This window comes from Oncorhynchus clarkii, chromosome 12, assembly GCF_045791955.1.
Source record: "Oncorhynchus clarkii lewisi isolate Uvic-CL-2024 chromosome 12, UVic_Ocla_1.0, whole genome shotgun sequence".
NCBI lineage: Eukaryota > Metazoa > Chordata > Actinopteri > Salmoniformes > Salmonidae > Oncorhynchus > Oncorhynchus clarkii.
The window spans coordinates 79,243,055-79,315,143 of record NC_092158.1 but is presented as its reverse complement, the minus strand read 5'-3'; the positions used below and the strand labels follow the sequence as shown (position 1 = coordinate 79,315,143).

Here is a 72,089-nt window from a genome sequence, read left to right as displayed (position 1 = left end):
AGATTGTGTCTTTATCCATCTGATAATATGTTAATGTAACTAACCTAATTATAGATTGTGTCCTGTCTTTATCCATCTGATAATATGTTAATGTAACTAACCTAATTATAGATTGTGTCCTGTCTTTATCCATCTGATAATATGTTAATGTAACTAACCTAACTATAGATTGTGTCATGCCTTTATCCATCTGATAATATGTTAATGTAACTAACCTAATTATAGATTGTGTCATGCCTTTATCCATCTGATAATATGTTAATGTAACTAACCTAATTATAGATTGTGTCATGTCTTTATCCATCTGATATTTTCTTTACTGTTAATGTAACTAACCTAATTATAGATTGTGTCCTGTCTTTATCCATCTGATAATATGTTAATGTAACTAACCTAATTATAGATTGTGTCCTGTCTTTATCCATCTGATAATATGTTAATGTAACTAACCTAATTATAGATTGTGTCATGCCTTTATCCATCTGATAATATGTTAATGTAACTAACCTAATTATAGATTGTGTCATGCCTTTATCCATCTGATAATATGTTAATGTAACTAACCTAATTATAGATTGTGTCATGCCTTTATCCATCTGATAATATGTTAATGTAACTAACCTAATTATAGATTGTGTCATGCCTTTATCCATCTGATAATATGTTAATGTAACTAGCCTAATTATAGATTGTGTCTTTATCCATCTGATATTATGTTAATGTAACTAACCTAATTATAGATTGTGTCTTTATCCATCTGATAATATGTTAATGTAACTAGCCTAATTATAGATTGTGTCCTGTCTTTATCCATCTGATAATATGTTAATGTAACTAACCTAATTATAGATTGTGTCATGTCTTTATCCATCTGATAATATGTTAATGTAACTAACCTAATTATAGATTGTGTCATGCCTTTATCCATCTGATAATATGTTAATGTAACTAACCTAATTATAGATTGTGTCATGTCTTTATCCATCTGATATTTTCTTTACTGTTAATGTAACTAGTCTAATTATAGATTGTGTCTTTATCCATCTGATAATATGTTAATGTAACTAGCCTAATTATAGATTGTGTCACACCTTTATCCATCTGATATTTAGTTTACTGTTAATGTAACTAACCTAATTATAGATTGTGTCATGCCTTTATCCATCTGATAATATGTTAATGTAACTAACCTAATTATAGATTGTGTCATGCCTTTATCCATCTGATAATATGTTAATGTTACTAGCCTAATTATAGATTGTGTCATGTCTTTATCCATCTGATAATATGTTAATGTAACTAGCCTAATTATAGATTGTGTCTTGTCTTTATCCATCTGATAATATGTTAATGAAACTAGCCTAATTATAGATTGTGTCATTATCTATCTGATATTTAGTTTACTCTTAATGTAACTAGTCTAATTATAGATTGTGTCTTTATCCATCTGATATTATGTTAATGTGACTAGCCTAATTATAGATTGTGTCATGTCTTTATCCATCTGATATTATGTTAATGTCACTAGCCTAATTATAGATTGTGTCACACCTTTATCCATCTGATATTTAGTTTACTGTTAATGTAACTAGTCTAATTATAGATTGTGTCTTTATCCATCTGATAATATGTTAATGTAACTAACCTAATTATAGATTGTGTCATGTCTTTATCCATCTGATATTATGTTAATGTAACTAGTCTAATTATAGATTGTGTCTTTATCCATCTGATATTATGTTAATGTAACTAGCCTAATTATAGATTGTGTCACACCTTTATCCATCTGATATTATGTTAATGTAACTAGCCTAATTATAGATTGTGTCATGTCTTTATCCATCTGATATTATGTTAATGTAACTAGTCTAATTATAGATTGTGTCTTTATCCATCTGATATTATGTTAATGTAACTAACCTAATTATAGATTGTGTCTTTATCCATCTGATATTATGTTAATGTAACTAGCCTAATTATAGATTGTGTCTTGTCTTTATCCATCTGATATTATGTTAATGTGACTAACCTAATTATAGATTGTGTCATGTCTTTATCCATCTGATATTATGTTAATGTGACTAACCTAATTATAGATTGTGTCATGTCTTTATCCATCTGATATTATGTTAATGTAACTAGCCTAATTATAGATTGTGTCTTGTCTTTATCCATCTGATAATATGTTAATGTAACTAACCTAATTATAGATTGTGTCATGTCTTTATCCATCTGATATTATGTTAATGTAACTAGCCTAATTATAGATTGTGTCTTGTCTTTATCCATCTGATAATATGTTAATGTAACTAGCCTAATTATAGATTGTGTCATGTCTTTATCCATCTGATATTATGTTAATGTAACTAGCCTAATTATAGATTGTGTCATGTCTTTATCCATCTGATATTATGTTAATGTAACTAGCCTAATTATAGATTGTGTCACACCTTTATCCATCTGATATTTTTTTTACTAGGCCTACTTTGTTCTGTTCCCGTTTGTTCATTCATTCATTCATTCATTCATTCATTCATTCGTTCGTTGGCAGTTGTGTCGGTATTCTAAGCCAAACTGCTATTCAGTATTTTTGTTGGTATGCATAAATAACTAGGCTACTACTTTCTACTATTTGTTTGCATTATTTTGGCCAGACAGCTGTGTGTACGGCTGCAGTCACATACAGTAGACTGTTTGTAATAGGTTAATGACCCTATCTACTGTATCTTGTAGCCGATATTCATTACTTGCTTTAGTGGGTAGGGCGCTGTCCATTGTGCTGATACAGCGCAGCGGAGGTAGGCTATAGATTTCACACCAACCTGTCACTTCAAAAGCACTCAATCAATGGTCTCGGAGTCTCTGCATTTGAACTTTATGTTTATTGTGGTATGTCGTGATATAAGAACAATTCAACATAATTCCAAAGCAAGAACCCCCAGAAATTGTGGCACCTCACCTATTTCAACTGCCGCCTTTGTCACTTTATCCTGGCACCATGTCTGACATACACAGAAATGAACTGCCTATTTGTATAACCCTTTAAAAGTTTTACTGTGCTGTCTACTCTGCTGTCAGTTGCACACAGACACGACAAGCCAGGTTAGGGAGCTGAAAATAGCAGGCGAAGTGGGTGCGCCCACAGTAGTCTCTGCATGCCAGTCAGCTCAGCCATGTGATACTGTATGAAAATGGAGTGGCATACTGACGCATGCACTGCACACACACACACCAACATGTGCCATATTGCATGTGCCAACATGTGAATGAAAGTTATTCCAAGTCAAAACCATCTATAGTGGTCTCAGGCTTTATTAACAAGTAGTGCTGTATTGTACTGCTGGAGCAAATGTCCTATCAATAGCTTGGACTCGCACAGTGTGTCCTTTGGCTGCTGTGTGTGTCATTAATCACCATCTAATAAGCTGACACTACAAGGTTCAGTAGACTGGCCAAGGCTGCCACTCTGTCCACAATGCCAGTAAAGTTAACTATGGGGATTGAGGGAATGGGTGGAGGCACGCAGATTCAAGTAGAGAGCACCACTTAGATATTACAAGTCACGCACAAAAGCAAACCAAACCATTGTATTATTTTTGAAAAGCAATCAACTACACCCTGCACTGTAAAACCCCTTACAAAGAGTTTCTACAGTTATTTGTCTGAGAGCTTCAGCCCACCTCTTCAAATTGGCTTTAAATTACATTTCCTTGTTGGCAAGGCTCATGGTTGGAGGTAGGGATTTTATTTTATTATTTTTTTTACCTTTATTTAACTAGGCAAGTCAGTTAAGAACAAATTCTTATTTTCAATGACGGCCTAGGAACAGTGGGTTAACTGCCTGTTCAGGGGCAGAACGACAGATTTGTACTTAGTCAGCTCGGGGATTTGAACTTGCAACCTTCCGGTTACTAGTCCAACGCTCTAACCACTAGGCTACCCTGCCACAGTGTGCTTCTGACCATCCTGACAGGGCACACAAGAAAACATTAACCCAAACACACAGGCTCAACCATCTTCAGCCCCCATTTATTGAACCTTTATTTAACTTGGCAAGTCAGTTAAGAACAAATTCTTATTTACAATGACGGCCTAACCCGGACGACGCTGAGCCAATTGTGCGCCATCCTATGGGACTCTCAATCACGGCCGGTTGTGATACAGCCTGGAATCTAACCAGGGTCTGTAGTGACGCCTCTAGCACTGAGATGTAGTGCCTTAGACCGCTGCGCCACTCGGGAGCCCACTACCCTCCCACTCATGCCAAGGAGATGACTTCTCAGAAAGACATTTCTCTTTCCATCCATCCGCCAAGGCAATTCTGAGAAACACGCCTGTCGTACTATTGGAAGAGCGCATCACCATACACGCATCACAATTATATTTCTCCCGGTAGCCATACACTCCTGCACAAAAAGACATCACTCCAATCTATGAGTGCACAACCCCAACCTATGGCTAACCATTAACAGACTCAGTTAGCCATGCTGTATGAGGTTGAAAAGCAGACAATAGCTTGTTGTCTTGGCACCTGAGATACATTGGGCAGATCTTAAAATGCCAGTGTCCAATTATGTTTGCTAGAAAAGGGAGGAAAACTCATTTTCAATCACTTACTGTAGCTGCCATGGTTTTGCTTGTTGATTTAAATATAGAGTTCAACAATGCTTAGTGCGAGTCGAAGTGATTGTGGTAATTAAGTCTACAATCTGTTCCCTCTAGTTCTCCTGTGTATTTCTGCCATTCACCTGCTCTGGACCTTTTATTTTATACTGGCTTGATTTTATCGCTGAATCATCTACACGGGACTCCTAATCCTTTCTTTTTGAGATGGTGTGTGTTGACTCGTTACTACCTGTAGCTCTTAGTTCTCTCTTCCATGGAGGCTAGCTGGTGCTGAAAAGGCGTCAGTGCCGGCACTAAGCTGAGCTCCCCATGGATCCTGCTAAGTGTCTCGTATCAGTCTTCCAGGCATTCAAAGCTAAATCCCGCTGAGAGTTCAATAAATCCTCACTCACTTCATCACACCGTCAATAATTTGACAAAGGCTTCTGAAGTGGGAATACATGTACAGTTAAATCTTGATTCGATAAGTACTCAACCCCCTGAGTCAATACATGTTAGAATCACCTTTAGCAGTGATTACAGCTGTGAATGTTTCTGGGTAAGTCTCTAAGAGCTTTTCACACCTGGATTGTGCAACATTTGCCCATTATTCTTCTAAAAATTCTTCAAGCTCTGTCAAATTGGCTGTTGATCATCGCTAGACAACCATTTCCAGGTCTTGTCATAGATTTTCAAGCAGACTTCAGTCAAATTCCAATTCCATAGGAATTCCAAGATGGCATAGCAGTTCAGACGTCTTTTGTCCTCGTCTTGTCCCGTATATATATATAATATATATATATATATACATATTTACAACTTTTTTCATATACATTTTTTTAATTTTCCATCAACTCATCTTCAAAACACTCTCCTGCAACCCACCTCACCAATTTATATTTATAAAAAAGTATTATTTACCTCAAATCTGTAATCCTCCAAGAAGCTAGCCAGAAGCTAGCCAGAAGCTAATCCAGAAGCTAATCAGAAGCTAGTTCAGAAGCTAGTTAGCTTCTTTACTGGCAAATCGTTAGTATTCAGCTAACCACGGTTTGTGGTCATCAGCTATCTTTTAGCTCGAAAATCTATCGCCAGTTTTTTACGGCGCAGCGCAGCGCGGCTCGGAACGGAACATACCGGACCAATTTTTCTCTCCATGTCCCTGGATTTCAACCGCTAACTCAGGACATTCATACCTGGATCTCACAGCTAGCTAGCTGCTATCCGTGTGACTATCGGCTTTCGTCGATTCCGGAGCAAACATTAATTATTCCGGAGCTAGCCAGCTCCGTCAATCACTCCTGAGTTCCATCAATCACTCCTGGGCTGCAGTCACCTATCCGGACCCGTTTTACTGCCTACGCGGAGCCCCACCGTGCCTTCACAACTGGACTGCCGACGTTATCTACCCGAAGGAGTTATCCGGCTGGCTCCTCTGTCACGACGTTACCTGAACGCCCATCTGCGGCCTGCTAACCATTAGCTGTCTTATCGGCTGCTATCTGAATAGACAATCGGACAATTTATTTATTTATTTATTATTATTATTATTATTATGTTTTCTTCTTGGGCCTCTATAACTATATCTATTGTTTTTATTTTTGTTGTTGTTGTGTGATTTGGATTAATCCCCTCTACCACACGGAACCCCACTAATCTACTGACGGAACGCAAGAGGTGTCTAATAACAGTCCTCCATCCTATGCTAGCTTGCTACCGATGGCCTGGCTAGCTGTCTAAATCGCCGTGACCCCCAACCAACCTCTCCACTCACCGGACCCTTTTGATCACTCGACTAAGCATGCCTCTCCTTAATGTCAATATGCCTTGTCCATTGCTGTTCTGGTTAGTGTTTATTGGCTTATTTCACTGTAGAGCCTCTAGTCCTGCTCACCATACCTTATCCAACCTATTAGTTCCACCACCCACACATGCAATGACATCTCCTGGTTTCAATGATGTTTCTAGAGACAATATCTCTCTCTTCATCACTCAATACCTAGGTTTACCTCCACTGTATTCACATCCTACCATACCTTTGTCTGTACATTATACCTTGATGCTATTTTATCGCCCCCAGAAACCTCCTTTTACTCTCTGTTCCAGACGTTCTAGACGACCAATTTTTATTGCTTTTAGCCGCACCCTTATTCTACTCCTCCTATGTTCCTCTGGCGTTGTAGAGGTGAATCCAGGCCCTGCAGTGCCTAGCTCCGCTCCTATTCCCCAGGCGCTCTCTTTTGACGACTTCTGTAACCGTAATAGCCTTGGTTTCATGCATGTTAACATTAGAAGCCTCCTCCCTAAGTTTGTTCTATTCACTGCTTTAGCACACTCTGCCAACCCGGATGTTCTAGCTGTGTCTGAATCCTGGCTTAGGAAGACCACCAAAAATTCTGAAATTTTAATTCCAAACTACAACATTTTCAGACAAGATAGAACTGCCAAAGGGGGCGGTGTTGCAATCTACTGCAAATATAGCCTGCAGAGTTCTGTCCTAGTATCCAGGTCTGTACCCAAACAATTTAAACTTCTACTTTTAAAAATCCACCTCTCTAAAAACAAGTCTCTCACCGTTGCCGCCTGCTATAGACCACCCTCTGCCCCCAGCTGTGCTCTGGACACCATATGTGAACTGATTGCCCCCCATCTATCTTCAGAGCTCGTGCTGCTAGGCGACCTAAACTGGAACATGCTTAACACCCCAGCCATCCTACAATCTAAACTTGATGCCCTCAATCTCACACAAATTATCAATGAACCTACAAGGTACCTCCCCAAAGCCTTAAACACAGGCACCCTCATAGATATCATCCTAACCAACTTGCCCTCTAAATACACCTCTGCTGTCTTCAACCAATATCTCAGCGATCACTGCCTCATTGCCTGCATCCGTAATGGGTCAGCGGTCAAACGACCTCCACTCATCACTGTAATACGCTCCCTGAAACACTTCAGCGAGCAGGCCTTTCTAATCGACCTGGCCGGGGCATCCCGTCAGTAGAGGATGCCTGGATATTTTTTTTAAATGCCTTCCTAACCATCTTAAATAAACATGCCCCATTCAAGAAATTTAGAACCAGGAACAGATATAGCCCTGGGTTCTCCCCAGACCTGACTGCCCTTAACCAACACAAAAACATCCTATGGCGTTCTGCATTAGCATCAAACAGCCCCCGTGATATGCAGCTGTTCAGGGAAGCTAGAAACCATTATACACAGGCAGTTAGAAAAGCCAAGGCTAGCTTTTTCAAGCAGAAATTTGCTTCCTGCAACACTAACTCAAAAAAGTTCTGGGACACTGTAAAGTCCATGGAGAATAAGAACACCTCCTTCCAGCTGCCCACTGCACTGAAGATAGGAAACACTGTCACCACTGATAAATCCACCATAATTGAGAATTTCAATAAGCATGTTTCTACGGCTGGCCATGCTTTCCACCTGGCTACTCCTACCCAGGTCAACAGCACTGCACCCCCCACAGCAACTCGCCCAAGCCTTCCCCATTTCTCCTTCTCCCAAATCCGTTCAGCTGATGTTCTGAAAGAGCTGCAAAATCTGGACCCCTACAAATCAGCCGGGCTAGACAATCTGGACCCTTTCTTTCTAAAATTATCTGCCAAAATTGTTGCCACCCCTATTACTAGCCTGTTCAACCTCTCTTTCGTGTCGTCTGAGATTCCCAAAGATTGGAAAGCAGCTGCGGTCATCCCCCTCTTCAAAGGGGGGGACACTCTTGACCCAAACTGCTACAGACCTATATCTATCCTACCATGCCTTTCTAAAGGTCTTCGAAAGCCAAGTCAACAAACAGATTACCGACCATTTCGAATCTCACCATACCTTCTCTGCTATGCAATCTGGTTTCAGAGCTGGTCATGGGTGCACCTCAGCCACGCTCAAGGTCCTAAACGATATCTTAACCGCCATCGATAAGAAACATTACTGTGCAGCCGTATTCATTGATCTGGCCAAGGCTTTCGACTCTGTCAATCACCACATCCTCATCGGCAGACTCGACAGCCTTGGTTTCTCAAATGATTGCCTCGCCTGGTTCACCAACTACTTCTCTGATAGAGTTCAGTGTGTCAAATTGGAGGGTCTGCTGTCTGGACCTCTGGCAGTCTCTATGGGGGTGCCACAGGGTTCAATTCTTGGACCGACTCTCTTCTCTGTATACATCAATGAGGTCGCTCTTGCTGCTGGTGAGTCTCTGATCCACCTCTACGCAGACGACACCATTCTGTATACTTCTGGCCCTTCTTTGGACACTGTGTTAACAACCCTCCAGGCAAGCTTCAATGTCATACAACTCTCCTTCCGTGGCCTCCAATTGCTCTTAAATACAAGTAAAACTAAATGCATGCTCTTCAACCGATCTCTACCTGCACCTACCCGCATGTCCAACATCACTACTCTGGACGGCTCTGACTTAGAATACGTGGACAACTACAAATACTTAGGTGTCTGGTTAGACAGTAAACTCTCCTTCCAGACCCATATCAAACATCTCCAATCCAAAGTTAAATCTAGAATTGGCTTCCTATTTCGCAACAAAGCATCCTTCCCTCATGCTGCCAAACATACCCTTGTAAAACTGACCATCCTACCAATCCTCGACTTTGGCGATGTCATTTACAAAATAGCCTCCAATACCCTACTCAACAAATTGGATGCAGTCTATCACAGTGCAATCCGTTTTGTCACCAAAGCCCCATATACTACCCACCATTGCGACCTGTACGCTCTCGTTGGCTGGCCCTCGCTTCATACTCGTCGCCAAACCCACTGGCTCCATGTCATCTACAAGACCCTGCTAGGTAAAGTCCCCCCTTATCTCAGCTCGCTGGTCACCATAGCATCTCCCACCTGTAGCACACGCTCCAGCAGGTATATCTCTCTAGTCACCCCCAAAACCAATTATTTCTTTGGCCGCCTCTCCTTCCAGTTCTCTGCTGCCAATGACTGGAACGAACTACAAAAATCTCTGAAACTGGAAACACTTATCTCCCTCACTAGCTTTAAGCACCAACTGTCAGAGCAGCTCACAGATTACTGCACCTGTACATAGCCCACCTATAATTTAGCACAAACAACTACCTCTTTCCCTACTGTATTTAATTAATTTATTTATTTTGCTCCTTTGCACCCCATTATTTTTATTTCTACTTTGCACATTCTTCCATTGCAAATCTACCATTCCAGTGTTTTACTTGCTATATTGTATTTACTTTGCCACCATGGCCTTTTTTTGCCTTTACCTCCCTTCCCACCTCATTTGCTCACATCGTATATAGACTTGTTTATACTGTATTATTGACTGTATGTTTGTTTTACTCCATGTGTAACTCTGTGTCGTTGTATCTGTCAAACTGCTTTGCTTTATCTTGGCCAGGTCGCAATTGTAAATGAGAACTTGTTCTCAACTTGCCTACCTGGTTAAATAAAGGTGAAATAAAAAATAAAAAAATAAAAACTGTAACTCAGCCACTCAGGAACATTCACTGTCTTCATGGTTGTAGTATCTGGGATCTACATCTGTTTATATTAGTTACTGTGCTGTTACTAAGCAGTGATGCATTACGGCAGTGTTACGTTACTACACCTAATAGGAAATGCACATGCACACTGGGGTGCCGGGAACTGTAGATCACAAGGGGTTTTGACTAAACTAAAACTAACTGTACTCCCGTATCCTGCCTGGTCATTTCTCCACAACACAAATATTACAATGGTAAGCAACTCCAGTGTAGATTTAGCCTTGTGTTTAGGTTATTGTCCTGCTGAAAGGTGCATTAATCTCCCAGTGTCTGGTGGAAAGTAGACTGAACCAGGTTTTCTTCTACGATTTTGCCTGTGCTTAGCTCTATTCCATTTCAGAGATGAGGTAGTCATTCAAAAACCATGTTAAACACTACTGCACACAGAGTGAGTCAATGCAACTTATTATGTGACTTGTTTTTTGGGGGGACTCTCTGTTGTTCCATGTAGTGAATCTGTTATTCAATGCGTTTGAATGGGCTAATAGCAGTAAGGCCCAAAATCATTTTTCAGCAATAATAATATAGATTGTTTTTATACTTCAAGGGGTCTTAAAATTCAAAATCAAATAAGTAAAATATCTTAAGCAACCCCATATAGCTTAGTAGTACCCCCCTTAGACAGAGCTTAGACTCTTATGGGAAAGCACATTTTTACTCCTGAACTTATTTAGGCTTGCCATAACAAAGGGGTTGAATCAAGACATTTCAGCGTTTAATTTTTAAATAATATGTTTATTTTTTTTAAATCAAAAAACATAATTCTATGACATTATGGGGTAGTAGGGGTGCTGGAAGTGCTGCAGCACCACCTGATAAATATATTTTCCCCTGAACAGACATAAATAAAAGCATTCAAAATAATACACCAGAAAGCATAATTTAGCCACAGAGGATCATTAGCTTCTAAAACAACAAATTGCTGTGGATGAAAGATTTATCACAAGCACTTACAGTTGGGAAGGCCGTAATATGAACACGCGCCAAATATAGAACAGCTTGTTGTGTTGTGGCCAGAGGCATCATGCCCATTATTAATGTTTTATTAATTCTTAACTAAACTTCATTTTTAAGCCCATATTTTATCGTAATTATTTATAAAAAGCCACAGGAGGCTGCTGAGCAGAGGACAGCTCATAATAATGGCTGGAAGGGAGTGAATGGAATGGAATTAAACAAATGGTTTCCATGAGTTCATAAGTTTGATACCATTCCAGCCATTACTAAGAGCCTGTCCTCCCCCAATTAAGGTGCCACCAACCTCCTGTGCTGTCAACTGCATAGTTTATGCAGCAGTCTCATCAGTGGAGGAGGAGAAAGTGTAGAGCAGGGCTCTCCAATCCTGTTCCTGGAGAGCTTCTGTCCTGTAGCTTTTCACTCCAACCTGAATTTGATCAAGCTATGTAGCCTATTGATTCCTTCTTGATGAAAGATAAAACAAAAATGTTTTGTTGTTTCTCTGTAATAGCCTCCTAGCAATTTTATGAAGATGGCTTTAGCTAGCCAGCTAGATCTGTTCCCGATCTCCCAGCCTCATAACTAGCTACCAAACCATTTCAGGCTATCAATCAAGTTAAGAGTAGCTTGTCTATCTTAGCTGGCATTCCTTCTGGCAATGTTGCTAGACTATAGAGAAGCAAGCAATTAATAAATAAGACTCCTTTCAATCTTTTACCCAGATTTGAGCAAAAATGCATAGAAGCATATTTAGGGTTATGATACTCTACAACAGTGTTGCAGTTGTACTAAACAACTAAGGAAAATAATTTCTCAAATAATCAATGTTCATCAATTAAAATGACAATTGAACAGGTTAAAAGGTATGCTTCGATAACCTACGCAGAAAAATATACATCTTTTTTACATAGAATTGGGCATAATGATTATGGTTCTAGATTACAGGAAAAAGCTGTTACAGTTGTTTGAAAAATGCTAAATTATCTATCTTCTGAAGGGGGTGGATCAGCACACCTACGGACCACCCCCATCCATCCACACAGACTTTGTGTCCCCTCTAAAATAATGGGTGCATGACACCCCTTGTTGTGGCCATAGACATATAATCCATAGAAGGGTTTTGGAACCTCTAACCCTGGCAATTTGACTGTTAAACTCATGGGTTCACTAGCAATGGCTGCCAGTCCTGCCTTGAATGGGAACTGCAATCTATGGATTATGTTTCTCTGGTTGGTTGTAGCTGTCATTTTCCCTTTCGCAAATTTCTAAATACAATCACGAGAAAAACATACCATTTGGAAAGCCTACTGCTGAAAAGAGAAGACTAATCTGTCTGAAGAAGCTAACAAATGTATCCCCTCCACCCCGGTATATAAGCATTCTCCCCTCTCTATGTCTCCAATGTCTTTAGCACATTCTTATCACTCAGAGCCAGCCGTGTCTTTCATTGTGGGATGGAGGGCATTGTGAATGGCTCCTCAGGAACCTGGCTAGGTGCCCAACAATAAACGGCAACGAAGACCTTATTTAAACGAGCAGACAAACATCCTTACATTCCAAATAACAGCATGGTGATGTACACAACACTAGGCTTTCCAGGCTTTGGGCGTGAGGGTTTTGAAGGATAAGAGTCCTGCATGGTTATGTGCACAATGTAAGCTTCAAATCTAAGGGCAGAGGTTAATAAAGAAAAAATCTTGCCTAGAACACTTAGCTGCAGCTTAACATCATCTCATATCAGAGGGCGACATCCTCTAGCTGCAAAAACAGACCTCACAATGCATGAAAGACTGTATTGCTCACAACAGCAGCACTAAATATATCATAAGTTTTTTTGTGATAATCATCAATCTCTCTTAGCTGTGCCCTGGCTACATAATGCATCATGGATGAACAGCATCCATCTCCCCTGTATTAAGCTCTTGGTTGAGATGAGTTGCATTGCCTAAAAGCAGGTCATAAATACATACACCACACAGTGGATACTGATCCTTGAGGATACTGGATGTCAAAGACAGGAACATAAGGTGACGGATAAGAGCATATACCTGTTTAAGCCCTGATTAAGCAACACACGTGCATCCCTCTTTTCCATAACAGCTGAATATGTAGGTCAGAGGCCCTGACCTCTGTCAACATACTGATCATCACAAAGCCTCATAACCCACACAGGTCATACAGCTAGGTCTATATTGCAGAGAGCTAAGGTCAAACCACGTGCTTTGTTCCTCTGTGTTGAAAATCTTAAACACGTCGGTATTACATGAGCTTCTACATCTACAGGTTAAACCACTTCAGATTCATGGACATCCTCCACCCTCTCAATCACACACAACACAATATGTCTGGCCAATGTGCTTGTGGTGGGAAGCTTTTCTGAGCATGTTACAGTATTAGTGACCACGTTGAAATGACACAACATCTAATTCCCCTTGTGTTATGATGGTTAAGTGACACACGTGATGCTCTCATGGCCAAATCCAGCTCTTCTGTCCTAATTGTTTTTTTTGCTGACGGCGCCTAGCTGAGCCATTTGGCTGAGTGGCTGTGACGAGTGCAGCTGGGCCGCTATCAAACGGATGCAGTAAAATGATTTATATCCTTGAGCTGTGTAAGTGGGGTCAAGACACGATAGACAGAAAATTACAACTAATATTATGCCATTTAGCAGACGCTTTTATCCAAAGCCACTTACAGACATGTGTGTATACATTTTACATATAGCATGGGTGGCCCGGAATTTAACCCACGACTTGGCGTTGCCAGCGCCATACTCTACCGACTGACTTCATTAAACGGAAGTGACTTTAGAAACGTATGACACCAGAGGGGATAATCCCTAAAACTCTTGATTGAGTCTACCAAGGTTATTCACAAAAAGATGACATTCCTGCAGTATGGCAAAGAAATAAATCACATTTCCTCTTATTCAATCTAAATCAGTAAACCGCATTCAGAGGATAAGTTCAAGTACCTTCTTCACACGGAGGAAAGTCTTTTTTTCAGTTCTGGCCCTACTTTAGATCCATTCAGGTAAAGGCTACATGAGTGTACAACAATAAATCTACAATCATTGTGGTCATAATGTCCCAACCAAGCCAACGGGCTACTGCTGATAACACAGTGTGTGGCAACAGCAACCCATTGACACATGCAAGTGGCTGACATTGTCACGTTCTGACCTTAGTTCTTTTGTTATGTCTTTGTTTTAGTATGGTCAGTGCGTGAGTTGGGTGGGTTGTCTATGTTCCTTTTCTATGATTAGGGATATCTGTGTTTGGCCTGGTATGGTTCTCAATCAGAGGCAGCTGTCATTCGTTGTCCCTGATTGAGAACCATACGTAGGTAGCCTGGTTTCACTTTTGAGTGGTGGGTGATTGTTTCCTGTGTCTGTGTTTGTACCACACGGGACTGTTTTGATTTTCGTTTGTTCATTCACGTTGTTATTTTGTATTTTTGTAGTGTTCAGTTTTATATTTTAAAATGGACACTTACCACGCTGTGCATTGGTCCTCCGATCCTTCCTACTACTCCTCTTCGTCAGAAGAGAAGTAGTAGGAAGGAGGAGGACAATCGTTACAGACATCACTACAACATGGTTCATTATTTTGCCACATTAGACAGTCAAACAGTATCAGGTGATGTGCCTCGGAACCCAAACAAAGATAAGTTCATTATGTGTGGACAATGCACTGGAACCATAATGCACTTCAGTGTATTAGCAATTTAGTTCAGTGCTTCCAGTCTAGGCCTCAACCAGGTCATGCGGACCGTGTGTGTGTGTGTGTGTGTGTGTGTGTGTGTGTGTGTGTGTGTGTGTGTGTGTGTGTGTGTGTGTGTGTGTGTGTGTGTGTGTGTGTGTGTGTGTGTGTGTGTGTGTGTGTGTGTGTGTGTGTGTGTGCACAGTAGGCAGAAGGCAGTCAGTCACACAAGGGGCTGCAGGTGAAAGCTCATTAAGTAAGGCTGAACTCATTGACTGCTGAGCAGAGTCAGACATGAATCATCACAGATTCCCTATCACATGACCAGGGTCAACAAACACTAAGTGGGTCACTCTTAGGCCATGCTGTGACCCAGTGGAGATTGTAGAGTGCTGGCAAAATCAGTACCCTACAGCTAAATGACAGATCCTGGAGTCATTTTTACTTTAGCCTGTGCATTGCATTGTTACACAACTAAACCCTCAAGTGATTATTTGTTAAGCTTATCATTTATATAGACCTAGGTCAAAGTCTTTAAAGTATGAATACAATAACTTGGTAACATTGCCCTCAAACCCAATGGTGCAACACAAGAGGGAGAGAAAGTGACAAGAGTAGAAAGTAGTAGGACAGAACTAACCCTTGATTACAAAACACGGTTGTCCCATGTTTCCAATTTATATTTTCCAAGAACAAGCAAAGGCAAGGAAGGTGGCAAAGAAAACCTCTTTATGTAGGAAAAAACCTTGAGAGGAAGCAGCCATTTGCAGGGGAATCTCATCCATCCTCTTCTCCTTGACCAGATAGAGCTTTGATTAGAATGTGTTTTACAGTGAAACTATATTCCCTGCCACTTATTACATTTTATACAAGGCATTATAAAGCTATGAATAAATCCATAAATATTACTAACAGATACATGGCCATGAGGGCTCATGTGGAATATAAAATATGATAACCATGTTTGTGTACTCAAGCCTAGTCCATCAATCTTGGTAGCCTCTAAAGCAGGACTTTACACTGAGTGTACAAAATATTAAGAAACTGTGAAAAACCCAGCAGCATTGCAGTTCTTGACACAAACCGTGCCTGGAACCTACTACCATACCCTCGTTCAAAGGCACTTCCCATTCACCCTATGAATGGCACACATACATAATCCATGTCTCAACTATCTCAAAGCTTAAAAATCCTTCTTCAACCCGTCTCCTCCCCTTCATCTACACTGATTGAAGTGAATTTAATCAGGGACCTTAATAAGGGATCATAGCTTTCCCTGGATTCCCCTGGTCAGCCTATGTCATGGAAAGAGCAGATGTTCTTAATGTTTTGTAAACTCAGTGTATATAGACATATGTATTATTTTGATTATCGGATGGTACTGTTTGGACCTTACTCCCTAAAGTTGTTTGGGTCAAACTAGCATGCTGCTAATGATCTGACCTCCAATAGCTCTCCACATTAAATGTGCCATAGCAGTTTGACATATGCCTTCATATATCCTGCCAAGCTATTTCCCTGAGGTTATATCTAGCAGGGAAGGAACATGGAGTAAGTCCACCGTGACCTGGTAGAACCAGGTATTTCATAACAGAGCATCAAGGGATATAGTGAATGGATGTTATGTAGAAACAGGTCACGAGGCCTGGAGGAGAAAAACACTCTCTAATGCCCAGCTTTGCCTGCCCTGCTGTGATTCTTGGGAGTCCCTGCAATCAACATTATCCAATGTGGATACAAAACATGTTGTAGACTGAGCCTCTTCAGGGCTCTGGGGTGGATCATTAGCCCCACTTCAAACTGAAAGCCAGACGTAGGTAGGTGTTGTTTACTGTATCCTAGGGTCATCTCCATGTTTATTTGTTTTTCCAATAAATAAAAATGTAGGCCTATAGGGAAGCATCCATCTAGGGCTAGTCAGCGGGCCGTGTTTTCTTTGTAAATAAATTTGATCATAAATGTGCTGTCTAGGGTCTCCATGGTGACCAACAGCAGTTGTGAGGTAACCATGCTTTTATGAAAGACCCGCGGCCTACTGTTGAGCCTCATTCAGAATCAGGCTTCACCCAATCAAATCTTGTTCAGTCTCTGAGCCTCAAAATTCAATTCCACATACATTACATCATCCTATAAGGTCTTGCTCCACTCGATGCTTGTCAAATGGAATAAATCTTTGTTCTACATCAACGTGAGCATTAGCGGCTTTGAAACCTAGGTCATTGAAAACTTGATGAGCGATAAAAGGACTGTCTATAATCTTGTAATAGAAGCTCTTTAAAATACAAAATTTACTTTTGTATACTTTTTAGATATTAGCTCTGAAAGTAGCACTCACAAGCCAAAAATGGTCCCCGAAAATTGCATACTACCTCACATATGTGCAGATAGGTGCACCACGTCATCGCTCTCTATATCTCTTGCCCTCTCTGCTGTGTCCACTGAGCCATTGGGCCACCCTGCAACTTCATTGGATAATGCTGGGCAGGCCTCTTGCTAGCTGTCACTCAAATGGCAAGGGGCTGAACCTCATTGACTGGAACTCAAATTGCTAAAGGGCTGGCACACGTGGTCCAAGCTCGCAGTACTCTAAATGGCGGGCACAGCTTCCAGAAAACAGTCACCTTCAAACTAGGGATTAAGGATTGAGGTTTGAGGTTAAGACAGTAATTCCGCTCACAGAATATGCATGTACGAATGTATGAACAACACATTGATACATCTATCCCAAAACAGGAGGTTTAAAAAATACTTACTTAGTCGCCAAAGTACCAGTGCATGTCTTTAATTGAATTAAAACAGCATACTCAATGAACTATGTATGATATGAGGAAGTCATCTGATGGGACACAGACAGTCTGGTGGTGAAGTATCCTCCTGACCTTGGTCAGAGAGGAAGAGGTAAAGCGAGAGGGATAACTGGGCCCAAAATCTGTCTTCTCGGGTAGGTTGCATTTTGAAAGTATTGAATTTGGTTAACAAAAAATGTAATGGCTTATTTCCTACGTGTGGCTTATTTGATCGAATAGACATTTCGTAATGCCTAGGTTGTTACGAGTGTACTGATATAAGTAGGACACGTGACATCCCGGCAACTTTTAGAAAAAAAAATGTTATATCGGAATTGTACCGGTTGTTCATGTGCATATCTGCCCTCTCATTGGCTAGGATGTCCCACCTGATCTTTGCCTGCTCCCGAATGCCTTCCATTTTTTGAAGTAATTTATTTTCATTGTTAGAGCGGCCACTTGAGTATCTGGTAAATATAATAGATAATATGTGCCTTGGTTGGCTCTAGTGTTGTGATGATGCTCCTCATATGAGAACAGCCTCATCATACCCTTGTAGTCACTGACGGAACGTCATACTTCAGAGAGAACGACACACTGAGATGAGCTGCAGCAGCACGTCTGTCTGCTTAATAAAGTGGTAAACCTAGATCAGCAGATAAAACTCCCCTGCCATGCTATAGTGCCTATGCTAACAATAAAGCAAGGATGCAAGGTCATGTTGGTGTACCTTACAGACTAACCTTTTAACAGACAGAGAAAACATGGACCATGTTTTAAAGTACAAACAGAAGAAAAAAAGAAAGTGTGACAGATTGATCGAAATGCCACCATGCAGATAGTGACATTCTGCTGAAGTGTCAACACTCTGACCTTGAAAGGTGAACCTAACCACAGTCCTTTAGTTAGTAATCATAGCAACGCCTGTTTCCCATCCATGCAGAGCTAACAACTTCTTTTTGCTTAGGGAGTAATTCCTTTGGCTGATTTTCATTTCCCTAAAAAAGAACTGATCAAAGTCAGGTCCCGTCCACACGTCTACCTAAAACACATTCTGATCCACTATATCCCTAGTGCTGATGGTCAGTCCATGTCTTAAGACTCTAATAGAATACGGGCATGCTGAAAACATCTGTTTCTGGTAAGCAGGGCAAAATGTAGTCCCAACACCAAATGCAATAAATTGCACTGGGCCTGCAGGAAAATGTATCTCCTACCTAGAAGACTGCAGATTTGGCAGTTCCCACTCATGTTTGATTCATGACATGGATCGTCCTTGCATATCAAGCGCCTGCTGTGTGAGCTTTAGTCTGTTTACCTTTGACATGTAGACATACAGTGGGGCAAAAAAGTATTTAGTCAGCCACCAATTGTGCAAGTTCTCCCACTTAAAAAGATGAGAGAGGCCTGTAATTTTCATCATAGGCACACTTCAACTATGAATGACAAAATGAGAAAAAAAAAGAAAAAAATTATGAATTTATTTACAAATTATGGTGTAAAATAAGTATTTGGTCAATAACAAAAGTTTATCTCAATACTTTGTTATATACCCTTTGTTGGCAATGACCGAGGTCAAACCTTTTCTGTAAGTCTTCACAAGGTTTTCACACACTGTTGCTGGTATTTTGGCCCATTCCTCCATGCAAATCTCCTCTAGAGCAGTGATGTTTTGGGGCTGTTGCTGGGCAACACGGACTTTCAACTCCCTCCAAAGATTTTCTATGGGGTAGAGATCTGGAGACTGGCTAGGCCACTCCAGGACCTTGAAATGCTTCTTACGAATCCACTCCTTTGTTGCCCGGGCGGTGTGTTTGGGAGCATTGTCATGCTGAAAGACCCAGCCACGTTTCATCTTCAATGTCCTTGCTGATGGAAGGAGGTTTTCACTCAAAATCTCACGATACATGGCCCCATTCATTCTTTCCTTTACACGGATCAGTCGTCCTGGTTCCTTTGCAGAAAAACAGCCCCAAAGCATGATGTTTCCACCCCCATGCTTCACAGTAGGTATGGTGTTCTTTGGATGCAACTCAGCATTCTTTGTCCTCCAAACACGATGAGTTGAGTTTTTACCAAAAAGTTATATTTTGGTTTCATCTGACCATATTACATTCTCCCAATCTTCTTCTGGATCATCCAAATGCTCTCTAGCAAACTTCAGACGGGCATGGACATGTACTGGCTTAAGCAGGGGGACACGTCTGGCACTGCAGGATTTGAGTCCCTGGCGCCGTAGTGTGTTACTGATGGTAGGCTTTGTTACTTTGGTCCCAGCTCTCTGCAGGTCATTCACTAGGTCCCCCCGTGTGGTTCTGGGATTTTTGCTCACCGTTCTTGTGATCATTTTGACCCCACAGGGTGAGATCTTGCGTGGAGCCCCAGATCAAGGGAGATTATCAGTGGTCTTGTATGTCTTCTATTTCCTAATAATTGCCCCCACAGTTGATTTCTTCAAACCAAGCTGCTTACCTATTGCAGATTCAGTCTTCCCAGCCTGGTGCAGGTCTACAATTTTGTTTCTGGTGTCCTTTGACAGCTCTTTGGTCTTGGCCATAGTGGAGTTTGGAGTGTGACTGTTTGAGGTTGTGGACAGGCGTCTTTTATACTGATAACAAGTTCAAACAGGTGCCATTAATACAGGTAACGAGTGGAGGACAGAGGAGCCTCTTAAAGAAGAAGTTACAGGTCTGTGAGAGCCAGAAATCTTGCTTGTTTGTTATTGACCAAATACTTATTTTCCACCATAATTTGCAAATAAATTCATTAAAAATCCTGTCATAGTTGAAGTGTACCTATGATGAAAATTACAGGCCTCTCTCATCTTTTTAAGTGGGAGAACTTGCACAATTGGTGGCTGACTAAATACTTTTTTGCCCGCTGTATGCAGGCAGGTTTAAACGTGAGGAGATATAAAACATTGATGAAAATCCCTCAGGTCTTTAAAAAGAATGTGGAAGTACAATCTGAACTTCAGGGAGTAAGGTGGATAAGGGAAAAGGTTTGATCAAACTTTCATTTGTCATCTGTTCTGGAGTATAACTGTAGAGGTGACGCATCTGAAATCTGACAACTCAATACTTTACATTACCATACCCCAGGACATATTCGTAGCACCTGTATGTCACAATGTATACACACTTAGAAAAAAGGGTTCCAAAAGGGTTCTGTGGCTGTCCCCATAGGAGAACCCTTTTTGGTTCCACGTACAACTATAAGGGGTTCCATGTATTACCTTCTGCGGAAAGGGTTCTACCTGGAACCAAAAGTAGTTCTTCAAAGGTTCTTCTATGGAGACAGCCAAAGAACCCTTTTTGGTTCTAGATAGCACCTTTTTTTCTAAGAGTGTATGCAAGGATGATCCATATGGCTTTCTCATTTTCCCTTTGAAGAGTATGGTTGATCTTACCTGTCTCTTGTTCATTCAAGACCCAAGGACCACGGTTACGGTGTGTCCAATCTGTTCAACTGCCTAGCCTGCTCTTGATACATTTCCTCTCCCCGTGTTTTCTAAGCAGAGCAGCTGTTGAAACTTAGAGCCTATAGGGAATCAGACAAGTGTTGCTGTTATTTCTTTCATCAGCATGCTGTCACCTCCCAGACATTGAAAAATGTATGTAAAAAAGCAAGACAGCTTTCTAACTTTATAGATATAGAGGCCTGCTGTCTCTGGGGGTGAGGTACACCTACATCAAGTTGTCAGAGTAATCCCCCCTGGTCCCATTTGGTCTGTGCAGGCAATCATGGTTCTCATCGCTCAGTGGGACAGCCCATTACACAGGAAGGGGGGGATGCCATCACTCTTGGAGGGTGACCAGCTTTCGAAACACACAAACTACACAGGTTTCATAGGATATTAGAACACTGGATGTACATAATGTATCACAGTGAGATGCCTAACCCTCCTCCACTGTGCGGTGATCTATGGTCCAAGTCAAGGGTTAGCATTCATCAAAGAACATATTAGAGATAAGACTAGTATGTTTGTCAGCCTTTACTTGCCTAGCCTCTTCAAAACATATTCATATGTTAATTTATGAGTGTATTGACAGTGAGGATTGAGTCGTCGGTGTTCTTATAAACTGGATAGAAATGTAAAATGTTGCATGTGTATGATACATCCTTGGACGAGGACGACCGAAACACAGGGACAGAATGTTAGCCCTTAAATAGCAAAGTTTCACCATCTTTGAAATGTTGATCAGCATACCTTTATCAACAAGGAGAAACTTTCAGAGATACAGAAATGCATTGTGCAATATATTTTCTTTGGCATTGTCAAAATATTCACATCTAGGCTTCCCGGGTGGCGTAGTGGTTAAGGGCGCTGTACTGCAGCGCCTGCTGTGCCACCAGAGACTCTGGGTTCGCACTCAGGCACTGTCGTAACCGGCCGCGACCGGGAGGTCCGTGGGGCAACGCACAATTGGCCTAGCGTCATCCGGGTTAGGGAGGGATTGGCCAGTAGGGATATCCTTGTCTCATCGCGCACCAGCGACTCCTGTGGCGGGCCGGGCGCAGTGCACGCTAACCAAGGTCGCCAGGTGCACGCTGGCTTCCGGGTTGGATGCCCGCTGTGTTAAGAAGCAGTGCGGCTTGGTTGGGTTGTGTATCGGAGGACGCATGACTTTCAACCTTCGTCTCTCCCGAGCCCGTACGGGAGTTGTAGCGATGAGACAAGATAGTAGCTACTAAACAATTGGATACCACGAAACTGGGGAGAAAAAGGGATAAACGTATTTTTTTTATATTCACATCTATAGCAAGAAATTGTAAAAGAAAATATAGATGAAATGTTGATCCCTGTGGCAAACAGATGTTCAGATGCTGCTGCTGTTGTTCAGGTACCATGGCAACACAGTCCTCAGGGTCTGGGCTTGACAACGAAATCACCCAGCAGGCACTCATTACCGATTAACACGTCTCAACACTTGATACACAAACACACACACAGCCCCTAAGTAGTACCCACATGTGAGAGGGACAAAGGAAGGTCATTCATGTCTCAGAGCTCCGGTAGTGCCCTATCAGACACAGACACAAACAGACAACAACATACCATTGACATTTATGAGGTCTCTATTCCCTCGTAGGCAGTTTGGAAAAATTATTGCTCATGCCAAATATTATGTTAAGAACAGAACTGACCCTCACGAGGAGTCAAATCAAAGAGGAGTCACTGTCAGCAAATCTCTAATCAAAAGGGGTTATATTAGGTACAGTACACCATCAACACAAACTGACATAGTAACCTGGGGCCCATTACATTTCCTACTGAGCTGGTGTGATGTATTTAACCCTCACTGGAGTGTTAAAGGGGCAATCTGCAGTTACTCCCTCCATTTTTGGACTAATAAATTAATAATATGTACCCATTGATTATTGAAGACTATAACTTAGTTCAACTGTCGTACCCCATCAGAACGAAAAATATAAGTTTGTTTTACTCCAATGTTTGTAAACAATGTAAATGTAAACAAACACTATAGCAGGGATCATCGACTAGTTTCAAATAAGAATTTGTTCTTAACTGACTTGCCTAGATAAATAAAATAAAAAATGTCAATATGCGTGGGAATATTTTGGAACAGATTTCCAAAATTAAAATCACTTGTAGATGATTTGCTGTTTTTTTCCACGTCTTTTAAGTTAATTTTTTTTTTTTTAAGTATAAGTTTGATATCATGGAAGGTCAGTCCTTGCATCCATAGCTATATCTATGCATTTGAATGTTTACATTTCTCCAGCCCCATCCCTCAGCTTTTTACCGAAACAGTGGCAGGAGAATGGTTTGTTATTGTTTCAACTGCTGATTGGCACTGTAAAGACCTGTATGTTGTCTGTGAGAACTGTCTCTGAGCTACTGTACTGTATTACTACTATGGTGATTGGGGAAGGTTTGTATGAGGACTAGGAGGGCAGAGGCAAATGGGTTTGGAAGTCCGCACACACAGTTTTACCACTGTATGTATTTCTGTGGATTGAATAACTGTTTTGAAATGAACAATACAAAGTAATTAAAATGAAAATGGCGATGCTATGACAAACTGCTGGGCGCCATGGACACCACATCAGTTCAGATCATTATCTAAACGAAAGAGAGAGAAGCAGAGGTCACGAGGAGCTTTATCTTACGATGTCAGATCATTTAATGGCTCCTAGTCAGAAAAGGCTAATTTAACGGCACAGGCTGAGATCAGTCATAATAGACAGAGCACTAGATTCTCTCACATTCAGAAGAATAATACTATTCTAAACATTATAATGACCTAATTATACTGGCTCAGTGGCCACGGGGTCTTAAAGAGAACTAGGCTGAATGAAAACTTTTGATTAGGTGGTAGTGAGGTGACTGTGAATTTGTCCATCTTCCATTTAATCAGAAGTAATCTGCAGCTTTATTTTTTGTAATGATCCCAAAGTTTTGATAGATATTCATTCAAATGTTTGAGGGGGAAACGAAACAGTTGTCTGGTGTGCTGTAGTAACCTCTCTCAACATGTTCCACAGAAAAACTTGGTCACAATTTGTTTAATAAAATACAATGGAGAAATAACAGCTCTGACTTCATGTTTTCAGACTTTTCTGAATCATTTCTACATTGAAATAGAGTAGCAAAACAACACAGTGTGAAACTGCTGCTGGTCAAACCACAGACATTTCAGTGTAAACTTTGGGCTGTTAGAAAACAGACTTTTTCAATATCAATATTTTAACCCAAGTTCCACCCGATATGACATTCTGTGAATATTGATATAGTTCAAGGAGTCCAGCTAGACTTTACAGATTTTGCAGATGATTGCTGAATAGCCCTTGCACTCTGTATTCAATACTGAACACAAATATAAACGCAAAATGCAACAATTTTACTGATTTACAGTTCATATAAGGAAATCAATCAATTTAAATAAATTAGGCCCTAATCTAAACTAATCTAATAACGCTGCCGTGCTATCAGGACTCCAGACTGCAACACTTATATCATACAAATCCAATTAAAGCTAGAAGTCTTCAAACGATCCCAAAGTGGGTCAGTCCTAAAGAGAGGCGCGGCTTCACGTGATGGTTCTGACGTTACATTCTGGATGATTCATACGGGGGTCTCTAGGTTCTGATTGCCTGAGGTAGAGTATCTCATGATAAGCCGCAAACCACAGTATCTACCGAGAGAGTTTTAATCTGTATTTTTCGTAGCTCTCTACATACCACCACAGACCGATGCTGGCACTAAGACCGCACTCAGTGAGCTGTGTTCAGCCATAAGCAAATAGGAAAATGCTCATCCAGAGGCGGAACTCCTAGTGGCCGGGGACTTTAATGCAGGGAAACTTAAATCTGTTGAACCAAATTTCTATCAGCATGTTAAATGTGCAACCAGATGGAAAAAACTATAGACCACCTTTACTCCACACACAGAGATACATACAAAGCTCTCACTCACCCTCCATTTGAGCAAATCTCAACATAATTCTATCCTCCTGATTCCTACTGATTAAAGCAGGAAGCACCAGTGACTCGATCTATAAAAAAGCGGTCAGATGAAGCATATGCTAAGCTACAGGAATGTTTTGCTAGCACAGACTGGAATATGTTCCGGGATTCTTCTGATGGCATTGAGAAGTATGCCACATCTGTCACTGGCTTCATCAATAAGTGCATTGATGACGTCGTCCCCACAGTGACTGTACGTACATACTCCAACCAGAAGCCATGGATTACAGGTAACATCCGCACTGAGGAAAAGGCTAGAGCTGCCGCTTTGAAGGAGCGGGACTCTAACCCGAAAGCTTATAAGAAATCCTGCTATGCCCACCGACGAACCATCAAACAGGCAAAGCATCAATACAGGACTAAGATCAAATCATACTACACCGGCTCCAGCGCTCCTCGGATGTGGCAGGGCTTGCAAACCATTACAGACTACAAAGGAAAGCACAGCCGAGAGTTTCCCAGTGACACGAGACGAGCTAAACTACTTCTATGCACGCTTCGAGGCAAATAACGCTGAAACATGCATGAGAGCACCAGCTGCTCCAGACGACTGTGATCACGCTCTCCGCAGCCGATGTGAGCAAGACCTTTAAACAGGTCAACATTCACAAGGCCAGACAGAATACGAAGACGTGTACAACGAGCATGCGCTGACCAACTGGCAAATGTCTTCACTGACATTTTCAACCGCTCCCTGTTCAAGTCTCTAATACCAACATGTTACAAGCAGACCACCATAGTCCCTGTGCCCAAAAACACTAAGGTAACCTGCCTAAATGACTACCGACCAATAGCACTCACGTCTGTAGCCATGAAGTGCTTTGAAAGGCTGGTCATGGCTCACATCAACAACATTATCCCTGTAATCTCTATTGCACTCCACACTGCCCTTTCCCACCTAGACAAAAGGAACACCTATGTGAGAATGCTATTCATTGATTACAGCTCAGCATTCAACACCATAGTCCCCTCAAAGCTCATCATAAGCTAAGGACCCTGGGACTAAACATCTCCCTCTGCAACTGGATCCTGGACTTCCTGACAGGCCGCCCCTAGGTGCAAGGGTAGGTAACAACACATCTGCTATACTGATCCTCAACACAGGGCACCTCATGGGTGTGTGCTCAGTCCCATCCTGTACTCCCTGTTCACTCATGACTGCAGGGCCAGGCACAAATCCAACACCATCATTAAGTTTGCCGTTCAACTGTTCTGCCTTATTATTATTCGACCATGCTGGTCATTTATGAACATTTGAACATCTTGGCCATGTTCTGTTATAATCTCCACCCGGCACAGCCAGAAGAGGACTGGCCACCCCCCATAGCCTGGTTCCTCTCTAGGTTTCTTCCTAGGTTTTGGCCTTTCTAGGGAGTTTTTCCTAGCCACCGTGCTTCTACACCTGCATTGCTTGCTGTTTGGGGTTTTAGGCTGGGTTTCTGTACAGCACTTTGAGATATCAGCTGATGTACGTAGGGCTATATAAATACATTTGATTTGATTTGATTTGACACAACAGTGGTAGGCCTGATCACCAACAACGACGATGCAGCCTATAGGGAGGAGGTGGTGCCAGGACAACAACCTCTCCCTCAATGTGATCAAGACAAAAGAGCTGATTGTGGACTACAGGAAAAGGAGGACCAAGCACACCCCCATTCTCATCGACGGGGCTGTAGTGGAGCAGGTTGAGAGCTTCAAGTTCCTTGGTTTCCACATCTCCAACAAACTAACATGTCCAAGCACACCAAGACAGTCATGAAGAGGGCACGACAAAACCTTTTCCCCCTCAGGAGACTGAAAAGATTGGTCATGGGTCCTCAGATCCTCGAAAGGTTTTACAGCTGCACCATCGAGAGCACTGGTTGCAATCACTGCCTGGTATGGCAACTGCTCGGCCTCCGACCGCAAGGCACTACAGACTAACCGGTGCAACTACAGACTAACCGGTGCCCCCGCACATTGACTCTCTACCGTTACCACCTGTATATAGTCTCGCTATTGTTATTTTACTGCTGCCCTTCAATTACTTATTCCTTATATTTCTTATTTGTATTTTTTAAATTGCATTGTTGGTTAGGGACTTGTAAGTAAGCATTTCACTGTAAGGCTGTTGTATTCGGCACGTGGGGCGGCAGGTAGCATAGTGGTTAGAGCGTTGGACTAGTAACTGAAAGGCTGCAAGATCGAATCCCCAAGCTGACAAGATAAAAATCTGTCGTTCTGCCCCTGAACAAGGCAGTTAACCCACTGTTCCTAGGCCGTCATTGAAAATAAGAATTTGTTCTTAACTGACTTGCCTAGTTAAATAAAGGTAAAATATATATTTTTAAATGTGACTAATAAAATTTGATTTGGTAGAGTGGCCAGACAGAAGTCTCTCCTCAGTTAAAGGCACATGACAGCCTGCTTGGAGTATTCCAGAAGGCACCTAAAGACTCTCAGACCATGAGAAACAAGATTCTCTAGTCTGATGAAACCAAGATTGAACTCTTTGGCCTTAATGCCAAGTGTCACATCTGGAGAAAACCTGGCACCATCCCTACAGTGAAGCATGGTGGTGACAGCATCATGCTGTAGGGATGTTTTTCAGCAGCAGGGACTGGGAGACTAGTCCGGATCGAGGGAAAGATGAATGGAGCAAAGTACAGAGAGATCCTTGATGAAAACCTGCTCCAGAGCACTCAGGACCTCAGACTGGGGTGAAGTTTCACCTTCCAACAGGACAACGACCCTAAGCACACAGCCAAGACAATGCAGGAGTGGCTTTGGGACAAGGATCTGAATGTCCTTGAGTGGCCCAGCCAGAGCCCGGTCTTGAACCTGATTGAACATCTCTGGAGAGACTTTAAAATAGCTGTGCAGCAATGCTCCCCATCCAACCTGACAGAGCTTGAGAGGATCTGCAAAGAAGAACGGGAGAAACTCTACAAATACAGGTGTGCCAAATTTGTAGCGCCATACCCAAGAAGACACAAGGCTATAATCGCTGCCAAAGGTGCTTTAACAAAGTACTCTGTAAATACTTATGTAAATGTAATATTTAAGTTTTTCATTCTTAATACATTTGCTTTAAAAAACTATTTTTGCTTTGTCATTATGGCGTATTGTGTGTAGATTGATGAGGGGAAAAACCTATTTAATCAATTTTAGAATAATGCTGTAACGTAACAAAATGTGGAAAAAGTGAAGGTGTGAATACTTTCTGAATGCACAGTATAGTGTACGTCTGCTGCAGAGGAACAAGAGAGAGCCTTAGAACTGCTCAAAAGATGTTGGCACACCATTTAAAAAGAAGATGGAGAACAAGCTATAGGATGAGAAATACCAGAGTTTTGTCGCAGATAGAGCTGATTATTTCATTTATTTTTCACCAATTGATACTTGAAGTCACAGGATCGATATTAAATTGGCATACTCTACTGTATAGATTTTTCCCCCATCCCTACTTTAAAGCCTGGTCACCTCTGCCAACACAAGTGACAGAGGACCAAGTACCCAAACACAATGGAACAATAAGAGCCGATAGAGCGTGCGACTGATGTGGTGTATTCAAATCAACATACATACATCCTGTTAGCACTCAAAATAACATCCTATAACAAAGGCCTATAATCCTACCAGCTAAACATTACTTCACCACCTGTGTATATTGGTATTTTGGCTTACTAGATCAGGTTACTAGATCGTTTTTGCAAAGGAACAGCTGCTTGCTACTGGCAACTGATCCTCTAGCCTACATCATTTATTCCATTTCCCTGCCATACATGTGCACCCCCTGTTTTTCAATGCCAATTTTCTGTGCATCCGAGCATCGTGAGCTACACACACGCAGGTAGCCTAGTGGTTAGAGCGGGCCAGTAACCGAAAGGTTGCTAGAGCTGACAAGGTAAACATCTGTAGTTCTGCCCCTGAACAAGGCAGTTAACCCACTGTTCCTAGGCCGTTATTGTTCATTAGAATTTGTTCTTAACTGACTTGCCAAGTTAAATAAAGGTTAAATAAATAAATACAAATAAAATAAACAAATAAAAATGATTGCTTGCTGAACGCTTTGAGAGCCCATCCCCCTTCAACAGTGTGTTCTTAGAACAGGTTGTTCCTAACATCACCCATTCACACCCATGCATCATCACTTACACCTCTGGGGCTGTGAGAGCAACACACCAGCTCAGTATCACAGCCGCCGGGGGACTATATATATTCTCTTTTGCTGTCGTTCTCCTAGTAGTGTTAGACATACAGGGGAATTTAGGGGGAAATTCTAAGTAAACACATACAGTGACAGGACTCTAATATTACTTTCTGGACTCTTAAATAACTGACAGAGTTGAGAGGGAGCTGAATTGCTGGGGGGCACCGAGCCATCAGTAAACACAAGTTTCGGTCTGGAAAGGACAGGACTTTTGAAAGGGCCAAAAAGTAACAGAAATGAGGCCAGACTAAGCGAGGAAACGTAGAACATTCAACTAAACAGGAGATTAATTAAACTAGATTTGACCTTCAGGTTGAATGTCTGGAGCCCAGGGAGGACTTTTTTTATTTGACAACTTCCTGTATGTGACAACTCTGCACCAGAAAATATATAAAACATGCCTTTGGATGACAGAGATGATGACTTGAGACAACAGTGCGAAGCAAGGCTGCTAGATTAAGCTAAAGGCATACACTTTCTACCCAACTCCACTCACCATTAGTAATAGGCATCACATCTGCCTTGAGAAGCAGCCTGGATGTTTTGTCTAGCTACCAGTTCCTCAACTTCTTCATAAGATCTTCAAAAAGGGAAGGTTTTCACCCTAGTTTTCACCCTAGTCATGAAACGTGAGAAACTGTGATAAGACTACTACAGACAGTCTCAATCCCATTTAGCACAATAGTACTCAAATGAGATGGCAATCACTCTATAACCCCCTCATATCACAATGCTGCCATAATGCTACTGAAAATTACAATAATTCAGAGAACAGCACATCAGTAATCAACGCTGTGAATAATGATGAGGTTAATAAGGCACAAATCCCTGCTCATTAAATAATTGTATCTGTTGTATCATAGCAACGTTTTATAATCACAGCACAGTGAGTGAGTGAGCGAGCGAAGCCAGCTAAAGTAGATGGCCAATTCCACGGTAACAGAGACTTTTCACTTTCAAATGTATGCAAAACCAAAACCAGTGACTGCAACGTTTAAAATAAATAAATAAAACATTGTAATGAGGCTCTTTCAAGTGAATAATTGAGTATGACAGCTGAGTGCAAATCAAATCAAATGTCGCAAAATGCTTGTTTCTCTAGCGCCAACAGTGCAGTAATATCTAACAAGTAATATCTTTCACAACAATGCACACAATACACACAAATCTAAAGTAAAGGAATGGAATTAAGAATATATAAATATTTCGACGGGTAATGTCAGAGCGGCATAGACTAAGAGACAGTAGAATAGGATAGAATACCATATGTACATGAGTAATGAGATGAGTAATGCAAAATATGTAAACATTATTAAAGTGACTAGTGTGCCATTGCATGTAATATAGCAGGAGGGTCCACCCATGAAGACACACAGACAGACTCCTTATCTGAGCTTTGAAGACAGAAGTCCTCCAGAAGAGAACTTTAGTGGAGAGGAAAGAGACTACAAAGCCAGCTGGTGAAGGAGGGAGGGCAATGGGAAAATAAAGCCCTCTCTGCACAACACACTCATTGCCATTCCATGCAAATTCTCACTCAGTGTCTATGTGGCTTAACGAGAGCCTAAGTGGCCATGAGGGTGATTTGAGAGAAAGCCTCCCACGCCACGGCCAGTTGAGGGCGTACGTAGTGGGGCTCCCAGGTCCAGGCCGCCTCACACAGGACCAAAGGGAGAGATGAAAGAGCCACTCGACTTGGTCCTCAGTGCCAGACACGTGAGCTGGGCACTGGGATACACCAATCTATGGAATGACCCCTATGATGAGCAATCCCACTGAGTGATGCAATACCCTCTCAATGTAAGGGGAACTCCCACTGTGACTCTGGCTTAACTGGGACACAGCAGGATGACAGAGACATAGAGATAAATTGCATGCAAGACAAATTGCATAAAAATGCATTGGGATTTGACTAAGTCAAAGAAAGGATCCTTCAACAAATTCCTATAAACAGTTTAGCGATTAACACAGACGTTTCCAGGACAGAATCCCTTTTACAGCGCTGTTACAACAACCTCCACTTTACCTGTTCAATCAGCTGTTCATTTGGATTGGCTATTAGAAATACGGATGCATTGACAATTCTCTAATGGAGATCAAATCATGCATATTTAACAACATTTTCTTTTACAGATCTCTATGCCATTTTCTCTGAGACAGTGACACAGTACCGGCATTTCCTCGAGTGGTGTGGTTCATTTGAGACCACAACCTTTCGAAACGTGCTGACCGTTTGGGTCCGGCGGGTCACAGAACGATGAGCATCAAGTAACTAACCGGGATCCTGTGGGAGGTGGAGGGCTGAGCTCGACTGACCACACAGACTGCTGGAAAGGTTTACAGGAAAAGCTAGGGTCTTACTGGAGAATGAGTAGAGCTGCTTTATAAAAAAACTGAGCTCTTGAAGGCACTCTCTCACACTGAGCTGAGGAATGGAGAGCAGAAGGACACAGAAGCCTGATAACCACTTGATAACCAGGCTGTGGTAAAGAAGTAGCTGTATCCATAGATAGATACTGTACGAAAGAGTACATATGTGTATGTCTATCAATAGCTCAAAGTACAGTATGTACTAAGGCAGAAGCCATACTCACAAAGATATTGGAATGTATCACACAATGCATCAAACATGCAAGCTCCCTTGTCAACACCTTTCGTAGGCATAAAAGCAAGTGAGCTTTCAATAAATTCATTCTGCCGTGCTCACTCAAGGTCCTAAGTGTTGTAAAAGATGAGTGGTTAGTTGCCGGTCCTTTATGATCAGCATGGCATACCAATGATGTCATATAAGAAATGAACATGCAACTTGTGTTATCTTAATTTGATCTCTTGTTGCAGAGAATGTGGAATGCAAACTTGTACTGTTTGAGGTTTAAAAAGGCTTACAAAAGTTTGTAATTTCCACTTAACAATTTCAAACTTGATTTGCCCTAACAAAAAATGTATCAACCCCAACAAAAATGGCCATTAATTATAATCATTCACATTTCCTGTTGGTGCAGGATTCATTTTCCTACTGTGAGAAACAGGTCAAATTAAGATCTGTACATACATATTGCATAAAAGAACAGTCAACATAGATTCTATAGTACACAAACACATAGGCTGATTTAACAATCCCATACACAGAGCAGACAATTGCTTGTTTGTGTGCAAAAGGTCTTATGAAAGTATATCATGGGTATACGAAAATCATGGGTATACGAAAATCATGGGTATACGAAAATCATGGGTATACAAAAATCATCTCACTGCAAACAATGCATCCTACATACACCTGCTGGTTTGGGCTCACTCCTATACATCACCTCCCTCCTTCGCAATGGGATTCTGTCATTTGCATGAGTCTTTCTGATTGGCTGCTTTGAATTCACTCAAAGAGACACTCCACTCTCCTGATTGGACGAGAGCAGGAGGGGGCTTGGAATCTCTGATTGAGAAAGACCATAAATAGCATGCACAGGCAACCAGACATACACAGATGCAACTGCCAGCTACTCTCAGTGATTTACTACTACAACCTACCACACTGTCCCTGTTCACTGACTAACTCCAGCAGCTTCTGCAGCAGAGTCCAACTTCTCCATCCTCTCAAAAGGATCAAGGAGAGTTAAAATTCTGATTTTGTTACCAAATAAGTCTTCAAAAAGAAGACAGAGGAAGAGAGAGAGACAGTGTTAGAGGAAGTGTGTCAGAGGAAGTCATCATGTCTCTAGAAGTGAAGGAGAAGACGGAGGTGCGTCTGGTGTTCCTGGGGGCGGCCGGCGTGGGGAAGACGGCCCTGATCAGCCGCTTCCTCCAGGACACATTCGAACCCAAGCACCGGCGCACCGTGGAGGAACTGCACAGCAAGGAGTTCGACATCGGAGGGGCCAAGGTCACCATCCACATCATGGACACCAGCGGCAGCTACTCCTTCCCGGCCATGAGGAAGCTCTGCATTCAGAACAGTGACGCGTTTGCCCTTGTGTACGCCATCAATGACCCTGACTCCCTGGAGGCTGTCAAGAGCCTGCGAGATGAGATCCTGGCGGTCAAAGAAGACAAGTTCACACCCATCGTGGTGGTCGGCAACAAGACGGACCGGCATGGCGAGCGGACGGTGTCCAGCGAACACGTGCTGTCCACTGTGGAGCTGGACTGGAACAACAGCTTCTTGGAGACGTCTGCCAAGGAGAACAACAACGTACTGGAGGTGTTCAGGGAGCTGCTGCAACAAGCCAACCTGCCCAGTCGGCTGAGCCCCGCACTGAGACGACGCAGGGAGACCTTCCCGAAAGACGGCAACAAACGCCCCCCCATGAACAAGACCAACAGCTGCCTCATTTCCTAAGGCAGAGGGGCTGGAGGGGTCTGACAGACAGACAAAGACAGACAGGGGACAGAGAGGCTGAGGATGGGGACCCGAAGCTGGGTCATTGTTACAGACAAGCACAGTGGTGTTGAATGTGCTACTACTGCTGCTGCTATAAACCGTGCTGCTGAGTTGGAGTCTGACGGCTTCAATTCCCTGTAAGCCTCCTCATCTAACCATCCTAAGTATCTCCACCACAGCATTTCCACTGAAGTAGAGGAAAGGAACACTGACTGTTAAAGGGGAAGCGGAACTAATGACATCACACAGGTGCGGGACATTGATAAAGCTGAAACTAAATGAAAAAAGTGCACTGAATGTCCTGAATGTGGTGGTGTCATTGTTAAAAATATACTGTGACAGTGCAAAAGTGGCAATGAGCTTACTTTGTCAAGTTTTCAATCTATGTCCTACTATGTTACTGTTGTGTTTGCCTTTTGTAAGTTTTGACGGTGTTCACTTGCAATAACTGTGAAGATAGACAGTTGTGACTAATTGGGCAAAAGCTGCATTTGGACATTGTGTCATGAGAGCTTTTTTATTCATCAAGTGAAGTTTCTTTGTGACAAATCTTTATTTTGCTTGTCATGGCAACAAAGCATAGTATGTTCTGAGTCAACTATGGTTGCGTTCCTCATTCTATGATACCAATTTGTTGTTTGGCAATATTCATATGCACTTGGAGTTATTTTGCACAGATATCATTATTTATTAAAAAACGTACAAAATGTGTTAAAATATAAATTATATAGAGTGTATTGTTTTTCTATGAATATTTGAAGTACATGTTGATGATTAAATCATGTTTATTCACCAAAACAGTATAACAAATACGTTATGGCTTTATTACTTGTTGTATATATATATTGTCTATTCATGATAAATAAAATATTATTATATATCAAAGTATTAGTCATGGTCATTTTCGGTGGACTCATTTTGGCACGTGCTTACTGGAAAAGAAAGTGCAATAAACTAATGGCCAAGTAATAACACATCTGGTATGAGGTGTGACAAGGACTTATTTATCATGCAAACATCAAATCTCTTTACCCAAGTCAAAACTCAACAAGCCAGAGACTGTATAACAGACTAGCCAGAGATGATATTTAGAACAACTTACAAAGCAATACCCCCAAAAATCTGTCCATTTCCAGTATGATTACAGCAGAGATCTGGCCAAGCTCTGGAATAAATAAAAATAACATAAACAAGCATACAATCAACAAGACACAAATGTGGTTATGCTGACAATAAAATCAGCTTCAGTACCAGGGGTGTAGAATCATCCCAAAACATATCAGTATCACAAATCCACTTCCTCAAAATTCACTTCCTCCCAAAACCGTCAACAGGTATCTTACCTCTTCAAGCATCTTCACCATCCTACCCATGCTAGATTACGGAGATGCAATTTGTAGATCGGCAGGTAAAGGTGTTCTCGAGCGGCTAGATGTTCTTTACCATTCGGCTATCAGATTTGCCACCAATGCTCCTTAAAGGACACATCAGTGCACTCTATGCTCCTCTGTAAACTGGTCATCTCTGTATACATGTCGCAAGACCCACTGGTTGAAGCTTATTTATAAAACCCTCTTAGACCTCACTCCCCCCTATCTGGGATATCTACTGCAGCCCTCATCCTCCACATTCAACACCCGTTCTGCCAGTCACATTCTGTTAAAGGTCCCCAAAGCACTCACATCCCTGGGTCGCTCCTCTTTTCAGTTCGCTGCGGCTAGTGACTGGAACAAGCTGCAAAAAACACTCAAACTGGACAGTTTTATCTCCATCTCTTCATTCAAAGACTCAATCATGGACATTCTTACTGACAGTTGTGGCTGCTTTGCGTGATGTATTGTTGTCTCTACCTTCTTGCCCTTTGTGCTGTTGTCTGTGCCCAATAATGTTTGTACCATGTTGTGCTGCTACCATGTTGTGTTGCTACCATGTTGTTGTTGTCATGTTGTGTTGCTACCATGCTGTGTTGTCATGTGTCGCTGCCTTGCTATGTTGTCTTAGGTCTCTCTTTATGTAGTGTTGTGGTGTCTCTTGCCGTGATGTGTGTTTGGTCCTATATTCAATTTTTTATCCCAGCCCCCGTCCCCGCAGGAGGCCTTTTGGTAGGCCATCATTGTAAATAAGAATGTGTCCTTAACTGACTTGCCTAGCTAAATAAAATATTAAATTAAAATGTTAAAATGTCACCAGTTACAGTAAGTTGTCTCACATTACCCTCTAGTGGTAGGCCTATATGTTTTTGACATTGCTAGTCTGTCACACAACGCACCTTGAAATCTATGGGGAAACCTGTTAGTTAATACAAAACCTGGCCAGAGCAGAAATAAAATACTAGGGAACCTCTCACTGTGCCAGACAAAAGACCATTGTTTGTGCAGCTCGGCAGGATGTCAACTTGTTCCTCCAATGCCCAGATCATTGACATGGCTAGTAACAGAAACCATTCTGCAGGGAATCATGTCTAGGTTCCATATGAAAAGAGTGTGAAATTCTCACATAAGGATCTACTTTCCTGATCAATGCATCATTAACCTGACACTGCCACAAATAATGTCAGTTATATAATATGGTTGCATGGACATTAGCTATCTATGTGAACTTCCTGTAACTATCTGTATCAACAATTACCAGCAGATAATGTTTCCATAGTAACAATCAGAATCCAGTATAAGTGTACTTAATGAAAGTTAAGACTGTAACAACTGTGCGCTAGTGATAATTCTAATATATAGTACTGTGCACACACATAAATATGTTTCCCCTTTCCAACCACACACAGAGACATGGTGCATTGTTTCCCTCTGCCCAGACGAGGAAGTGACCTATGATCTGTGACACTCTAGTTCCTCTTTGGGTCCTGTTTAAACACACAGCTGTCGATGCACCAGCTAGTTCACACCATCAACACTCACCGACAGAGACCCACACTCAGGTGCGTACCACTCTCTCCGGGGTTGGAAGGGCTTCTGTTTACCATCTATCAAAACTTAAATGTACAATTTATTTTATAGGTGATGGGCCTACTTACAGCTCCTAAATATTATGCATGCAAATTATTTTCTGTGATCCAAGACTTCAAAGGGCCAACATCAGAAGTCAGCACTTCTAGTTAAGAGATTCTATTACTAGTCTATAATTTCTTTGTCATACCTTTTTACAGTTCTTAGGAGTGGTGGTGAAGAATTTTAGCATGTGCATCCTTACCAATGCCTCCACTGCAAGGGATAAGTTTTCTAGTCCGTCTCTGCCCCTCGACTTGGTCAAAGCTCCTCAGTGATGAGTAGAAACCTGAGAGGTTTGGAACAAGTAAAGGGTCCCTGACTTCATCTGAAGAAGTTGTCTCACTGTACTGTCCACTCACTGCATTAGGTATCTATACTACTACAACACAAACCAGAAGTAATGTTCTCTGATCAAAGCGTAGATAAACCTCAATGGTATTTTCCCCTGATGAAGTATAACAACTGACAATATTGGGATTGTATGATGGTCAAATAATTGTGTAACTGCAAATCAATAGTTCTGGGATCTGATGAAGTTTGACCTGAATAATGTGAAGGGTTCATTTTAACAGAAGAGTAAATTGATTGTTAAGACTAGAGATACTACAATTCTCCAGAATAAAATGTAACTGGTTACATTATTAAACACATAACAATTTTGTTCACCAATAAAAAGTCTGGCAAAAACAAATGAAGCCAAATGTTTATTTTAACTTACAAAAAATTGGATGCAGACACCAATTATTCGATTAAATCATAAACTCATAAAATAGGCTACATCAAGATCAGACAATGAGAGTGAAGTAACAAATCAATGTGCTATCGGAAGACATGGATATGAGTTGGCATAGCAACAGCTATTTCTCTCCAAGAAGGACCTTTCCTCATGTCTGTACCACACAGGTATAGTTAGCGGTTTACAATTAGCACATCCTACAGGATAACAAAGGAACGAATGTCAACAACAAAAGTAACAAAGAATGGTAAAGAGAAAGTTCTGCCGAACGGAATGCAACACATTTACATTTGCAGACTTTGCTGTACCAGAGACATAGGCACAAGCATTAAGAGCGCTTTTTCTTCACATACATTATGAATTTGCCTCAGAAACATATCTCCCTGAGCTTAAAGCTCCAACAGAGGGTTCAGACACTACTTCCCTTGAACATCAGTTTGACTATTAGTCCACATCTTTTCATAGGGGACACTAAATGGTAAAGGGTCACGATTACAATTTCTATATTCAAAACCATGACCTCAGCATGGACACATAATGCATATATTGTCAGTATTTCTGAATGTCAATGAGAAGCAACAAGACTATATAGGAAAGTCTACTTCAGAGTCAGGATGTCATATCCCCCTTTAATATAAAAGGTTATATCCATTCAGATATAGTTTGCCCAACGATCTGTGGCAATCATGACATTTGTTAGTTACACAGAGAACAGTTGACTGACTGGACCAATACAGTAACAATGACTAGGACAGTGTTTGGGATTCAAACATGGTGGGTCAAAATGTCCTAATCTGTGGCCTAATGTGTGGTGGTAGACAATACATGTGGTCTTATTAGATGTATTTGGTGAGTCAGCCTGAATTCACAAGGCTTAGGTGTCACACAGAACTGGTTGGGAGCTGCTGTACTAGGGTTCCTTTAGCTTTGTTCTCAGTAGGTTTTGCATTAACACACCTGCATCTAAATGCAAAGCAGTCACAGTGCTCGGTAGGCCTGGAGGGCCAGGGGTGTGGGGGGAATTGATTCAAGCAATAAGTGATGTTATTGGGAAGATACTTAAAAAGAGTGAAATAGGGTCAACCTCCTTCATAACGGAGAACTGAAGAAAAAGCCATCATTAGATATGTTGACAGTGGCTAGACCAGGGGTGAGCAATCATTTTGGCTCGAGGGCCACATCGGGATTTCAACATTTATCAGAAGGCCGCACAGATTTTTTTCAAAAGCAATTTGTGGGCCAGAAAAAGGTCAGTTTGAAAAAAATATCAGTCTATTATAATATCTACATACTTTTTATCTAGCTTCAGACGTTCAAGAGTGGCCTGGAGTTTTTGACCCAAAATAATATATATTTTTCCCACCCCTGGGCTAGACAAGGAAAGCTAGTTATCATAACACTCACCCTACACCTTTTACTCAGGTGGGAAAAACAGTGAACAGTGAACCAACAAAATAACAAATCCCTTCATATCTTGAAGTATGGAGGAATTAAAAAATACATCAAAACTACCATGGAGGTGAGGTACAGTAATTCATGCATTGCTGGTTTGCCAGACCTTAGCATAGTAAGGCAAAAAAAAAAAAATGACCTGACAACAAATATGCACGTTAAATCAACCTTTTAGTATTGCTCAACTTTTTGTTTCTTTTATCGCTTTTATTGAGCAACTCCATGTTATGTTTCGGGCACTAAAAGCTGATGAAAATGCATTTTATTGGTTTGTAAGAGGGGATATGATGACGGTACTCCCCCTCGTCCTAGTCATCAGAACTAGGCTGTGTGTGAAGGTGCAGACAACAGGGACAGTATGCATTTCTAGCACTGTGGAGAGAGGAGGGGAGCATAGCGTGTATACCACCGGTTTTCTCCTAACACCTCACCTAGCACAAACTCAACCCTGTCTCTGGCCCTAGTCGTCCACCGTGATGTTGCGGAACAGGTAGGCCATGGACTCCCCGTTGTGGATACGGCGGATGGCCTCGGCCAGGATCATACTGACGTCCACTGTCTTGATCTTGGGACACTGGAGCTTCTGTACCTCGTGAGGGACGGTGTTAGTCACCACCACCTGGGGGGCAGACAGACAGGGCACAGAGGAGGAAACACCATAATGAAGGTTGGCCGTGTGCAGGAGATCACCTGCTGGGTGTCCACGAACAGTGTTGATGTTACATGTAGAATCGCTTGGAAATAAATATAAAATGATGGACGATGTACTGTGGTCAAAGGCGATAGGACGGCCGGGCCGCCCGCTGCTTTCAACCGTTCGTCGGTGTGGTCTATTTAGTCTCATACCCAGACTGAACTGTGCCTGACTACCATATCTTATAACAGCCTTTATACAGGCGATGAAACATTCCTACGAATCAAGTTGCAATATCTTGCACACAGGTGGTACATAGAAAGTGTTGCCAGTGCCTTTATTTTGTAAAGTGACTGAAAAGCTTTTACGATGAGGAACTGAGCACTTCCCCATTCAAGATGTAGTGATAAATTCAGAACACAGGGCTGCTGTTACAGATGTAGGATCTTAATTTGATCACCCTGTTGCAGGAAATGTAATGCAAGAAATCTAAAACTTGTAGTGTAATTGAAGTTTAAAAAGGCTTCTGAAGTTTGTCATTTCCACTTGATTTTCCCCTCATGAAAAATTTATCAACCCCTCAAAAAACATCTATTAATTATAATCCACATAATAATTCACATTTCCTGTTGCTGCAGGATTATTTTCCTGCTGTAGCAGACTGTCTGAAATGAAGATCCTACATCTGTATCTCACCTCGTCGATGGCGGACTCCTCAATAAGACGGGGGGCATCGGCAGACAGCAGCCCATGTGTAGCCATGATGTAGATCTTATAAGCTCCTCTCTCCTTCAGAATCTCAGCTGCCGCCACAAAGTCCTCCACGTCGTCGATGATGTCATCCTGGGAAAGAACGGCAACCATGGGATTGGAAATGATGTACGCCTGTAGTTCCTTCATCCATAATCTAAGGCTGTCATATTCTGTTATTAAATACAATGTGGCAAAATGTTGCAAATTCATTTCAATTGCCTCATTTTAGCACAGGCCTTGCAGGACAAAACCACAAATGGCCCAAACAAATGGGCACATTTCTTACAACAATGATGGCGATTCTTCCTCCCACATCTCCTACAACAGTGATCGGGGGCTTCTCCTTGGCCATCATTACTGAAAAGGAAGAACGAACTGGTCACTGCTAGTCATCACATACAGTATCCATAGGCATAAACAGTCAAACTAATGAGGATACATCTCAGAGTAGATTGGGTAAAATGGGTTCAAAAGTATGAGCTTTCCAATTTCAATCACTGTTATGATTATGTATTCTTCAATTAATAGTTGATGTTCCATGCAATTCCCCCCCTTCTGGGTAACTGACTCTTTTCAAAATGAGATGTAATTGGGAAATTAGATCAATTCTGTCAATTGTCCCAATTATACCCTTATAGATTTAAATGGAATGCCAAACTCATTCCAGCACAAGGATAATCAAAATGACAGGCTTTTTGCCCAGCATACCCAATCAGACGCTGATATTAAATTGCCTCCACTACACACTGTCTGCTCAGAGCAGACATTTGGCAACAGTTTGCATATGACAATATGCACAACCTAATCTTGTCGTTAATCCATCAAAAACGATAGACGCAGACAAGCACTGATGAGGTAATCACACGCTTACTAATGTTCCAGGTTTGTCTTATTGAACACCACTGTTGTCAGTCAATGGGGGAAGCGCACAATCAGCAGATGGACAATCAGCCAGCCAGAGTGGGGAAGCTGATTGTGGGAGTGGAAGCTAGAGATGAGTAGGGAACACAGGTTCATGCCAGGAACACATTCCTTCCTGGAACACATGCCTTCCTTACAGGGAACCACACACAAGCAATAATAAGCACTGGAACATTTCAGCTTTTCAAAATGCATCAACATCACCACTAGGTCTTAAAACCTTCTGTAGTCTTGAAGAGGTACTACCTAGAATATTTTCAGGTAGAATATAGAAATTAATCAAAATGATCTAGTAAAAACTATAGTTAGGCCTACACATATGTTAGAGATAAACTTGTCTTGGATATATGAGGCAAGAATTGAAAAGCCTGAAGATCTCAGCAATCCTCTCAATGATGCTAGAAGCCAGCATTGCTGAGCTAAGGAATACATATGCTATAATACAACTAATATGTGATAGTCATGGTTTGAGGTATATAATCAGATTTGCATATTCACACCCAAACCAGTAGATGTGTTGTTATTGACATGTAGGGTCCACGTTTGGGATTTACAGTTATTTAAATGTGGGAAGGCCCAAGGTGTGTGACACAGCAGCCCACTGGTTTGTATGGGCAGCAGGGAAGAGGGTGAACACAACATAACCCTGACCTGACCTACTGTGGTGTACTGTACTGTGTGTTCAGCAGCATACACAAGAACAACATGTTGCCACCCACCCAAAAATCTGGATCTTTGCTTTAGATTCTGAAAAAAAGGATTATCCTGTTTCCTCTTCCTATCATGATGTATTAGGCCCACATATCAAAGGCATGCTTAATTAGTATTCAAAACATGCATTTCTGAAGGCCAGGTGTTAATCAGACTCCTTCGGGCGAGGCTTCAATAGGGAAGCATGATGTGTTGATTGGCAAGATGAGTCCGGATGAAAATATAAACATGTATCTGGGAGAAATGGTTCCATTTGTCAGATGATTGAAGAGAGTCTCACAAAGCAACTAACGGAGGGCTTTCAGGCCATCTTGCAGAACAGTCTGAAGTCTCAGCCTCGGACATCGGCACACTGCTGGAGACCTGACTGTGGATCAAGGAAGACATTGATCCATTCCTGATGAGGATCTCATCTACAGTATGCAGTGAGGGTATATAGGCGTCAGTACACCCATTATGGATCTGTAGCGCTGGACCACATCAACTAACTGATCCAGATAATTTGTAATTGGTCCATTGATTGTCTTTGTTATGCTTTCCTCAATCACAACTGAGGACCTTGCACTTAAGACTGTTTGTTGGCAAGATGATTCGAAAACCCTTGATCACTACATGCACGCATTTAGGAACCATTTGGAGAGGAACCATTTGGTGGTCAAAAGGGAATTAAGTTTACGGTCGTACTTGGGAGCTCTATGCCTGGGAACGGAGCTTGTTGTTTGCTGCCAGCTATTATCAACAAATAAACACCACGTTAACACACATCCACAGAGACTGGACATAACAGACTACGAAGACATAAAGCCAGGACTGGGAAAATCCTCTTACATGAAGCAAAATCTTTAAAGCTAACCCGTGAAGAATCCAAAACCATTCCACTAAGCTTATTCATTCAAGAAATGTGTAGGACAGTTTGCAACTGACCCAGGCTTACAATAAGAGGATTTTTTAAGTCAAGGGTAATTAATTAAGTAAATAATACAAATATTATTACAAACACTAAAGCTGAAGGGGGACACAGCCAGTTGGCATAATAAATACTCTGGAGTCATTTGCCAATGACACAAAGCCCAGACAGAAAGTCTGACCATGTTGTCAGACCCGACTGTTTTAACAGCCTTACCGCAAATGTACTGAGAAAATGAGACATCTCCAATATCAAGTGTCATTCTCTCAAAATGAAAAACTAAATGTATGGTCTCTTATTCAAAATGTCATTTTTAAACATGCAAACCATTCTAAAACGATTTGGTATGAATGCCTTTACATTTTAGGGAGGCTAAGGTCGCAACATTAGTAGAGGCAGTGTAAGTGTGGAATTAGAACGTGCAGTAAATAGGCTACACAATTCAAGATCCTTTAAAAATAATGTCAGGTGTTGAAATGGTTATAGCAGAATCATCACCTATGAAGCGGTTAGTGCTGACATTAAATCCATATGATGAGGATTTTGCCATGGATATTTTGGGGGTTTGAAATAATTATTCAAATAATTCAGAGACTTGAACATTTCACACTACACTTAACATATTTGTGGATGCAACCATTGACGAGTACAGGCATCTATGCATCCATCTATATCTTACAGACACAGCCTGACCAACACTAAAGAATTGGGGAAGCTACAGACAAAGATACAGTTTCAATTTGATCTGATGGCAGACTGACGACAACTACACCTGGCTAGTTACCAAGCTATAAGCTATATAGGGCTTCTAGAGAGGTCTTACAAGGCAACTCCAGCCCAGGGTGTCCTGAGGTGTTACGGACACAGGGGGGAGAGTGTCGTCCGTCAGCCATGTCAGACTCTGAACACTGAGCCTCGCCATGCATCACTGCCAGGCCCAAACGCAGTCGCTCTGCATAGGACTGAGCTCTGAAAGACAACAGCAAGAAAACACCGGAGAAATGCAGACACCCTTTTACATTATGTACATTAGATGATCACACTCCAGGCCTCCGTAACTAAATAATATGTTACCTCTTAGCAGCAGACGGTGACTTTGCAACAATAATGGCGTTTCTGTAATCTGGGACCTGAAGGGAAGTGAGAGGAGCCCACATTTGACATTGAATAGGCTGCTGAGTGTAGTTTACTATCTTACAACTTTACTACCAGGCATGGCACATGAGCTACAGTGAGATGGTTACCTCCTCCTGGATGTACTGAAGCAGGAAGGGGGAGGCACGCAGGTTGTCCACTGGAAAACTGAAGAAGCCCTGAATCTCCTTCTGATGTAAGTCCATGGTGATGATGTGAGTTAAACCTGGAAGGAGAAAGAGAGAGGATGAGAAAAGAGACTGAAGAAACAGCAGACTGCTTTTAAGAGAGGGTGCAGAATGAGAAATCAGCCACAGAGGCAAGTTTAAAGGGAAATGTAAAACATTTTCCACTTTGAATTCCTCTCCAGCACAACCCCAACATCAACACGTGAAAATGGCACGTTTCTGTTTTGTAGTAAAAGAAATAGGTGGATACGTGCTTCCAATGACATCATCAACCAATTAGTAGACAATTAGAAGTCAATGCCTACTCATTATTGGTTAGAATCACATGATGCACACCGCTGACGACTTTGGAAACACTTGTCTTCCTCTATAATTTTTTCCACAAAACAAAAAAAGTGCACCATTTTCACATATATTGATGTTGGGGTGGGGCTGCTTACAAATATGAAGTTAAAATATGTAGACATTTTCCTTTAACACAGATGGTCAAGGGCAATGTAAACAAGTAAACTGTTAACACTTGCATACAGGCTGTAATTACCTGCTTTGGCTAGCATGGAAGCCAGCAGCTTGCACACTATGGAACCCCTTTTTCTCATCTTGCACTGCTTGCTGTAGGGGAAATAGGGAATGACCCCAATTATGTTCTTTGCACAGGAGGTCTTAAGGGCGTAGGCCATGACCAGCAGCTCCATGATGGCCGTGTTGACATCTCTGGTTAAAACAAGGGAAAAGTGTCAATAACAAATAATGGTCACATTTATGGTGCAGTCAGTGCAAACTCATGCTGAGCAACTCTCCAGCAGAGGGCAACAGCATTTGCTCAGTACAGCTTGTGCACGCCAAGTCAGATGACAGATAAGAGGATGGCTATTAATAACACTGGTAGCTATTCATATTATGGTAGATGAGCTTGTGCCTGATTTATAGTGTGTGAATCAAACAGGTTTGAATATGGGTAATGCAACCTAACACGTGATATGACTGTGTGAATACCCCTCCTACAACATAGATTGATATGCATAGTCCTAAAGGCTGCACCACATTACACACACAGTATAGGTTTGTGTGTGTGTCCTAGAACAGAAGTGTGGAGGAGATTACATATTTCAGTCTACTCACCTGGGTATGGTCTGGATGATGAAGATAGTTTGGCCACGAACAGATTCCTTCACGTCTACTCTGGTCTCTATCAAGGGTCACATAAAGTTGAATCAACAGCAAGTGTGGGTAAAATGCTAACTTTACACTTACAGCTCCCCAAATGTGCCTAGACTTGTTTATGTCAACTAGGGCATAACACTCAGTTCAGGCATAATTATCAAGCCATTGTAAATACTCATCTGTAACATGTCATGTTTTCCAAAAGAGAAAAATGCTTTGTATCAGGCCAAACAAATAAGTTGTCTTTTGTATTAGCAGAGTAGGCAGAGTGACTGGGTTTCAACTAGGAGTTGGAACTGGTTCAGGGAACAGAACCAATGTTTTTTTTTTTAGGAACAGAATCGGGAACGAACGTGATCTATACTGTTCCGGAACAGAACAGTTATTTTAAAAGTATGGGAACCGGTTAATAACATTATTTTATGTTCCAGGTATTCTTTTCCAGTCCCACAAAAAAATGCAACAAAGTGCCTATGCAAAGCCCTCCCTCTCTCGCTCTCAATTTCAATTTCAGTCCCATCTCGCACCCTACACTTGTCTGTCCAATCCATGTAAATAGCTTGCCTGCTCCATAGCAAGCTATTCTATCCGCACTAATTGGTGGTGATTTAATGTCGAACTAAATGTTTTTAAAAAATCTTCAATTTCAGGAGGTTTAAAAAGGAACAGAAAGGAATGATATAAACCGTTTTTTGGGTTAGAAACAGTTCACAAATTAATTTTGCTGTCGGAACACTGCAAAAGAATGAAAAATAAAATTGATGGTTCTGTTCAGAACTAAATTGATTGGAAAATAATTTTGGTTCCAACCAATGATTTATTCAGTGCATTCGGAAAGTATTCAGACCCCTTCACTTTTTCCACATTTGTTACGTAACAACCTTCATCTAAAATTGATTACATGTTTTTCCCCCCCATCTACACACAATACCCCATAAAGACAAATAAAAAAGTTAACAAATTAGTGTAAATATATTACAAATAAAAAACAGAAATATCACATTTACATAAGTATTCAGACCCTTTACTCAGTAATTTATTGAAGCATCTTTGGCAGCAATTACAGCCCTGAGTCTTCTTGGGTATGATGCTATAAGCTTGGCACACCTGTATTTGGGCAGTTTCTCCAATTCTTCTCTGCAGATCCTCTCAAGCTCTGTCAGGTTGGATGTGGAACGTCGCTGCACAGCTACTTTCAGGTCTCTCCAGAGATGTTCGATCAGGTTCAAGTCCAGGCTCTGGCTGGGCCACTCAAGGACACTTGTCCCGAAGCCCCTCCTGCATTGTATTGGTTTTGTGCTATGGGTTGTTGTCCTGTTGGAAGGTGAACCTTCACCCCTGTGGTTCCAGGTTTCCTCCAGATGTGACGCTTGGCATTCAGGCCAAAGAGTTCAATCTTGGTTTCATCAGACCAGAGAATCTTGTTTCTCATGGTCTGAGAGTCTTTAGGTGCCTTTCGGCAAACTCCAAGCGGGCTGTCATGTGCCTTTTACTGAGGAGTGGCTTCCGTCTGGCCACTCTACCATAAAGGCCTGATTGGTGGAGTGCTGCAGAGATGGTTGTCCTTCTGGAAGGTTCTCCCATCTTCACCGAGGAACTCTGGTGCTCTGTCAGAGTGACCATCGGGTTCTTGGTCACCTCCCTGACCAAGGCCCTTCAACCGGATTGCTCAGTTTGGCTGGGTGGCCAGCTCTATGTAAAGTCTTGGTGGTTCCAAACTTCTTCCAATTAAGAATGATAGAGGCCACTGTGTTCTTGGGGACCTTCAATGCTGCAGAAATGTTTTGGTACCCTTCCCCAGATCTGTACCTCGACACAATCCTGTCTCGGAGCTATACGGACAATTCCTTTGACCACATGGCTTGGTTTTTGCTCTGACATGCACTGTCAACTGTGGGACTTTATATAGACAGGTGTGTGCCATTCCATGTCTAATCAACTGAATTTACCACAGGTTATAGATACATTTGAGTCTCATAGCAAAGGGTCTGAATACTTATGTAAATAAGTGATTTCAGTTTCAAAATTGTAGTACAGTTACAAACATTTCTAAAAACCTGTTTTCACTTTGTCATTATGGGATATTGTGTGTAGATTGAGGAGTTTTTTTAAAATTTTAAAATCAATTTTAGAATATTGGCTGTAACGTAACAAAGTGAAGGGGTATGAATACTTTCCGAATGCACTGTATACCAGTGGAGGCTGCTGAGAGGAGGACGGCTCTTAATAATGTCTGGAATTGAGTCAATGGAAAGGTATCAAACACATGGTTTCCATGTTATTATTCCAATTATTATGAGCTGTCCTCCCCTCAGCAGCCTCCCGTTATATACATAATTGGTTTCAACTCACCTCTATTGGACTCTTGATAGACCACCGACTTGCCCAATTCAACTCCTAGTCGTCTGTGAAAAAACACCAGACAAATCAGTACAAGAGGTATGATGACACTGTGATGTGTCTTAGACAGGACAGAGGCCCTGCATGGAAACTGATCCCACTCTGACTAAGCCTGCTGTACCGCTACCATTTGAAACCCAAGCAAACAAGCAACATGTTGTAATGTGTCACATTGTAATTCAGAGACAGTGGGCCCACTACCTTGCATATCTAGACATGGGAAGAGTTCAGCTAGATCACAGGCACTCGCTCCCTGTTTCAATGTCATTAACAACAGACAGTTCCCAGTTTCACACAGCCGAGACACCCAACATTGTCTCACATTAAATCAATTCCCTTAAGCCTCTGAATGTCATTGTCAACATCTAGCAAATGACCAACTCATAAACCCAATCGATTAATGACAGTAAGCAAGAACCTTGGCTAAATTCAAATGACTTCATCTGTGGCCATGCACCTGCAAACACCAGCATACACATTTTAGCGAGCTAGCTAGCAACATTATCTGGTTAGGTATCTATCATAACACGTACATTTAGCCATAACAATAAAATATACATACTCAGTTATTTTCTTGGCTAGTTCTGTACATGCTGCAGTAGAATTGGCAGAAAAGACCCGATAACCACTTTTTGCGACATTCATTCTGGCAGCTGGTTAGCTAGCACCTGTGTAACCCGCTAGCTAGCTTCTTCTCAAACTAACGTTACCACACTTGCAGCTTGCTAGCAAGCTAAGCTAACTGTTAGGTAGTCATACGAAGAAAGATACAAAAACGTGCGACGTTGATGTTAAAATGCACTTTGTTATTATTAGACCTTATTAAATCCAGTATAAATATAATCTCCCAAGATAGTTATGCTCGTTGAATGAAATAAATTGCTTGCGGCTAGCTCCTCTTTAGCTTTGCTGTCTGTCTGACTGTGTGTGGTTGGCTGGCTGTGCAAGACATGAACAACACCCAAAACAAGAATCCTGAACCGAATCATAATACCAATCGGGTGAAGGTATTTTTTTATTTATTTGACAGCCTGTTATTAGTTGAGTTAGCAATGTATGTATTTTTTGTTGGAAACGGGAGTGTTTTTTAATCAATAAATTATATAGATTCATGCACTGGGAGTCAAATAGCCCAAAGGCTGGCAGACAGCGATATTAAGTCGTTTCATTTCACCGTCCATCTTATTCTAATGTTGTATTTTATTTAACCAGGCAAGTCAGTTAAGAACAAATTCTTATCTAGAATAATGGCCCACCCCAGCCAAACCCGGACGACACTGGGCCAATTGTGTACCACCACCCTATGGGACTCCCAATCACAGCCAGATGTGAGTGCCTGTGCGAGTGCCTGTGATACAGCCTGGATTTGAACCAGGGAATGTAGTGACACCTCTTGCACTTAGACCACTGCGCCACTGGGCTGAATTTATTAGACGTGAATGAGAGGCTTTTAAGAAGCATGACTCTTTGGATAATTTAGTTCATCATTTGCTGGTCCTGCGTGCTCTGGGCATTACTTACTCAAATGAATGAAATTAGTCAAAAGATTTGTTATTTTGACTGAATGAGTTGAAAAGATCAGGAGCTTGCAGGGATTTGTAGTCTTGTATGATGTCTACTTTGATGCTAATTAGCTTTTTTGATTATTTGAGAATAAATAGAGCTGAATATGTTGATAAAACTCAGAGAGAGATTTACATGGTTATCAAAACATCATGCCAATGTTAGCCTACACGAAACACAGCCCTTATTTTAAGTGTTTCTAAAATCCCCTATGGAAAAAACAAATAGTGTAAAAATGATTGGAACCATTTCCCTGTTGATCACTACGTTCACTACGTTCAACTCCACTGTGGGGCTCTATTAGGTTAGGGGGTGAAAAAACAGACTGCTGCAACCTGATTGGCTGAACGCGATACACAACATCCGGGATTAACATTTAGCCACTCTAACAGGGCGGTGGGAAAAGTTTTTTTATAAGAAAAGTACGCATATTTTCCCAATTTTTTCCACCTTCTCTCCATTAAATAAAGCTAATGAGGAAGGTAAAGCCTATGCAGCCTTAATGGAGAATGTTTCAGGTACAAAAAGGTCCACTACGGATATGAATTTATTGCCGGCTGCATACAATGCATTTGGATGGTAAAATGAAATGATTCAATATCGCCATCTGCCGAACTTTGGGCTTGAAGTCAAGAGTTTAGTTGAACATCTGATTTGCTTCTTGCAACAATCATCATGCTGATGTGATGCACTACTGCTGTGTTGACAGGACATCTCTGATCTATCTATCCTACAAAGGATACCAAAAAACAATACATTCATGTTGTCCTTTAGGCTATCTATAAAATAAGCATGGAAACATTTTAGCACCTGTGATGTCTGTGTGTGTGTGGTTCCTATTCATTTGGTTTCGTCTTGCAATTGCTCAAAATAACCTCAAGAGGTCAACAACTGTCAAGTTGTAATCAGACCCGTAAGTCAATCTAAGTAACACAATAAAAAAATGCCTATCAAAATCTGTCACCTCCTAAGGTTGATGTCAGCTAGAGATCTGTTTATTTTTCATTGGATGTGTCTCAATCCACCGCATTTGCCTATGTCGCACTTCCGCATCTGCAGTGAAAGGTGACCAAGCTAGAGCGGTGTTTGTCAGACTATTCTCACAAAATCGTATGTAGATTCCAAACGGTTTGGCCTAGAAAACAATTATAACCCCTCTATGAGAAGATGAGACTCTCATGAACACAATGGTGTTCTCAAACATTTTGGGCGATCTGCCAACTTCTGTCTGTAGCGTCCAAACAGTTTGGGCTACACACTAATATGCCAGGACATAAGGAGAAAGATAAGTGCTGTAGCAAAGATATTTTTTATGTGAAACACTTTGCAAGCCGTGTCTTGTGAGTGTAAGCTAATGCCTACTGAAGACCCTGGAAGATCATTAACATCATGTGGAAAGCAGTCCAGTGTACCAAATTCACAATATCAAGTACAGAGTCACAGTGGCACATGCTTCAGCTTGCACTGCTCACCGCTTGACTAACCTATTCCCCATATATTTTTAATTGACAAGACAACGTCCACACCCAGCAAACCCTCCCTTAATCCTTGGGTATGTGTTCAAGTTCACACTACTTTATTGAGATGACAAATTCCTTTAAGTTTATATCTTGCAAAACATCGATCCCTCTTATATGAGAAAGTACAAATGAAAAACTGTCCTCTCTATGGACATCTTTCATGTTTTACATAGATTTCCTTGATGGAGAAGTTTAGAAGAACTCTTACAGGAATTGGACCTCACAAAGCAAGGTGTTGTACATGCATCAGCTCAAGCTTGTAACCCTTATACAATAGTGATTTTTTGACTCCCATGTAACCTACTTTCTGCTTACACATCCAATCCACAAGTCTCTTGTTGATTAGGTCCCCAACCCCCTCTGTTGTTACTGTATCTATTATTACCAAACCACAAGGATGGAAAGAAGGAGATTGTGAGATAATAAGGTAACTTCTACACCAATGTCAAAGCACAATCTCAAAAGAAAAAGGAGGATCAAACTTAATTCATAACAAGACATGTCTGGAAATAACACTGCCAACAGTAAACAAGCCATGAATTGTCGAGGTTTGTAAATGTGCAACTTGATACTTCAGGGAGTGTACCTGTGGACAACAGAAATACAATTCTAGTTACTGATATGATCTTTCCTTTATATAGAGGAAAACTAAACCAACAAAAGACTGCTCCATTTCTAGCATACCTTCATCTTTTGAGCAATGCCCTTTATCTGTGCTCATATGAGAGCAAACATAACATTTTGTTTAATGCAGATCATTTTCACAATGCCCTAAAAATCTGAATGCTTTTCCTCTCAATATCCCCTCCCAAACACACACACACACTCACACACAAACATGAAGCATTTCACTACACCCACAATAACATCTGCTGAACATGTGTATGTGACCAATAACATTTGATTTGATGAACACACAAAAATAGAAAATTGTCAAGTACCAATTTGGGTGGGGAGGGAGAGGGGAGAGAAAGAGAGAGGGGGGGAGAGGTGTGTGGCTCCTCCTCACTCTGTGTGTGCTCTCTCCCTCTCGCTTTTTAGTGTGTTCCTCATTCACTCACTCAGAAAAGGTTGTGAGAGGGTCTCTCAGCAAGAGAAGGGTAATAAAAAAAGGGGATTGTTTGAACAGAGAGACTGTGTAAACAAAGGGAACTGGGTTGTCTTCTTGGGGACTCTTATCACCTGTCTACAACACACCACTCCTGCAGCATTATAGGACTCCTGGATGGAGAGGCAGCAGGGAGAGGTAACGGCAGATCGCCTGGAGCGCCTAGATCCACTCTGTGACTCAGAGAGAGAGATGATCAAGGACACCTGGGCCAAAGTCTACCAGAACTGTGATGATGTCGGGGTGGCCATTCTCATCAGGTAAACTTTACCTATACTCTTTTTCCCTTGTTTCTTGCCTATAACATCTTGAACTTGCCTAGGTGCACCCATTTCCATTTGGGGAGTTATGGAGGGCTGATGACAGAAGAGCTGTAACTTACTGAATGCTGACTGTTTCAACACAGCACACACTGCTGAACAATATAACAAACACACACACACACACACACACACACACACACACACACACACACACACACACACACACACACACACACACACACACACACACACACACACACACACACACACACACACACACACACACACACAGAGAGAGCTGGTGATTGCAGTCCCCTGACCAGTGGCAACAGCTTCTGCCACCACAGGGAGCAAAACTCTCAGCAGGATCTTGTTATCATAGGGATGTTCAGGGCCTCAACCAAGGCTGATTTTAGAACCAGGCTAAAGTTTGCTTCTCCTTAATAATTACATTGCCAACATGGAAATTGCACATGGCTCCTTATCTTGCTCACTGGTTGTTTTACCAAATTGTGTTGCAATAGTTGAGTGAAATAAATAACAATGTTCTTGCAACCTAGATTACAATCTCTCCGTGAACCTTGCATGATCCCCACTATAAATGAAGGGAACTGAAAGTAATTTTAACAACGTGTGAAGATTGTAACATGACGATTGACTTGACTTGCATGCTCTCAGTCTGTTAGAGAGAGCGCCATCACTCATATCTGAGCTATTGCATCTCAAATTGGCTCCCTTCCTATCAGTTGGCAGAATCAGAGGGGAAAGGGTGCAGCTCAATCCATCTTGCTGCTTATTCCAATCTGACATATTTGGCTCTGCAGGTGCTCCCTCTCTGAGGGCAGATCATGTTTCACATATCTGCAGACCAGGGATTTCTGACCTGACTCACTGAACCCTCACAGGGATGTCTCGGTCTAATCCCTCATTGAGCCCCGTGAAGATCAGTGATCAGGGACACTCCCTCCATTCATCATTACATAGTGGACAGGAGGTCATTATACTGTATCAAACCATTAAAAGGCAGATAGCTTTCGGTATACTACCATCCATGACTTACTGTATATATATTACAGCAGACAAGCAGTAGCTAACCTCTGTGACCATTTGTGATGAGCAAGGTCTTTGTAGTGGTGATGTTTGCACCATGAGACAGCATTGCCCCTCACGAGTCAATAACTACGTACCAAGAGAGTTTTCAATTGATATTTTTCGCAGACTTCTATTTACCACCACAAACTGATGCTGGGACTAAGACCTCACTCAATGAGCTGTATAGGACCATAAGAAAACTAGAAAATGCACATCCAGAGGCTCCTAGTGGCTGGTTATTTTGATGCAGGAAAACTGAAATCCGTCTTACCTAATTTCTACCAGCAGATCTTTATTAGAATTTTTTTTAAATTAAAAGCTACAGAACTGTTTCACTGGCACAGACTGGAATATGTTCCAGGACTCATCTGATGACATTGATGAGTTTATCACATCAGTCTCTGGATTACAGGCAATATCCGCACTGAGCTAAAGGCTATAGCTGCCGCTTACAGGACTAAGAATCCTACTACACCGGCTCTGTTGCTCGTCGGAGGTGGCAGGGTTTGCAAACTATCACGGATTACAAAGGGAAACCCAGCCACGAGCAACCCAGTGACGCAAGCCCACCAGACGAGCTAAATCCCTTCAGTGCACACTTCAAGGCAAGCAACACTGAACCATGCCTGAGAGCACCAGCTGTTCCAGATGACTGTGCGATCACTCTCTCCATAGCCGATGTGAGTAAAAACAATAAACAGGTTAACATTCACAAGGCCACATGACGGATTACGTGTACTCAGCGCAAGCGCTGACCAGCTGGCAAGTGTCTTCACTGACATTTTGAACCTCTCCCTGAAACAGTCTGTAATACCTACATGTTTCAAGCAGACCACCATAGTCCCTGTGCACAAGAATGCCAAGGTAACCTGTGTAAATGACTAGCACTCACATCTGTAGCCCTGAAATGCATTGAAAGGCTGGTCATGGCTCACATCCACACCATCATCCCAGACACCCTGGACCGACTCAAATTCGCATACCTCCCCAACAGATCCACAGATGACGCAACCTCTATTGCCCTTTCCCACTTGGAAAAAAGGAACACTTATGTTAGAATGCTGTTCATTTACTATAGCTCAGCGTTCAATACCATAGTGCCCTCCAAGCTCATCACTAAGCTAAGGACCCTGGGACTGAACACCTACCTTTGCAACTGGATCCTTGACTTCCTGCCGGGACATCCCCAGGTGGTGAGGGCAGGCAACAACACATCCGCCACACTGACTCTCAACACAGGGACCCTCAGGGTTGCGTGCTTAGTCCCCTCCTGTACTCCTTGTTCACCCATGACTGCGTGGCCGTGCACGACTCCAACACCATCATTAAGTTTGCAGAAGTCACACTATTGAGAGCATCTTGACTGGCTGCACACCACTTGGTATGGCAACTACTTGGCTTCCGACCACAAGGCACTACAGAGGGTAATGCAGACAGCCAAGTACATCACTGGTGCTGAGCTCCCAGCCATCAAGTACCTCTATACTAGGCTGTGTCAAAGGAAGTCCATAAAAATTGTCTAAGACTCCAGCCACCGAAGTCATAAACTGTTCTCTCTGCTGCCGCACGACAAGCGGTACCAATGCACATATTCTGGAACCAGCAGGACGCTGAACAGCTTCCACCCCAAGCCATAAATCTGCTAAATAGTTAGTTAAATAGTTAAAAGGACATCATCTTGGTCATAAATTGCAATGCTTTCATTTGATGCAATACTTTAATACCGGTACTTAAATATCTTAAGCCTCAAATTGCTCTGGGGCATTCCAAATGCCTGTAGTATTACATGGTGACATGGAACACTTACAAGGAGCAAACTTTAGCTGTCAAGGGGTCTTTGAATCTTTGGCATCTTTGGAGATTTGAAGGCATGTTCAAGTATAATGTTAAACCTCAAACCTCAACTGTTCTCTCTCTCTCTGTCAGTTTAATACTAAAAGCTGCTTGGTTAATTTATCTATCTAAATAACTAAAATATCCCATGTGAAATACCCATAGCTCTCTGAAAGTGTCAGGGATGCATCTCATTGTAACACATTCCAGGGTATAAATATGTAGTTGCATTTGCATTTATCAAATACCTATACAATTTCCACTCAGGGCAAGTATGTCACATTTAGAACAGCCATGCAACTATCTCAGAAATGAGCCCTATCCCAGAGTAGGATTAACAGGCTGATGATTATAAAACACAAATGAGGCTATTTATATGCAGCCACCATAGATCAAGGGAGAGATTAAACACCACTGTCTTCACTATTTATGAGTGAAACAGAGGATCTGGCTTTACAATTGAAAGTCATTGCATAGACCCTCCATTTTAAGCAGAAGAAAATGAGACACCCCCTCCTCTGTCTTCCTTGTCTGCTTTCTCCCAATACTTGATTTCACAGGTGAAGGTAGTGGAAGCCATGTGCTTTCATCAAAACACAATGGCTTCCCCATAAAGCTTCCATTTTCTGTTATGGGTTTCAAAAGGATAGAGGTATGGGACATCTGGAAAAGATACACACAGACAGCTGTATTGTATCTGTCCTGGTCACTGTAGGCTGTAGTTTATTGCTCAATACTATTCTCTTTCACAATGTGTTCGTTTATTCCACAAAGATAACCTATTTCATCATTGGAGTTATTCTGTTTTTATATGGTAGAGAATTAGATGTGTGGTACGTAAGGTATATATATATATATATGTCTTATCCTAATACATTGTTTGGGTGTTTACAAGAGCTGACAGGAATACACAAATACTGTAGCACAACAATGTTGAACATGAGTGTGGGTGTAGGTGCATCCGGCCAAACCAACCATATGGTATATCCCTGTGATGTAGAGCTAATTGTCTCCAACCCCGACAGTAACACAGTGAGAGGGAAGCAGCAGATGAAGTCACTGCTGCCTGAGTACACACAGCCATTCTGACCGTTTATTTCAGTGTGTAATTACACAAGCAACCAACTAACCATCTCAATTTCATTAGCGCACTTCACTGTTGGTCTGCTAATCCTATGGCCAGACATGGAGATGATGAAACAGTAGCTTTGTGAGTTTTAGGGGAGAGCTGTGCAGTTTGTATACATTCACTGTCAGCCACTGAGACCAGACATCAGGGACCACATTGGAAACAAGTGTAATCGTTATACCGTGTTATCGCCTGGGTTGTACCCAGTGCATCTTTTTTCCAAATAAATAAATCACCTGGACCAACATGTCTCCAAGACTCAGGAAAACATAGCAGTAGCCACCGAAATGCCAGGATGTACATAGACCACAATTCTATCCTCCTGATTCCTGCTTACAAGCAAAAATTAAAGCAGGAAGCACCAGTGACTAGGTCTATAAAAAAAAGTGGTCAGGTGAAGCAGATGCTAAACTACAGGATTGTTTTGCTATCACAGACTGGAACATGTTCCGGGATTCTTCCGATGGCATTGAGGAGTACACCACATCAGTCACTGGCTTTATCAATAAGTGCATCTAGGATGTCGTCCCCACAGTGACTGTACGTACATACCCCAACCAAAAGCCATGGATAACAGGCAACATTCGCACTGAGCTAAAGGGTAGAGCTGCCGCTTTCAAGGTGCGGGATTCTAACCCGGAAGCTTACAAGAAATCCTGCTATGCCCTGCGACGAGCCATCAAACAGGAAAAGCGTCAATACAGGTGTAACGCCCAGGGTGTAGTGGGTGAGAAGTCAGGCGCAGGAAGCAGAGAGTTCAGGGTAGTGCTATATCGTTTAATGCACAAAAACCGGTGAACATACAACAACCCCACGGAACACAGGGCGGACATGAAAAATAAATGCCCCAAACACGGGGGACTTAAACAGTCCAGCAAAACCCAAGAACATGGGCAAACCGAGACACACAGACGTGTACACCCGTACACCAAACAATCCTGCACAACAAGCCCGCCTGCTGGTAAATAAAGCCAGACCAATCAGCCTAAAATGAACACAGGTGAAACCAATAAACAGAAAGGGGGAAAAGGGATCAGTGGCAGCTAGTAGGCCGGTGATGACGACCGCCGAGCGCCACCAGAACAGGAAGGGGAGCCACCTTTGGTAGGAGTCGTGACAACAGGGCTAAGATTGAATCATTCTACACCGGCTCCGACACTCGTCTTATGTGGCAGGGCTTGCAAACTATTACAGACTACAAAACGAAGCACAGCCGTGAGCTGCACAGTGACACGAGCCTACAAGATGAGCTAAATCACTTATATGCTCGCTTCGAGGCAAGCAACACTGAGGCATGCAGCTGTACCGGACGATTGTGTGATCACGCTCTCCGTAGCCGATGTGAGTAAGACCTTTAAACAGGTCAACATTCACAAGGCTGCAGGGCCAGACGGATTACCAGGACGTGTGCTCCGGGCATGTGCTGACCAACTGGCAGGTGTCTTCACTGACATTTTCAACATGTCCCTGATTGAGTCTGTACTTACAACATGTTTCAAGCAGACCACCACAGACCCTGTGCCAAGAACACAAAGGTAACCTGCCTAAATGACTACAGACCCATAGCACTCACGTCCGTAGCCATGGAGTACTTTGAAAGGTTGGCTCACATCAACATCATTATCCCAGAAACCCTAGACCCACTCCAATTTGCATACCGCCTAAACAGATCCACAGATGTTGCAATCTCTATTGCACTCCACACTGCCCTTTCCCACGTGGACAAAATAACACTTATGTGAGAATGCTATTAATTGACTACAGCTCAGCGTTCAACACCATAGTACCCTCAAAGCTCATCACTAAGCTAAGGATCCTGGGACTAAACATCTCCGTCTGCAACTGAATCCTGGACTTCCTGAAGGGCCGCCCCCAGGTGGTGAGGGTAGGTAGCAACACATCGGCCACGCTGATCCGCAACACTGGAGCTCCACAGGGGTGCGTGTTCAGTCCCCTCCTCTACTCCCTGTTCACCCACAACTGCATGGCCAGGCACGACTCCAACACCATCATTAAGTTTGCAGACGACACAACAGTGGTAGGCCTCATCACCGACAATGACGAGACAGCCTATAGGGAGGAGGTCAGAGACCTGGCCGGGTAGTGCCAGAATAACAACCTATCCCTCAATGTAACTAAGACTAAGGAGATGATTGTGGACTACAGGAAAAGGAGGACCGAGCACGCCCCCATTCTCATCGACGGGGCTGTAGTAGTGGAGCAGGTTGAGAGCATCAAATTCCTTGGTGTCCACATCAACAACAAACTAGAATGGTCCAAACACATCAAGACAGTCGGGAGGAGGGCACGGCAAAGCCTATTCCCCCTCAGGAAACTAAAAAGCTTTGGCATGGGTCCTGAGATCCTCAAAAGGTTCTACAGCTGCAACATCAATTGCCTGGTACGGCAATTGTTCGGCCTCTGACCACGAGGCACTATATAGGGTAATGCGTACGGCCCACTACATCACTGGGGCTAAGCTGCCTGCAATCCAGGACCTATACACCAGGCGGAGTCAGAGGAAGGCCCTCTAACTCAGGTTTTTTGTTAACTGACAAACATTTCTTCTGCCTTATCAGCTAGAAGAAATGTGTGTTTTTACAAACACTGTTATCATGTATTTGTATAGCACATGCTTGTGCTCAGGCCATGGTTGAGTAAATGAAGCATAACCTGTACAGAACCTGGGCAGTGGTTAAACATTAAAAGGGAAAACATGCCCTGCAGCTGTGTCAATACGCTCCAACTATGTTTACTTATAATATCTCACTGGGCCAAGTAATGCACCTCCTTTCTTCTACAGGCTCTTTGTGAACTTCCCCTCCTCCAAGCAGTACTTTAGCCAGTTCCAACAGGTGGAGGACCCTAGGGAACTGGAGAGGAGTGCCCAGCTCAGGAAGCACTCACGCAGGGTGATGAACGCCATCAACACCCTGGTGGAGAACCTCCATGACGGGGACAAGATGGTGTCTGTTCTGAAGCTGGTGGGCAAGGCCCATGCACTCAGACACAATGTGGAGCCTGTCTACTTCAAGGTGAGGAAGAACCAGGCAACATGTTAACACATAACCATTACCCACAGGCACACCAAAGCAAATGTATTCCCTCTCTCTCTTTCTCAGATCCTGTGTGGGGTGATTCTGGAGGTGCTGGTTGCAGACTTTCCTGATTACATCACTCCAGAGGTGGCAGTGGCGTGGACCAAACTGCTGGATGCCATCTACTGGCACGTGAAAGGCGTGTATGAGGAGGTGGGCTGGGCCTCCAGCTCTGCTGTGTGAACCATCTGTCTATCTGGGTCAAAGTTGCAGTCAGTGACTACTGTGGACTCCCGGAGACTGACTACTACTGGGCCTTGGCTTAGGAGGAGGACGATCTACTTCTGACCATTCAAGGGAAGAAATGTATCTTTCCAGAGCTCATAGAATCTTCCTATGTATCATCATGGCTCCCTCCCTGTATCTTTCCCATGCCCCCACTGTGGGGTGTGTTCTTCTGATGGACTCTCTTATGAACGATGGGGTGGTGGTTTGTGCTGACTTTGGTTGGAATGTGTGTGAATGGACATATGTGTGTGTGCATTTATGTTTGAGGTAGAGAATAAGCCCTACACAGACTGATAGAATCTTGGATGTCTCTTCAGCTACATTGCCATGAGATTATGTTGAAGATTGAGGATTGGCAGACATAAGAACTGTATTATGTCATAGAGACAGTCTAAACGTACACTCTCATACACATTTTTATCTTTACACCAAAAACAGATATAAAAAAACAGATAAACATATGTCTTCTGCTAATCACTCAGTTGTTAACCTGCTTTGTGCCTTTCTTTATTTCTGACACTGACATCAAGATCTTTGTTCATTTCATGTGATGCTTTGTTGGTGTTTCCTGCGCAGTATATTGTATTTCAGAATCCGTCACCCTTCAGAATCAGATCCACTTCACTGTCTCACAAAATGAGAAATAACTTGTGAGGTGTGGTGTCCACATTTAAGCAATGTAAATGTTATTTTTTTAATCAATCACTGTATCTGCATAATAACAAAATAAACCAAAACAATGATATCTATAATGGAAATCATGACAAGCATATTATTTTTAATCCCTTGTTTTTCACTGTGAGGTATTAGCACTCTCTTTCCTCGTGCTATGGCCTACTCCCTGTGAGTCAGCAGTCCTAACGATAGGTGGATTAGCAGGAGGCCTAAAGGTATTTATACCTCCCATGTCACGAGACACTCAGTGTTGCTCGGTTCTGAATCCAACCACCTCTCCCTGCACATCAATGATTGTTGTGGGAGCACAAGTGCACATGTGGCCTTTCACGCCAGCATCAATAAAGACTTGTGTACCGTATGTGCTCCCCCATACCAACCTACTGTATATAGATATCATTACACAATTGAAGGTGCAGTAACAATACATTAGTATAATGAGTCTGGATTACTCCATGACTTCTATGAAGGTAGTGATATGTTATTTACATATATGCCGAATCTGATACTGAAAACAATGACATGAACATGAACACACACAAACATTAAGACAGCTATGCTTTGTCCCCAAAATGGAAGCTTAATCTAGGCTTTCATTACATAAATTATTTTACACAAGATCAAGTTCAAGTAAACTCAATCATTCTAGTAGCCTACAAGTGTATGCATTCTTTGTTTAATATAAGCTACACACTCTACTCTGTCAAAGCCCTGAGACATTACACAATAAAGACAAAACACTCATCATGACTTTAAGCATGAGAGTAAGCTACTACAGCAAAATCAGGGTCCATGACAGCCCTGCAGCGCTAGTTCAACCCACACCACATGAATGGCCACAGCACATAGTGCCCCTGTAAAGCTACACTAGTGGCGATGGAGGATTAAAAGGTTGAGCTCAGACCACAAACACTACTTTCTGTTCAACTCCTGCCCCTGCAACAGGGCCTTCCCCTGATCTGAGCTAATCCAACAGGCTAATCTTGCCACTAGCTTGAGAGCCACAGGAATCATTCTACTCTCCCTCAATGGGAGGAATAGTCCCAGTGTTCTAACCCAGCTGAAGTCCCAAAACGGGATACATGTGATAGGACCATGTGCACCACTACGATGGTCCTCACCACTATTGCTGTCATCCTATACAGAAAGTTCTCAAACCGGGTCGAACCGTAAGTACTCTTGTTTTTACTCTTTCTCATCCTCTGCCTCTTACTCTGGTCACGTTCACTTCTTGAGGGAAAACCTAGTTGATAATACACAGAGCCACATGTATCTGGTCACATGTACAGGTAAGGTTGACAGATTTTGTGAAATGTATCTTGGTTGGTTCGATATTTTATTTTTTATCATTTTTGGTTGCTTTGTACTTACCTCTTATGTCACGGTGTTATGTCACACAGTGCATCAGAACTGTTAACGGTAGTGTATTTTGATACTGCCATGGAATTCTCTCATGGGATGTGTGTACTGTTTGTAAGTGTTCTCATGCCCTTCATAGAACATTACAGCAAATGTCTCAATAGCACTGAATGTTAATTATTTGAACAGATATCTAATTACCAATCAAACATGAAATCAAACATTGATCAAAATGTGATTACTCTAAGGGGCAATCATCTAAATGCTAGATAAATTGTGCTATATCACTGAAACTATCCTGAAAGTCATAGCTTGTCTTCCTCAAATAATACACAATCTTGATCTAACATCAAGTGGAAAGTTTCCAGGTTAGCGCTGCGGCTGCAACCTGGACTCAGGGGTAGGCGTAACATAGTAAACAAAAATCTTTGACACTCACATTAGAATGATATGCACGTTTGGTATGGTATGTATTAATTTGTGGTGCTAAGTAGTTGCAAAGTTGTTAATTACCTAAAATGCTAAAGTTGTCCATGATGAAATTCGAACACGCAACCTTTGGGTTGGTAGACGTTCATGTTATACCTCCCTCCTTAAATAATCTTCTGTCTTATGTAACCACACAAAACGCAACATATCATACTAATTTGAGTGTCCCGGACAGAGTGACTATATATTAACAAAATTGCATCTAATGTAAGGATGAATAAAGAAAAATGCATCTGAGCTCTTGAGCAGCGGGCTGCTAGTTGACTCTCAGCCCCCTTGGCTCTGCATGACCACTCACACGGCAACGGCAAATAATTTCATGTGGCTGCAGCAACATATCAAGCTCAAAAGCATGGACACATATTCATTATCTGATTATATCAAATTAGGATTCATAGTTTTATCAGTCTTACTGACAAGTCAAGGATTGTAATGAAGCTGCAATATATGCTAACTTCAACAACACTGGATTTGTTACGAATTCCAATTTGTTGTGGCTAATGTTAGCTAGGTGGCTAACCTAATGTTAGCTAGGTGGCTAACCTAATGTTAGCTAGGTGGCTAACCTAATGTTAGCTAGGTGGCTAACCTAATGTTAGCTAGGTGGCTAACCTAATGTTAGCTAGGCTAGGGGTTAAGGTTAGGGGTTAAGGTTAGGGATCAGGTTATGGTTACTGTTAGGGTTAAGGTTAATCTTAGGGTTAGGAGTTGGGTTAAAGGATTATGGTTGAGGTTAGCTAATATGCTAAGTAGTTGCAAAGTAGCTAAAAAGTAGTAAGTAGTTGCAAATTAGCTAAAATGATAAAATTGTCCATGATGAGATTCAAACACGCAACCTTTGAGTTGCTAGACGTTCACATTTCATTTTTTGGCCTTCAGTAACCTGCTGTATTATGTAACCATACCAAACATAACATACAGTATTATACTAATTTGAATGTCTCAGACAGAGTGACTATATATTAACAAATTGTATCAGTCTTACTGGCAAGTCAAGAATTATAATGAAGCCTCAATATGTGCTAACATCATCTCCCATTTCAGGCACAATGTTGATGATGCCAATGAGGTGCCCTACATGAAGAGCAATGGAGTCGACCCTAAGAAATAACAACCCTCACAGCAGATGCAGCTCTAGTCTACAGTCTACATGGTACATAAAAGTAAAATAACAAGTAGCCTACAGAAGTGAATGCTGTCTGATATTTCAAGATGTGGAAAGGAATGCAAGAGGAGGAGGGGAAGAGAGAGGGAGGGAAAATGGAACATGTGGCAGAAGTAGAGATGCATGAAGTGAGAAGATGTATGGCCGTTCCACATTTAGCTTTCAAGTACTCACCACTACGCTGCTCCCACTAAATGATTTAGTGGCAGAACAACAATCCATCAGCTCTGTGGAAGGTTATTATAAATGCATTACCTCCCCAAGCCTACCAGTTCAATGGAGTCGTGCAGGGCCTCATAAATATGGGTCAATAAAGGGACACACACAAACGACTCAGGATGAATGAAATAGGCTTTATTGTTTTAGTGGGAACTTTCACCCTACCTGTGCGTAGAAGCTCTCAGATCTGAGGCGGGTCTTTTCAAATGAAGAGACGTGAGTTTATTCATTTATTCATAGCATGATATCTCCCTAAATGATTAATGTCCCCCGCATGTAAGCTTTTATGCACCCTCTTTTCTCTCTTTTCTTCCAGACAGGAACTGAAGACAGGTCTTCACCTTGATGGCTACAAATCGGGTGAGTTCTCTCAATGGCTGCATTCTATGTCTCAAACTTAAACACCAGAAATGTAAAAGTACTACTGAATTACTACTCATTACTACTACCTGAGATCTACACAAAACCTACTGGTTTTACTACTTGATTGCTATTGAGATGTGTAGTAAACCAGTAGTGATTTACAGTGCCTTGCGAAAGTATTTGTTCCCCTTGAACTTTGCGACCTTTTGCCACATTTCAGGCTTCAAACATAAAGATATAAAACTGTATTTTTTTGTGAAGAATCAACAACAAGTGGGACACAATCATGAAGTGGAACGACATTTATTGGATATTTCAAACTTTTTTAACAAATCAAAAACTGAAAAATTGGGCGTGCAAAATTATTCAGCCCCCTTAAGTTAATACTTTGTAGCGCCACCTTTTGCTGCGATTACAGCTGTAAGTCGCTTGGGGTATGTCTCTATCAGTTTTGCACATCGAGAGACTGACATTTTTTCCCATTCCTCCTTGCAAAACAGCTCGAGCTCAGTGAGGTTGGATGGAGAGCATTTGTGAACAGCAGTTTTCAGTTCTTTCCACAGATTCTCGATTGGATTCAGGTCTGGACTTTGACTTTCTAACACCTGGATATGTTTATTTTTGAACCATTCCATTGTAGATTTTGCTTTATGTTTTGGATCATTGTCTTGTTGGAAGACAAATCTCCGTCCCAGTCTCAGGTCTTTTGCAGACTCCATCAGGTTTTCTTCCAGAATGGTCCTGTATTTGGCTCCATCCATCTTCCCATCAATTTTAACCATCTTCCCTGTCCCTGCTGAAGAAAAGCAGGCCCAAACCATGATGCTGCCACCACCATGTTTGACAGTGGGGATGGTGTGTTCAGGGTGATGAGCTGTGTTGCTTTTACGCCAAACATAACGTTTTGCATTGTTGCCAAAAAGTTCAATTTTGGTTTCATCTGACCAGAGCACCTTCTTCCACATGTTTGGTGTGTCTCCCAGGTGGCTTGTGGCAAACTTTAAACAACACTTTTTATGGATATCTTTAAGAAATGGCTTTCTTCTTGCCACTCTTCCATAAAGGCCAGATTTGTGCAATATACGACTGATTGTTGTCCTATGGACAGAGTCTCCCACCTCAGCTGTAGATCTCTGCAGTTCATCCAGAGTGATCATGGGCCTCTTGGCTGCATCTCTGATCAGTCTTCTCCTTGTATGAGCTGAAAGTTTAGAGGCAAGGCCAGGTCTTGGTAGATTTGCAGTGGTCTGATACTCCTTCCATTTCAATATTATCGCTTGCACAGTGCTCCTTGGGATGTTTAAAGCTTGGGAAATCTTTTTGTATCCAAATCCGGCTTTAAACTTCTTCACAACAGTATCTCGGACCTGCCTGGTGTGTTCCTTGTTCTTCATGATGCTCTCTGCGCTTTTAACGGACCTCTGAGACTATCACAGTGCAGGTGCATTTATACGGAGACTTGATTACACACAGGTGGATTGTATTTATCATCATTAGTCATTTAGGTCAACATTGGATCATTCAAAGATCCTCACTGAACTTCTGGAGAGAGTTTGCTGCACTGAAAGTAAAGGGGCTGAATAATTTTGCACGCCCAATTTTTCAGTTTTTGATTTGTTAAAAAAGTTTGAAATATCCAATAAATGTCGTTCCACTTCATGATTGTCTCCCACTTGTTGTTGATTCTTCACAAAAAAATACAGTTTTATATCTTTATGTTTGAAGCCTGAAATGTGGCAAAAGGTTGCAAAGTTCAAGGGGGCCGAATACTTTCGCAAGGCACTGTATGTAGTAATTTAAGTAGTAATGAGTGATCCATTGAGACGTTTCACTACTGGGGAACACTACATATTTCCTATTCAAGTCAATATATAATTCTTCCTTGATGACTACTGAGCTTTTGGGTATCTGCTACTTAAACTTCTTCGGGATCGGTGTCCACAGGACAGTTGAGCTAACATAGGCTAATGCGATTAGCATGAGGTTGTAAGTAACAAGAACATTTCCCAGGACATAGACATATCTGATATTGTCAGAAATCTTAAATTCTTGTTAATCTAACTGCACTGTCCAATTTACAGTAGCTATTACAGTGAAATAGTGCCACACTATTGTTTGAGGAGAGTGACCAGTTTTATTATTTATTAATAAACAATTTAGGCACATTTGGGCAGTCTTGATCCAAAATGTTTACATAAATACAATGGTTCATTGGATTCGTCTAAAACTTTGTGCATACACTGCTGCCATCTAGTTGCCAAAATCTAAATTGCACCTGGGATGGAATAATACATTATTGCCTTTCTCTTGCATTTCAAAGATGATGGTACCCGATCTAATGTGTTGCATTCTCCTATATTCCTTTCACATTTCCACAAACTTCAAAGTGTTTCCTTTCAAGAATATGCATATCCTTGCTTCAGGGCCTGAACTACAGGCAGTTAGATTTGGGTATGTCATTTACGGTGAAAATTGAAAAATAGGGTCCGATCCTTAAGAGGTTTTTAACTATCTTCAGATCCTCTTTTTTGTGGCAGCCACGTTTCTCCACCACGTAATCTTTTAGAAAATAAAGACAAGCAACAGAGACAACAAAATATAAGCCATTATCAATAATTTGCTGTCAGAGATCATAAGACAACACAGAAAAACATTTGCATACAAACACACATACTTATTAGCTAGCATGACGAAAACAGAGGCTACATAGCTACATTCCAATGGGGCTAGCAAACAACTAGGCTAAACACAACACTGTTTTGGCTAGCATTCTTTTTGATGTGGTAAAAAGTTATTTAAACTGCTAAACAACAACATGAAACTATTCAGAAAACATAAACAAGAGTTAAACTTACAGATGGTGCCAGCATAAAGGCTATGAAAGACAGGATGGAGAAGGATGGAAGATGATTACATTCGGAATTGTCAAAAACAGTAGCTAGCCAACAACATCCAACTACTTCCTGTTTTGCCTTCATCTGCGGTTGCGAAAAGCCTATGTAATCTGGCAATAGTTTTGAAATTACTTATTTCCTACCAACATCAAGTAGTAAAAACTATACCTGATTACTATTGAAAACCCTGCGTGGAAAAGCTGTAGAATTTTGACTACATATTTACAACCCGCAACATGTAGTAAAAAGCTCTACCTGATTACTACTGTAATAACTACTGTTTTCATGCTGAACACTACAAAACTCTACTTGTGTATCTTGAGTCGTGCATAATCTACACAATCCTTACAAGTCTCTACATAGTCACTACTGCACGAATAGGTTTTGTGTAATAATTCAGTAGTACTTTTTCATGAGGGCTAATTTAACCAGTGGTGTAAAGTATTTACAGTAAGTAAAAAATACTTTAAAGTTTTGGGGTATCTGTACTTAATTTGTAAATTATGTCTGAGTGGCGGAGTGTGCCTCTGGCTGTCAAAAAATAATACTAATAATAAGGAAATCGTGTCATCTGGTTTGCTTAATATAAGGAATTTGATGTATTTTTACTTTTACTCAAGTATGACAAGTATACTTTTTCCATCACTGTACTTGTACATCACTGTACTTAAGTACATTTAAAACCAGATACTTTTAGACTTTTACTCTCAAGCAGTATTTTACTGAGTGTCTCACTTTTACTTGAGTCAATTTCAATGAAGGTATCTTTACTTTTACTCAAGTATGATAATTGAATAGTTTTCCACCTCTGAATATACCACTGCTGAGTGAAGCTCCTTGCTAACATGTTAACTCCTGTGCTTTGGGTATTTTTCCAGTCTAGTTTGACAGGCAAACATCCTATAACCTAAACCCCAAAATGGATGTTACAGACAACAGCAGCAGCTCCATCTCAGTCATCTAGAATTGATGCAGCTGGCGCCATTGTCTCTCCAGTGTTCAGAGACTGTGCATTGCCATGTGAAAAGCATCTGGAATTAATAACAGGCCAGGGCAGGCCAGCACAACAAGATTTTTTTTTTTATCACATCTTCAATCCCCATCTGTCCTGCAGATCCCTCTAAAGTTAGAGGAGTCCCAGGAAGCCTCCCTCCTCCTTCTTGAGGCAGGAGAATTCCATTTCTGGGAATGAAACCTCAACCAATAACATCTTGGTGGAGCTGAATCTACAGTACAACATCTTGGTTTATTATGGGTTTCTTGTTTTGAACAGTTGGACGTTTTCTTAAGGCTTAAAGTAGGCCAATGGTCAATGTAAAACTGTTGGAAAGTGTTCTGTGCCTCAACAAACAGTTGTTGTTTTTTATTGTCATTTTTTGTCTTTGAGCAAATAGGGCTGTACAGATTTGTGTCCATTGAGTAAATTATAATGGCTTTTAAAGAAGAGGCAGAACTTTAAAATTATGCACTTTAAATGGTAGGATGTTTTTGGTAATCTTTCACATTCCTAAAGTGACCTAAATCTTGTTTTGACTGAAACAAGGAGCTTTGGATAAGCAATATATTTCAAATGAATCGCTTGAACCCATAAATATTTGACCAAATGTCAGAGAACATAAATGTCTTGTAGTGAAGATGTGTGTGCCATGGCTACTAAATCTAAAGAGCAATGGAGAGAGGCCTCTGATTTGTACCTCTATGTCAACCCTCTCCAGTCACAATGCATTGCTATGTGATGAAAGAAAGCATGCAATGAATCACCTCTTCCCCTACACCTTTAGCATCCCGTTGGTCCCATTGAAGGAGCAACAGTCAGAAAGAGGTGTGTTACTAGTCTGCCTATGTTCAAAACACAGCTCCAACTTTACTTTACATTTTTAAAAGCAGCTAGGTGTCACCTTAGTAAACGTCTGCCTTGAGTCAGAGCTTGGTGACGGTGGTTACTGGTAGGACGGTTTGTTACAGAATCGACTTTCCTTTGACATGTCATCTTACAACCTGCTTCTACTCTCTAAAGCAAAAAGTATGTCTGTTCTTTGCTCTCCCCACCTGATAAAATAAAGAGATTGGAAAAATGTATTTAGTTTGTACGTACTTTTATGGCCTTGGTTTTAATTTTCCCTTGTTGTAGAATACCTACTCCCAAATGTTGCATTGTATGTACTGCATGATGACCATTACTGTATTACCACTTATAAGAGACCCTTCAACATGTAACATACACAGTCTGAGATATTGAATCTGTTCATGCTTGTTTTTTTAACCACTCCAAACAAGAAGAATTAAGCAGATACCTCAGCAAGACGTCACCTGACCTCATAAGGATAAAACAGTGATCATTCCACTCCACAGTATTAATCCACAAACGTGAGCAGGTAAATATAGCTTTGCTGCTGACACAACAGCCTTGTGTTATTTACTTCCAATCTCACCAGCCGTCAACATGACAGTGGTTACTATCAAATCATTAGACTGACAAATGACCCCACAAATTGATTGAAGGACATTGAAAAAGGTCCATAAAGAAGCCAAACGAGTCGTGTTTTGGAAGACGCACGGCTCTCGACCTTCGCCTCTCCCGAGTCCATACGGGTGCTGCAGCGATGGGAAAAGACGAACTACCAATTAGATACCACAAAATTGGAGAGAAGAATGGGTAAAAAAAACACAAAAAAAACAAGAAGAAGCCAAACGAAAACACCTATGGTGTTACAGGCAACACAATATTAGCAAAGATAATGACACCAGTTTCATGACAATGGCAAGATGTTCCTGAATAAATAGTTTGCAAATGCAGACTTTGGGAGAGGGTATTTTTTTATTTTACCTTTATTTAACTAGGCAAGTCAGTTAAGAACAAATTCTTATTTTCAATGACGGCATTGAAAATAAGGTATAGAATAAGGTATAGAAGACTTTCATTACCTCTGGGGGGGGGGGGGGGGGGGGGGGGGGGGGTTGTTAGTAGGGCTGTTACTGCCCCACTAGACACACTCTAGTTGAATCAACATTGTTTCCATGTTACTTCAATGAAATTACGTTGAACCAACCGCCACACCAGCAGTCACGAGTCATGACCACAGTCAAATTCCACGTGACTTTTGAGGTATATAGGCTTCTCCAAAACTGCTTGCTAATGGTCATTAGCAGCCTACCAAACTTGCTAACAGCCAGTCGTTAATGGCCTGGTACTCAGCGCTCTGTTGTCCCACTAATCACTCTGGCATCAATGTAAATGCGATTGAAAATCAAATCAAACACTTCATGAGAGCCCTGCCATTCAGAATTTGAGCGGAATATATTGTGTTCATATAAGCCCATGTTGAACAACATTTCTACAGGCTATGCTTTGAAAAAAGAGTTTTGATGGCCTATATTAAAAAGAGGAGGATCCCATAAGCTTTCTCTAGGCGAGGCCTACTACACTGTACAAAAATATAAATATAACAAATTTTTTGGTCCCATGTCTCATGAGCTGAAATAAAAGATCCCAGAAATGTTCCATACTCACAAATAGCTTATTTCTCTCAAATGTTGTGCACAAATTTGTTTACATCTCTGTTAGTGAGCATTTCTCCTTGGCCAAGATAATCCATCCATCTGACAGGTGTGGCATATCTGGAAGCTGATTAAACAGCATGATCATTACACAGGTGCACCTTGTGCTGGGGACAATAAAAGGGCACTCTAAAATGTGCAGTTTTGCCACACAACCGAATGCCACAAATGTCTCAAGTTTTCCAGGAACATGCAATTGGCATACTAACTGCAGGAATGTCCACAAGAGCCCTTGCCAGAGAATTGAATGATACTTTCTCTACCATAAGCTGCCTCCAATGTAGTTTTAGAGAATTTGGCTGTACGTCCAACTGGCCTCACAACTGCAGACCACGTGCATGGTGTCGTGTGGGCAAGCGGTTTGCCGATGTCAACGTTGTGAACAGAGTGCCCCGTGGTGGGGTTATGGTATGGGCAGGCATAAGCTACAGACGACGAATACAATTGCATTTTATTGATGGCATTTGAATGCACAGAGATACTGTACCGTGATGAGATCCTGAGGCCCATTGTCATGCCATTCATCTGCCGCCATCACCTCATGTTTCAGCATGATATGCTTGGGGTCATTGTCCATTTGGAAGACCCATTTGCGACCAAGCTTTAACTTCCTGACTGATGTCTTGAGATGTTGCTTCAATATATCCACATAATTTTACTTAATCATGATAACATCTATTTTGTGAAGTGCACGAGTCCCTCCTGCAGCAAAGCACCCCCACAACATGATGCTGCTTTACGGTTGGGATGGTGTTCTTCAGCTTGCAATCTTCCCCCTTTTTCCTCCTAACATAATGAGGGTCATTATGGCCAAACAGTTCTATTTTTGTTTCATCAGACCAGAGGACATTTTTCCAAAAAGTACGATCTTTGTCCCCATGTGCAGTTGCAAACCAATCTGGCTTTTTTATGGCGGTTTTGGAGCAGTGTCTTCTTCCTTGCTGAGAGGCCTTTCAGGTTATGTTGATATAGGACTCGTTTTACTGTGCATATAGATACTTTTGTACCCGTTTCCTCCAGCATCTTTACAAGGTCCTTTGCTGTTGTTCTGGGATTGATTTGCACTTTTCGCACCAAAGTACGTCCATCTCTAGGAGACAAAACGTGTCTCCTTCCTGAGCGGTATGAAGGCTGCATGGTCCCTTGGTGTTATACTGGCGTACTATTGTTTGTACAGATGAACGTGGTACCTTCAGGCGTTTGGAAATTGCTCCCAAGGGTGAACCAGACTTGTGGAGGTCAAACAAACAAAAATCCAGAGGTCTTGGCTGATTTATTTTGATTTTCCTATGATGTCAAGCAAAGAGGCACTGAGTTTGAAGGTAGGCATTGAAATAAATCCACAGGTACACCTCCAATTGATTCAAATTATGTCAATTAGCCTATCAGAAGCTTCTAAAGCCATGACATAATTTTCTAGAATTTTCCAAGCTGTTTAAAGGCACAGTCAACTTAGTGTAAGTAAACTTCTGACCCACTGGAATTATGATAGAGTGAATTATAAATGAAATAATCTGTCTGTAAACAATTGTTGGAAAAATTACTTGAGTCATGCACAAAGTAGATGTCCTAACCGACTTGCCAAAACTATAGTTTGTTAAACAGAAATTTGTTGAGTGGTTGAAAAACAAGTTTTAATGACTCCAACCTAAGTGTATGTAAACTTCCCGACTTCAACTATATGTCAAATCAAATCAAATCAAATTTTATTTGTCCCCAGTAGGCCAAAAAAATTACCGTTAATCTCCAGTCATTTTGTTATATAAATTTATGTTAGTGCATGTATTAATTACAGTAATTTACAGTTCTCATTCTCGGAATGGAAACGTTGTTTGCAAAGTTCACAACCTCCTACACTTGTGAGAAACAAGTTAATGTAGG

At 41.6% G+C, this 72,089-nt stretch overlaps 2 protein-coding genes, 1 long non-coding RNA gene and 1 pseudogene across 5 annotated transcripts; 3 read left to right on the top strand and 1 right to left on the bottom strand.

Moving 5' to 3' along the window:
- The first annotated feature begins 32,756 nt into the window (after nucleotides 1-32,756).
- Nucleotides 32,757-34,294, top strand: LOC139422282 (ras-related protein Rap-2a-like; annotated as a pseudogene).
- Nucleotides 34,295-37,343: 3,049 nt separating this feature from the next.
- LOC139421419 (phosphoribosyl pyrophosphate synthase-associated protein 1) lies at nucleotides 37,344-48,629 on the bottom strand. 2 transcript variants are annotated; one of them, XM_071172295.1, is made up of 11 exons: nucleotides 48,215-48,610; nucleotides 47,605-47,657; nucleotides 45,211-45,277; nucleotides 44,630-44,802; nucleotides 44,011-44,126; nucleotides 43,841-43,896; nucleotides 43,590-43,735; nucleotides 42,544-42,588; nucleotides 40,514-40,584; nucleotides 40,171-40,317; nucleotides 37,344-39,459 (listed from the first exon to the last, which is right to left on the bottom strand). In XM_071172295.1, exons 1-11 carry the CDS (start codon nucleotides 48,295-48,297, stop codon nucleotides 39,301-39,303), a joined length of 1,116 nt encoding a protein of 371 aa, XP_071028396.1. In that variant the 5' UTR covers nucleotides 48,298-48,610; the 3' UTR covers nucleotides 37,344-39,300. The 2 variants fall into 2 exon arrangements, with proteins under 2 accessions (XP_071028396.1, XP_071028397.1); XM_071172296.1 differs by lacking the exon at nucleotides 42,544-42,588 and having other exon boundaries at nucleotides 48,215-48,629.
- Nucleotides 48,630-51,786: 3,157 nt separating this feature from the next.
- Nucleotides 51,787-60,244, top strand: LOC139422281 (cytoglobin-1-like). The gene is made up of 3 exons (XM_071173468.1): nucleotides 51,787-52,103; nucleotides 58,964-59,195; nucleotides 59,283-60,244. The coding sequence occupies exons 1-3, from the start codon at nucleotides 51,961-51,963 to the stop codon at nucleotides 59,439-59,441; spliced, it is 534 nt and encodes a 177-aa protein (XP_071029569.1). The 5' UTR covers nucleotides 51,787-51,960; the 3' UTR covers nucleotides 59,442-60,244.
- Nucleotides 60,245-61,185: 941 nt separating this feature from the next.
- On the top strand, nucleotides 61,186-68,705 carry LOC139422280 (uncharacterized). 2 transcript variants are annotated; one of them, XR_011635719.1, is made up of 4 exons: nucleotides 61,186-61,330; nucleotides 63,054-63,162; nucleotides 63,710-63,753; nucleotides 67,534-68,705. It is a non-coding gene; the product is annotated as an uncharacterized lncRNA (long non-coding RNA). The 2 variants fall into 2 exon arrangements; XR_011635718.1 differs by having other exon boundaries at nucleotides 67,529-68,705.
- Nucleotides 68,706-72,089: the final 3,384 nt, after the last annotated feature.

Excerpts from the sequence above, each read along its gene's own strand:
- LOC139421419 (XM_071172295.1), bottom strand. The coding sequence starts at position 48,297 with ATGAATGTCGCAAAAAGTGGTTATCGGGTCTTTTCTGCCAATTCTACT. Across the intron at positions 47,658-48,214 it reads CTAGCCAAGAAAATAACTGA|ACGACTAGGAGTTGAATTGG; the intron begins GTATGTATATTT and ends GTTTTTTCACAG. Across the intron at positions 42,589-43,589 it reads CCCTGGGCTGGAGTTGCCTT|CTGGCAGCAAACAACAAGCT; the intron begins GTAAGACCTCTC and ends TGTTGATAATAG.
- LOC139422281 (XM_071173468.1), top strand. The coding sequence starts at position 51,961 with ATGGAGAGGCAGCAGGGAGAGGTAACGGCAGATCGCCTGGAGCGCCTA. Across the intron at positions 52,104-58,963 it reads GGGGTGGCCATTCTCATCAG|GCTCTTTGTGAACTTCCCCT; the intron begins GTAAACTTTACC and ends TTTCTTCTACAG. Across the intron at positions 59,196-59,282 it reads TGGAGCCTGTCTACTTCAAG|ATCCTGTGTGGGGTGATTCT; the intron begins GTGAGGAAGAAC and ends TCTCTTTCTCAG.